This window comes from Lolium perenne, chromosome 7, assembly GCF_019359855.2.
Source record: "Lolium perenne isolate Kyuss_39 chromosome 7, Kyuss_2.0, whole genome shotgun sequence".
NCBI classification, from domain to species: Eukaryota; Viridiplantae; Streptophyta; class Magnoliopsida; order Poales; family Poaceae; genus Lolium; species Lolium perenne.
Genome location: NC_067250.2, coordinates 321,558,825 through 321,630,913, shown reverse-complemented (window position 1 = coordinate 321,630,913; position 72,089 = coordinate 321,558,825). Strand labels below are relative to the sequence as shown.

At 44.9% G+C, this 72,089-nt stretch overlaps 3 protein-coding genes across 3 annotated transcripts; 1 reads left to right on the top strand and 2 right to left on the bottom strand.

Annotated features, from left to right (window-relative positions):
* Positions 1–45,081: 45,081 nt before the first annotated feature.
* Positions 45,082–46,785, bottom strand: LOC127316540 (zealexin A1 synthase). Its single transcript, XM_051346958.2, has 2 exons — positions 45,876–46,785; positions 45,082–45,775 (listed from the first exon to the last, which is right to left on the bottom strand). The coding sequence occupies exons 1-2, from the start codon at positions 46,779–46,781 to the stop codon at positions 45,128–45,130; spliced, it is 1,554 nt and encodes a 517-aa protein (XP_051202918.1). The 5' UTR covers positions 46,782–46,785; the 3' UTR covers positions 45,082–45,127.
* Positions 46,786–63,844: 17,059 nt separating this feature from the next.
* Positions 63,845–66,495, top strand: LOC127316542 (elongator complex protein 4). Its single transcript, XM_051346960.1, has 8 exons — positions 63,845–64,053; positions 64,389–64,636; positions 64,728–64,803; positions 65,069–65,225; positions 65,403–65,481; positions 65,566–65,725; positions 65,815–65,906; positions 65,997–66,495. Exons 1-8 carry the CDS (start codon positions 63,882–63,884, stop codon positions 66,162–66,164), a joined length of 1,152 nt encoding a protein of 383 aa, XP_051202920.1. The 5' UTR covers positions 63,845–63,881; the 3' UTR covers positions 66,165–66,495.
* A 589-nt stretch (positions 66,496–67,084) lies between these two features.
* LOC127316544 (protein KINASE OF THE OUTER CHLOROPLAST MEMBRANE 1) lies at positions 67,085–70,842 on the bottom strand. Its single transcript, XM_051346961.2, has 5 exons — positions 70,585–70,842; positions 69,550–69,911; positions 69,342–69,433; positions 68,572–69,045; positions 67,085–68,253 (listed from the first exon to the last, which is right to left on the bottom strand). The coding sequence occupies exons 1-5, from the start codon at positions 70,598–70,600 to the stop codon at positions 67,290–67,292; spliced, it is 1,908 nt and encodes a 635-aa protein (XP_051202921.1). The 5' UTR covers positions 70,601–70,842; the 3' UTR covers positions 67,085–67,289.
* Positions 70,843–72,089: the final 1,247 nt, after the last annotated feature.

Here is a 72,089-nt window from a genome sequence, read left to right as displayed (position 1 = left end):
AGATGATCTTGATCATGTTCGGCAGCTCACAAGACCCGACAATTAAGCACAATGAGGAGAAGACAACCATCTAGCTACTGCTATGGACCCATAGTCCAAGGGTAGACTACTCGCTCATCACTCCGGAGGCGACCATGGCGGCGTAGAGTCCTCCGGGAGATGATTCCCCTCTCCGGCAGGGTGCCGGAGGTGATCTCCTGAATCCCCCGAGATGGGATTGGCGGCGGCGGCGTCTCTGGAAGGTTTTCCGTATCGTGGCTCTCGGTACTGGGGGTTTCGCGACGAAGGCTATTTGTAGGCGGAAGGGTAGGTCGAGGGGCGTCACGAGGGGCCCACACTATAGGTCAGCGCAGCCAAGGCTTGGGCCGCGCCGCCCTATGGTTTGGCCACCTCGTGGCCCCACTTCGTCTCCTCTTCGGTCTTCTGGAAGCTTCGTGGCAAAATAGGACCCTGGGCGTTGATTTCGTCCAATTCCGAGAATATTTTCTTACTAGGATTTCTGAAACCAAAAACAGCAGAAAACAGCAACTGACACTTCGGCATCTTGTTAATAGGTTAGTTCCAGAAAATGCACGAATATGACATGAAGTGTGCATAAAACATGTAGATATCATCAATAATGTGGCATGGAACATAAGAAATTATCGATACGTCGGAGACGTATCAACAACTAATTTGAATTTGTATGAACAATTTGTATTGGGGTTCCCTTTGTATTGGGGATGCCTTTGTGTTGAACAATTTTAATTTGTATGAACAATTTGAATTTGTATGAACAATTTGTATTGGGGATCCCTTTGTGTTCAACAATTTGAATTTGTATGAACAATTTGTATGCCACATTTAAGCCACATTTATCATTTTCTCTAGGGTTTAGGGTTTTAGGGTTTTAGGGTTTAGGGTTTAATTCAAAATAATTCAAAACATGGTGGAACCTTCCCATGGAGTCTTGTTATGTTACCTACAACCTAGAGAAATAATAATGGAAAAGGGAATATAGAGATATGAAGTTTTTATGCCAAAAGCTTCAAAACCACTTCCTAGTCCGTGAGCTACTAGCTATGAAGATGCAAGGCTTTCTGCTCAATACACCTCCCAAATACCCACTATGCCTACAAACTTTGTCCAAATGAGTCCAAATTCGTCACACTTGTGTATCTTTGAATTGCAAACAATATCTTGTTGGCCAAAATGTAATATATTGTTCAAATAACACAATTTTACAATTTTTATGCCAAAAGCTTCAATTTCCCTTAGTCCCTTTATTATTTGGGTGCCCCTGTTTTACTTAGTGTTACTCAGTTTTCCCCCTCCGGGCCCACTTGTTTTACTCAGTCCTACTCAGTTTTGCCCTTCCGATAAACATTTCGTCACTTTTCCCCCTCTTAGTTCTACTCAGTTTTCCTAACTTTTACTCACTGGCTGATCTCTGATTGGTCGAGATGTATGTCACACGGATCTTGGTTGGTTGAAAGCTCAACGAACGCTTGCACCGTACAATCATTTATGATCGGACGGCATGTATATCTCTCTCTACCACGATGGACGCATACGGAGACAAGAGCAGAGCACATACCTACCAACCCTGGCAGTCGCATATTCCAGTCGCATCTTCCTCTCTCCTCTTTCCTCTCTTACTCTGGCGGTCGCGGCGGCGTGGATCTAACCGTGCGTGCGGCGCCGTGCGGCGGCGCGGATCTAACCGTGCGTGCGGTGGCGTGCGGCGGCGCGGATCTAAGAGTGCCGGTGAGGATCTAACTGTCAGAAATAGTTGAAATGTCTCTCTCTGTCTCACTTTCGTTTCTCTTCTCAGATCTGTTGAATGATGAAGGACAACAAGACGGCGGCCGTGTCGACAGTGGTCATCGATGCCACGAACATTGAAGCCATCGCCTACAACATCGCTTCGATGGCGCAGATCCAGCATTCAATGTCGGAGGCTGTTGATGTCGCACTTCCGTTGCCCTCCTCAGATCCGTTGCTGATGAAGGACAACAAGACGGCAGCCGTGCCGACAGTGGTCATCGATTCCACGAACATTGAAGCCATCGCCTACAACATCGCTTCGACGGCGCAGATCCAGCATTCAATGTCGGAGGCTATTGATGTCTCACCTCCGGTGCCGAGAGAGCGAATCGATGCCAAGACGATTGAAGCCATCATCTACAACCGCGCTGCAAAGCCGCCGTTCCAGCCCTCCGCAGATCCGTCGCTGATGAAGTACACCAAGACAGCGGCGGTTCCGACAGTGGTCATCCATGCCACGAACATTGAAGCCATCGCCGATAACATCGCTTCAACGGCAGATGGCGCAGATGACCACCCTCAGCCGCCCGTCGTCCCGGCCTTTCTTGCTCATCGCCGCGCGGCCGTGTTCGACGCCGCAAATTGAGATAAATTATGATAAATTTGTATTTTTCAATTTCCTATTGGGATAAAATTGTTCGAACTACCACCACCGTCTCAAAAAAAGCTTCTCCACGTTCTTGATGTGTCCATGTACATCCGTATGTATGATTTGAATTCTATCCCAACTTGATTGGGAAGATATTGATATGTATTTGAACCGGAGGCTGGTACATGCTTTCACTTTTGGGATCCCTTCACTTTTATAAAATGTTCATGCATGCTAAAATTATCGCGCGCATTACATAGCACAACTAGGAAATTGTACGCCAAAATACAGTGCTTAGAGCCACAACAAAATACAGTGGTTAGAGCCATCTACTGAATAACAATTCTATACTAAATCGTCTACCAGAACCACATAACTGCTAGGACAGGGATGCCACCTAATAAAACTGCCTAGATGAATCTACTTTTCTCCTCTCCCATCACTTTAAGTTCATGTTCTAGATTTTCTACCACTTGATCAAATACGGCAAGATCTGTCTCAACTCTCAACTTCTCCTTGCGAATAAGCTCTGAATTCTTCTTTTCTTCCTCCACAATACGCTTCAGCTCGAATATCATCAGGTTTTTACGGGCCAATTCATCACCTAAATTGGCCACCTTCTCCTCCAAATCCATCCTCTGGCTACACCACTGGGTTGATTCATCTTGGTATGCAATGTACCATGGATCATCGGCTTGCCTGGCTAACTGTAACAATAATGGAAAAAAGAACAACTGAAATCACTCCAACAGGCCATGGCGGAACTTTCAACGGTAGTACAGAGAGCTGAAGCTAGATACCTGCACTTCCGACGAGGTAGGAGAAGTAGAACGTGGCCACGACATGATCGAATCCCCACCCTCGCCGGTGTACCCGCTACGACCAGACATTGAGGACTATTTCGTACCTGCAAACTCCAATAAATTACAGAACCGAATCGATTAGGGGACGGGGGAGGCAGAAGCGGAGGTCTTACCAAGCTATACTACCAATTGGTGCGCGGAACAAATCCCGGTCGTCGTGGGCGGTGGATCTGCTTGCGGCGGACTTTCCTACGGTGGGTACAATGTGTGCGGACGAAACAAGTGCTGGAGCCGTGGTTGACGTGCAGCGCCGCAGTCCGTCTGACGCCGCCGGGGGACAGAGCCGGTGGCGTGACGAGGCGCCGGCAATGGCTGCTCCGTCCGACGGTGGGGAACGAGCTGCCAGCGGTTCTCCGGTCTAGCTTAAGAATAATTAATTAGCGAACTTGTTGCTTCTCTCTATGATATTCTCTAAAGACATATATCAGAGCGGCAATATGTGTCTTTTCCTAAAAAATAGACGACCCCACTGGTCATTGGCTGCGGAGGCCCCATAGAGCGGCAATATATGATTTTCTCTAAATAAATAGACGACCCCACTGGTCATTGGCTGTGGCAGCCCCACAGAGCGGCAATATGTCTTTTCCTGAAAAATATACGACCCCACTGGTCATTGGCTGCGGCGGCCCCACATAGCGGCAATATATGATTTTCTCTAAATAAATAGACGACCCCACTGGTCATTGGCTGTGGCAGCCCCACAGAGCGGCAATATATGTCTTTTCCTGAAAAATATACGACCCCACTGGTCATTGGCTGCGGAGGCTCCACAGAGCGGCAATATATGATTTTCTCTAAATAAATAGAGGACCCCACTGGTCATTGGCTGCGGCAGCCCCACAGAGCGGCAATATATGTCTTTTCCTGAAAAATATACGACCCCACTGGTCATTGACTGCGGCAGCCCTATAGAGCGGCCCCATTTGTCATTGGCAGCAACGCTTATAAAATCATGACATAAAACGGCCCACACGTCAGCGATAGATGGATGGCTGCTCCGACGTGTCTCCTGACCCTACCCGTCAGCACGAGACGGTCAGGGAGGAGCTGCCCCTGTGCGGCCCCACCCGGCCAGACTAACGGTCAAGGCCTCTGACCTGACGGCTACCGGCCATTCCAGCACTTGTGCGTGTTTCAAACTAGAGGACGGGAAAACTGAGGAAAAACTAAGGGACTGGGGAAAACTGAGTACAACTAACGAGCCAGGGGCACGAAAATAGAAATCCCAAAGTTGAATGTTATTCATTATGCTAGTAAAACTCTTGATGCTGCTCAAAGAAATTATGCTACAACTGAAAAGGAATTGTTGGCTGTAGTCTTTGCTTGTGATAAGTTTAGATCTTATATTGTTGATTCAAAATTTACAATTCATACTGATCATGCTGCAATTAGATACCTTATGCAAAAGAAAGATGCTAAGCCAAGGCTTATTAGGTGGGTGCTTCTGTTGCAAGAATTTGATTTGCATATTGTAGATAGGAAAGATGCTGATAATCCTGTTGCTGATAACTTGTCTAGATTGGCAAATATTGCTTATGATCCTGTTCCTGTTAATGATAGTTTTCCAAACGAACAATTGGCTGTAATAAAGGTGAGCTCGCGAGATAGCCCTTGGTATGCTGATTATGCTAACTTTATTGTTTCCAAGTACTTGCCTCCAACCTTTTCAGCCCAGCAAAGGAGGAAATTCTTTTATGACTTGAGGTATTATTTCTGGGATGACCCACACTTATATAAAGAAGGAGTGGATGGTATTCTGTGAAGATGTGTTCCCGAATATGAACAACAGGAAATATTGAGTAAATGTCATGGTAGTGCTTATGGAGGACATCACGCCGGAGATAGAACCGCGCAAAAGGTTCTACAATTAGATTTTTATTGGCCAACTCTCTTCAAGGATGCAAGGAAGTTTATTTTATCTTGCGATGAATGTCAAAGGGTTGGTAATATCTCCAGACGCAATGAAATGCCTATGAATTATACTCTTGTTATTGAACCATTTGATTGTTGGGGATTTGACTTCATGGGACCTTTTCCCTCTTCAGAAGGTAACACTCATATACTTGTTGCTGTTGATTATGTTACTAAATGGGTGGAAGCCATACCCACAAAAAGTGCTGATGGTGAGACCTCTTTAAGAATGCTTTTAGATATTATCTTTCCTAGATTTGGAGTTCCTTGATATATTATGACTGATGGAGGTTCTCATTTTATTCATGGTGGTTTTAGAAAAACTCTTGCTAAATATGGTATTAATCATAGAATTGCTTCCGCTTATCATCCTCAAACTAGTGGGCAAGTAGAACTATCAAATAGAGAGATTAAATCTATCTTGGAAAAGACTGTTAATAAAACTAGAAAGAATTGGGCTAGTAAATTGAAGGAAGCACTATGGGCTTATAGAACTGCTTATAAAAATCCCATGGGTATGTCACCTTATAAAATGGTCTATGGAAAAGCTTGTCATTTACCTTTAGAACTAGAGCACAAAGCTTATTGGGCTGTAAGAGAACTAAATAGAGATCCTAAACTAGCCGGTAAGAAGAGGTTGCTACAATTAAGTTCTCTAGATGAATGGAGAAGTGAAGCTTATGAAAATGCTAAACTCTTTAAGGAGAAAGTTAAGAAATGTCACGATAGAAGAATCATCAAAAGAGAATTTAATATTGGGGATAAAGTCCTATTGTATCGGTCTCGTCTCAGATTCTTTGCAGGGAAATTACTCTCGAAATGGGAAGGACCATATGTCATTGAGGAGGTGTATCGTTCAGGAGCAATTAAAATTAGCTCTCTCCAAGGCGATGCCACACAAGTGGTGAATGGACAAAGACTCAAGCATTATATCTCAGGTGATTCTTATAATGAAGATGTTGATGTTATTCGAGTGGAAACACCGGAGGCTTTTATCAAAGGTCAAATTGACAGTCCGCCAGAGTTCGACTTTGAATAGGTAACAGTACTGGTAATAAAAAGTTCGCGATTTACTTTCCGAACAATGTTTTTGCTGTTTTTGGAAAATATGAAAAATTACGAGGTCGAAACGGAGTGGAGGAGACGCACGAGGGAGTGCCCTCATAGGCCGACGCGGGCCCCAGCCTGGCCGCGCCGCCCTATGAGGTGGCCACCTCGTTGCCCCTCTCCGACTCTTGTTCGACCTGGTACTTTCCTTTTGTCGTAAAAATTCCTGCTATATAATCCCCCGGACCCCCGGAGGTCCGTATATCGTTTTCTCGACGTGTTTTGTTTCGAGCTGTTTTCTGCCAGGATCTGCTCCGGATCTAGATCCATCATGTCTTCGTCGGAAACTCCGAAGGACAGCTTCTGCGAGGATGTCGTCAACCTGTACATGAACGAGCTGAAGATGCACCCCAAGGAGTTGCTTCTCGTTGATGGAGAGTTGCAGATCAAAGATGTCTAGGGTCCTAAAGGAGAAGGAAGCTTGGAAGACAGGATGGAGAAGCTAGAACAAGAGGTTTTCAACTACAAGAAGATGGCTGAGCGTGAAGTGGACATCTTCCACAAGATTGTGTCTGAACTTATTGATGCACACAAGAAGGAGACTGCAAAGCTGTGGGACGACATCCTCTCACTTCACGACACCACCAACAAACTCCAAGCTCAACTCTATGACGTTCAGAATCAGAACTGTGAGTATGAAAACAGGTTTAAACACATAAGCTATGCTGCTAGTTTCAGGATTCCCGAGACCAAGATGTCGTTTGTTGATGGAGAGCCTCTTCCTTGGAAGTCTGATGAGGAGAATTCATCACCATCACCGCCGAAGGAGTAATTCATCATCGGTATTGGCATCCCCTTGGTTTGTTCCAAGCTTGGGGGAGTGCCGCGGTATCACATCATCACTATCTTTTACTTTTTACTACCAAGTAGTGTCATATCATGAGTAGGGTAGTTATCATATAAGATGGGTTGCAGTGTGGAATTATCTCTCCTTTAGTTGGTTGTCTATGTATCCCTTGGTGTGAGTTATCGTTATGGAATATTAATGAGAAGTCTTATCATTTACATATTGCACATCTTATTTTAGTTTGCAATCTCTATTATATGATTGATCTTGTTATTAGTATTGGTATCACTTTGGGAGCATTGAGTTAATCTATTTGGTTTTGGCGAACTTAGCATTGGTCAATAGCAACAACACTTTGAGATTTAAGTAGAAAAGAGAAATACATGTAGATATGTTGTTTCATTGTCTTTCTTTCTTGTTAGCTCCTTAGCTTATTATTCTGAAGTTAAAATTGTTTGTGCTTACAAGGAAGATGCATAATTGTTTCTATCACATGTATATTTGTTTGTTTCCCTCAACTCTTATGCTTGCTAATTAACCTTGCTAGCCAAAAACCTGTACCGAGAGGGAATGCTTCTCGTGCATCCAAACCTTAACCCAAACCTATGCCATTTGTGTTCACCATACCTACCTACTACATGGTATTTCCTGCCATTCCAAGTAAATACTTCGTGTGCTACCTTTAAACAATTCAAAACTTACTATCTCTTATTTGTGTCAATGTTTTATAGCTCATGAGGAAGTATGTGGTGTTTTATCTTTCAATCTTGTTGGGCAACTTTCACCAATGGATTAGTGGCTTCATCCGCTTATCCAATAATTTTGCAAAAAGAGCTGGCAATGGGGTTCCTAGCCCCGATTAATTAACCTTCATAATTTTACAAATAGACACTCCTCCATGGTATGTGATTGTTGGAAGGCACCCGAGGATTCGGTTAGCCATGGCTTGAGAAAGCAAAGGAGGGGAGGAGTGTCATCTAAATAAAACTAAATAAAAGGGCACTCCTTCATGGTATGAGATTGTTGGCAGGCACCCGAGGATTCGGTTAGCCATGGTTTGTGAAAGTAAAGGTTGGAAGGAGTGCCAAACTAAAAATAACTTTATGGGAGCCGCTCTTCGAGTGTTTGTCTGTCAAGGGGGTTAGAGTACCCGCTACCAGTCGTTGACAACAACAAACACCTCTCAAAATGTTACTTTTTTACTCTCTTTATATGACTTCAAAACTGAAAAAGCTCTAGCACATGATTTAATCCCTGCTTCCCTCTGCGAAGGGCCTGTCTTTTACTTTATGTTGAGTCAGTAAACCTATTTCCCTCCATCTTATGCAAGCATTTGAGTTGTTGTGATCAAACCATCTATATTGTGATTTACTTCATCATGTCTTTTACTCTTCCTTGTTTAGTACAAGTTTTATCCGAATGAATATAGCTTTGAAAGTTATCAATGATTATGAGGAGATTATTATGATTGAGTATGCAAGTTGTGCCATATAAACTTTAACATGAGAGCGCTGCTCGATAGATACGTATAACCTGTTAATTGTTCTCTAACCAAGAACGAAGTTTGCCATCACCAATTATGATTTCTTATGCACCTTTATTTGTGATTACCTCCTACTTGTTTCAAGTTGAATTATATGAGGAATTTGTTTACTAGAATGTCTTGTGTGAATGAATATGATGCTTCTTGTCCGTATTTTATTTATCGACTCTTCACTCCATAAACATGTGGTCCTGTTTACCGAGTTCAGTTTCGCTTGGGGACAAGCGAAGTCTAAGCTTGGGGGGAGTTGATACGTCCATTTTGCATCACTATTTTATATCATAATTTGCTGTTATTCATTGATATATTTCATATTTGGAGATGATACTTATGTTATTTCATCTATTTTGCATGTTTCATGATTATTGGAGGATCGCGCACCGGAGTCAGGATTCTGCTGGAAAAAGCGCCGTCAGAATGCAATATTTCGGAAGATCAACAATTGACGGAATTTATATGAAAAATCCTATTTTTCCAGAAGACGAAGGGAGCCAGAAGGAGGAGCCGAGGAGGGCCGCCGTGGGCCCACCTCACAGGCCGGCGCGGGCCAAGGCCTGGCCGCGCCGCCTTGTGGGGAGGGGGCCCATAGCCCCCTCTGGCCTCCTCTCCTTCGCGTACATCTTCGTCCCGAAAACCTAAGCTCCGGGGGGAGAGTTGCGAAGAGTCACAGCCGCCTCTGCGGGGCGGAGAACACCAGAGAGAAAAGAGCTCTCCGGCAGGCTGAAATCCGCCGGGGAAATTCCCTCCCGGAGGGGGAAATCGACGCCATCGTCACCGTCATCGAGCTGGACATCATCTCCATCACCATCGTCATCATCTCCATCATCATCACCGCCGTCTCCACCGCTGCACATCGTCACCGCTGTAACAATTTAGGTTGGATCTTGATTGTTTGATAGGGGAAACTCTCCCGGTATTGATTTCTACTTGTTATTGATGCTATTCAGTGAAACCATTAAACCAAGGTTTATGTTCAGATTGTTATTCACCATCATATCACCTCTGATCATGTTCCATATGATGTCTCGTGAGTAGTTCATTTAGTTCTTGAGGACATGGGTGAAGTCTAAATGTTAGTAGTGAATTATGGTTGAGTAATATTCAATGTTATGTGATGGCGTGTACAGCACACGTCCGTTGGGAACCCCAAGAGGAAGGTGTGATGCGTACAGCGGCAAGTTTTCCCTCAGTATGAAACCAAGGTTTATCGAACCAGTAGGAGCCAAGAAGCACGTTGAAGGTTGATGGCGGCGAGATGTAGTGCGGCGCAACACCAGGGATTCCGGTGCCAACGTGGAACCTGCACAACACAACCAAAGTACTTTGCCCCAACGTAACAGCGAGGTTGTCAATCTCACCGGCTTGCTGTAACAAAGGATTAGATGTATAATGTGGAAGATGATTGTTTGCAGAAAACAGTAGAACAAGTATTGCACTAGATTGTATTTCAGTATAGAGAATTGGACCGGGGTCCACAGTTCACTAGAGGTGTCTCTCCCATAAGATAAACAGCATGTTGGGTGAACAAATTACAGTTGGGCAATTGACAAATAGAGAGGGCATGACCATGCACATACATATTATGATGAGTATTGTGAGATTTAATTGGGCATTACGACAAAGTACATAGACCGCTATCCAGCATGCATATATGCCTAAAAAGTCCACCTTCAGGTTATCATCCGAACCCCCTCCAGTATTAAGTTGCTAACAACAGACAATTGCATTAAGTATTGCGCGTAATGTAATCAGTAACTACATCCTCGAACATAGCACCAATGTTTTATCCCTAGTGGCAACAACACATCCATAATCTTAGAGATTTCTGTCACTTCCCCAGATTCACGGAGACATGAACCCACTATCGAGCATAAATACCCCCTCTTGGAGTTACAAGCATCTACTTGGCCAGAGCATCTACTAGTAACGGAGAGCATGCAAGATCATAAACAACACATAGATATAAATTGATAATCAACATAACAAGTATTCTCTATTCATCAGATCCCAACAAACACAACATATAGAATTACAGATAGATGATCTTGATCATGTTCGGCAGCTCACAAGACCCGACAATTAAGCACAATGAGGAGAAGACAACCATCTAGCTACTGCTATGGACCCATAGTCCAGGGGTAGACTACTCACTCATCACTCCGGAGGCGACCATGGCGGCGTAGAGTCCTCCGGGAGATGATTCCCCTCTCCGGCAGGATGCCGGAGGCGATCTCCTGAATCCCCCGAGATGGGATTGGCGGCGGCGGCGTCTCTGGAAGGTTTTCCGTATCGTGGCTCTCGGTACTGGGGGTTTCGCGACGAAGGCTATTTGTAGGCGGAAGGGCAGGTCGAGGGGCGTCACGAGGGGCCCACACCCTAGGTCAGCGCGGCCAGGGCTTGGGCCGCGCCGCCCTATGGTTTGGCCACCTCGTGGCCCCACTTCGTTTCCTCTTCGGTCTTCTGGAAGCTTCGTGGCAAAATAGGACCCTGGGCGTTGATTTCGTCCAATTTCGAGAATATTTCCTTACTAGGACTTCTGAAACCAAAAACAGCAGAAAACAGCAACTGGCACTTCGGCATCTTGTTAATAGGTTAGTTCCAGAAAATGCACAAATATGACATAAAGTGTGCATAAAACATGTAGATATCATCAATAATGTGGCATGGAACATAAGAAATTATCGATACGTCGGAGACGTATCAGCATCCCCAAGCTTAGTTTCTGCTCGTCCCGAGCAGGTAAACGATAAACAAAGATAATTTCTGGAGTGACATGCCATCATAACCTTGATCATACTATTTGTAAAGCATATGTAGTGAATGCAGCGATCAAAACAATGTAAATGACATGAGTAAACAAGTGAATCATATAGCAAAGACTTTTCATGAATAGTACTTTCAAGACAGGCATCAATAAGTCTTGCATAAGAGTTAACTCATAAAGCAGTAATTCATAGTAGAAACATTGAAGCAACACAAAGGAAGATTAAGTTTCAGCGGTTGCTTTCAACTTATAACATGTATATCTCATGGATATTTTCAACATAGAGTAATATAATAAGTGCAATATGCAAGTATGTAGGAATCAATGCACAGTTCACACAAGTGTTTGCTTCTTGAGGTGGAGAGAAATAGGTGAACTGACTCAGCATAAAAGTAAAAGAATGGTCCTTCAAAGAGGAAAGCATCGATTGCTATATTTGTGCTAGAGCTTTGATTTTGAAAACAAGAAACAATTTTGTCAACGGTAGTAATAAAGCATATGTATCATGTAAATTATATCTTACAAGTTGCAAGCCTCATGCATAGTATACTAATAGTGCCTGCACCTTGTCCTAATTAGCTTGGACTACCGGGATCATCGCAATGCACATGTTTTAACCAAGTGTCACAAAGGGGTACCTCTATGCCGCCTGTACAAAGGTCTAAGGAGAAAGCTCGCATTGGATTTCTCGCTATTGATTATTCTCAACTTAGACATCCATACCGGGACAACATAGACAACAGATAATGGACTCCTCTTTTATGCATAAGCATGTAGCAACAATTAATTTTCTCATTTGAGATTGAGGATATATGTCCAAAACTGAAACTTCCACCATGGATCATGGCTTTAGTTAGCGGCCCAATGTTCTTCTCTAACAATATGCATGCTCTAACCATAAGGTGGTAGATCGCCCTTACTTCAGACAAGACGAACATGCATAGCAACTCACATGATATTCAACAAAGAGTAGTTGATGGCGTCCCCAGGAACATGGTTATCGCACAACGAGCAACTTAATAAGAGATAAAGTGCATAAGTACATATTCAATACCACAATAGTTTTTAAGCTATTTGTCCCATGAGCTATATATTGTAAAGGTGAAGAATGGAAATTTAAAGGTAGCACTCAAGCAATTTACTTTGGAATGGCGGAGAAATACCATGTAGTAGGTAGGTATGGTGGACACAAATGGCATAGTGGTTGGCTCAAGTATTTTGGATGCATGAGAAGTATTCCCTCTCGATACAAGGTTTAGGCTAGCAAGGCTATTTGAAACAAACACAAGGATGAACCGGTGCAGCAAAACTCACATAAAAGACATATTGAAAACATTATAAGACTCTACACCGTCTTCCTTGTTGTTCAAACTCAATACTAGAAATTATCTAGACTTTAGAGAAAACCAAATATGCAAACCAAATTTTAGCATGCTCTATGTATTTCTTCATTAATAGGTGCAAAGTATATGATGCAAGAGCTTAAACATGAGCACAACAATTGCCAAGTATCACATTATCCAAGACATTTTAGCAGTTACTACATGTATCATTTTCCAATTCCAACCATATAACAATTTAACGAAGAAGAAACTTCGCCATGAATACTATGAGTAGAACCTAAGGACATACTTGTCCATATGCAACAGCGGAGCGTGTCTCTCTCCCACACAAGGAATGCTAGGATCCATTTTATTCAAACAAAACAAAAACAAAAACAAACCGACGCTCCAAGTAAAGCACATAGGCTGTGATGAAATAAAAATATAGTTTCAGAGGAACCTGATAATATTGTCGATGAAGAAGGGGATGCCTTGGGCATCCCCAAGCTTAGACGCTTGAGTATTATTGATATATGCAGGGGTGAACCACCGGGGCATCCCCAAGCTTAGAGCTTTCACTCTCCTTGATCATGTTGTATCATCTCCCTCTCTTGATCCTTGAAAACTTCCTCCACACCAAACTTAGAACAACTCATTAGAGGGTTAGTGCAGAATCAAAATATACATGTTCAGATGTGACATAATCATTCTTAACACTTCTGGACATTGCACAAAGATACTAAAAGTCAATGGAATCGAAATATCCATCGAACATAACAAAACAGGCAACGCGAAATGAAAGGCAGAATCTGTCAAAACAGAACAGTTCGTATTGACGAATTTTATTGAGGCACCAGACTTGCTCAAATGAAAATTCTCAAATTGAATGAAAGTTGCGTACATATCTGAGGATCACTCATGTAAATTGGCATAATTTTCTGAGTGACCTACAGAGAATTTTGCCCAGATTCGTGACAGCAAAGAAATCTGTTTCTGCGCAGTAATCCAAATCTAGTATGAACTTTACTATCAACGACTTTACTTGGCACAATAAAACACTAAAATAAGATAAGGACATGTTGCTACAGTAGTAAACAACTTCCAAGACACAAAATATAAACAAAGTACTGTAGTAAAAACATGGGTTGTCTCCCATAAGCGCTTTTCTTTAACGCCTTTCAGCTAGGCGCAGAAAGTGTGTATCAAGTATTATCAAAGGGTGGTGCATCTTCAGCGGGGTGTGGAGTTTTCTCAGCCAAGCATAGTATATTGGATACATAAGTTTTGGCGTCTCCCTTTTCATTAGTCTTGGGCTTGCTACTCTCATCAAACAAATTTTCAGGAACAAGCCAAGCATAGTTATTTTCTAGTGCATCATTCATCGCTAGGAGCTTGCATGGTATTGGTGCTTTGATCTCCCCACCATCATTAATATTATTAGTGTACCTTATTCTCTCCATGTCCATCTTTTCAAGGAGACTAACAAAATTGGTATAAGAACCAAGCATATTATATTTAGCAAAGACCTTTCTAGCCTCTCTTGCTAGACCACCAAATTCTCTAAGAAGGGTTTCTAAAACAAAATCTTTCTTTTCCCCTTCTTCCATATCACCAAGTGTAAGAAACATGTGTTGGATTATAGGATTGAGATTAACAAATTTAGTTTCCAACATGCGAACTAAAGCAGCAGCAGCAATTTCATAAGTAGGAGCAAGATCTACCAAGTGTCTATCTTCAAAATCTTCAATGGTACTAACATGGTTGAAAAATTATTCTATATTATTTCTCCCAACTATAGACCTGCGTCCTACCGGCATGTTTTTTACGGTAAAATTAAAAGGAAACATAATGAAATAAGTAAAGCAAATACAAGTAACTAATTTTTTTGTGTTTTTGATATAGCAAACAAGATAGGAAATAAAGTAAAACTAGCAACTAATTTTTTTGTATTTTGATTTAGTGGAGCAAACAAAGTAGTAAATAAAACTAAGCAAGACAAAAACAAAGTAAAGAGATTGCGATATGGAGACTCCCCTTGCAGCGTGTCTTGATCTCCCCGGCAACGGCGCCAGAAAAATTGCTTGATGGCGTGTACAGCACACGTCCGTTGGGAACCCCAAGAGGAAGGTGTGATGCGTACAGCGGCAAGTTTTCCCTCAGTATGAAACCAAGGTTTATCGAACCAGTAGGAGCCAAGAAGCATGTTGAAGGTTGATGGCGGTGAGATGTAGTGCGACGCAACACCAGGGATTCCGGCGCCAACGTGGAACCTGCACAACACAACCAAAGTACTTTGCCCCAACGTAACAGCGAGGTTGTCAATCTCACCGGCTTGCTGTAACAAAGGATTAGATGTATAGTGTGGAAGATGATTGTTTGCAGAAAACAGTAGAACATGTATTGCAGTAGATTGTATTTCAGTATAGAGAATTGGACCGGGGTCCACAGTTCACTAGAGGTGTCTCTCCCATAAGATAAACAACATGTTGGGTGAACAAATTACAGTTGGGCAATTGAAAAATAGAGAGGGTATGACCATGCACATACATATTATGATGAGTACTGTGAGATTTAATTGGGCATTACGACAAAGTACATAGACCGCTATCCAGCATGCATCTATGCCTAAAAAGTCCACCTTCAGGTTATCATCCGAACCCCCTCCAGTATTAAGTTGCTAACAACAGATAATTGCATTAAGTATTGCGCGTAATGTAATCAGTAACTACATCCTCGAACATAGCACCAATGTTTTATCCCTAGTGGCAACAGCACATCCATAATCTTAGAGATTTCTGTCACTTCCCCAGATTCACGGAGACATGAACCCACTATCAAGCATAAATACCCCCTCTTGGAGTTACAAGCATCTACTTGGCCAGAGCATCTACTAGTAACGGAGAGCATGCAAGATCATAAACAACACATAGATATAAATTGATAATCAACATAACAAGTATTCTCTATTCATCGGATCCCAACAAACACAACATATAGAATTACAGATAGATGATCTTGATCATGTTCGGCAGCTCACAAGACCCGAGAATTAAGCACAATGAGGAGAAGACAACCATCTAGCTACTGCTATGGACCCATAGTCCAGGGGTAGACTACTCACTCATCACTCCGGAGGCGACCATGGCGGCGTAGAGTCCTCCGGGAGATGATTCCCCTCTCCGGCAGGGTGCCAGAGGCGATCTCCTGAATCCCCCGAGATGGGATTGGCGGCGGCGGCGTCTCTGGAAGGTTTTCCGTATCGTGGCTCTTGGTACTGGGGGTTTCGCGACGAAGGCTATTTGTAGGCGGAAGGGCAGGTCGAGGGGCATCACGAGGGGCCCACACCCTAGGTCGGCGCGGCCAGGGCTTGGGCCGCGCCGCCCTATGGTTTGGCCACCTCATGGCCCCACTTCGTTTCCTCTTCGGTCTTCTGGAAGCTTCGTGGCAAAATAGGACCCTGGGCGTTGATTTCGTCCAATTCCGAGAATATTTCCTTACTAGGATTTCTGAAACCAAAAACAGCAGAAAACAGCAACTGGCACTTCGGCATCTTGTTAATAGGTTAGTTCCAGAAAATGCACAAATATGACATAAAGTGTGCATAAAACATGTAGATATCATCAATAATATGGCATGGAACATAAGAAATTATCGATACGTCGGAGACGTATCATTATGATATTTAAGTTGTGGTGTTATTCTTCTAGTGGTGTCATGTGAACGTCGACTACATGATACTTCACCTTTATGGGCCTAGGGGAATACATCTTGTATTCGGTTGCCAATTGCGGGGTTGCCGGAGTGACAGAAACCTGAACCCCCGTTGGTATATCGATGCAGGAGGGATAGCAGGATCTCAGAGTTTAAGGCTGTGGTTAGATTATCTTAATTACTTTCTTGTAGTTGCGGATGCTTGCAATGGGTATAATCACAAGTATGTAATACGAACCGGGACCAAAGGTATGGCCAGTATAAAAGAAAACACTTCGTCTCCATGGAGATCAATCCCGCGGAGACGAAGCGCTGAGTGACAAGGTATCAACTTGTCAATGCCTATGGATTGTAGGCTAGGGTTTAGTTAGAAGTAGAGGGCAAGTAGATCTCGAAGGTTTCAGCCGAAAAGTACTCGACGATTATGAAAATTAGGGTTTGCAGATAATGATTCGATGATCTCCTCGTCCCTCGACTCCCCCTTTATATAGGAGGTGGAGCCGAGGGATTCGTGTAGTACAAATTACAGAGTCCGGGACGGTTTCTAACTCATCCCGCCAGATTACAAAATAACACTTCCTATTACAACTCTATCTTTCCTTAAATACATCTTGGGCTCTCGAATCCTCTTATTCTTCGGGTAGTGGGCCTTCAGTAAACCCCGGGTACTATCTTCGGCAAGCCCATTTGGGATGCCTATGTCAGTAGCCCCCGAGATTTTGCTTGAATCGTAGAGTCAGGGAAAATCTCCACTGTTTATTTTTATTCAAAAGCTTTAACCTTTTTATACTTCTTCATATAAAATTCTATATTGTACAGGGATAATGGTAGTTGGGGCTAGTTCATCTGACGGATCAGGTACTAGTTAACTGCTCTGGTGGCAATCCGCAAAAACCTACTTCAAGATCACGTCCCTGGACATGATCTCGGGATACTGGTGTAAACGTCGACAGGTGCCGCTTAAGGTCTTACCATTCTGTCGAGTCCCAGTCAAATTTATCGGGTACCTAACGCGTCCGTTAGGATTTTTCTTCGTATCTGTTGATACGGATAAAAGCAGCAGAGCGCAGTCTTTGGCGATGCCACGCCCAGCAGAACGGATCTGGGGTCTTACCTTCGCAAATTTGCGGCATTCAGAAATTGATCGCAACTTTGGCGTTCTGAGAATATATTGTCGAGTGCTTTTCCGGCTGTTGGAATGGCACATTTTATCGAGTCAATTTTGACTTATATTGTTCTCCCGATGGGAGTATATGTAGAGTTAATTATAACTCGAAATATACTCTCTTGCTTTTCTATCTTTTATTTTTGAACTTCATCGGGTACGCGAACAGCGTTCCCGATGGGAGTAGCCCCCCGAGGCTACAGCCAAGAACTTGTGCTTGGTTGTAGGCTCAACATTTTAGTCCACCTTGTCACTATATTGTTATTATGTCCCAATATGATCTTCTCTTTATCTCTCGGGTGCGCGAACAGCGTCCCGATGGGAGTAGCCCCGAGGCTACAGCCAAGGACTTGTGCTTGGTTGTAGGCTCAACATTTTCTATATTGCCATACTCGAAATTTTACTTTTTGTCGAAGTAGCCCCCGAGCATTTGGGCAAAAACTTGTATTTGATCAAAGGCTCCCGAAGTATTCAAATAACTCCTCTTGTCGCCAATCTTTTCGAATTCTTGTCGGCATGCTTCAAATTTACTTCATCTCTGTTTAACTTGATCGTGATTTTTCTGCCCTGTGGGTCCATTGCTTCTTCCACGTTGACACGTCGTGCAAGTGGGGGACACACGTCCTCCGCTTTCCCGGCGCACGTACGGTAACGCTTATCTCAAGAAAATACCTTTTTACCCTTTTATCTAGAAGATTTGCTGTCACCACACGATTTCTTCATCCAACGGTTCATCGCTTCACCCGATTCTTATATAAACCTTTCTTCAACCTCCGTGCACTCCCTCGCTTGCGCCGCACATCTGTTTCTCTTCGCAAAGCTTCCCCTGCGCCCAACTATCTCTGTTCTTCCACACTCACGATCACTGCTTTGCCCATTGCCGTTGATGCCACCGCGCACACGACTTACTCGCCACAGCACGCCAGAATCCAAGATGGCCGCCGAAGATCTTGAGTGGGAGAGATCCAAGATCTCCAACCAGGATGTCAATACGCTGAAGAGGCTTGGCCTCATGAAGAAAGAAGACGCCATCCGCTTTCCTAGCGAGGAGAGCTACCCCAACCCTCCAATGGAGTATCGGGTTAGTTTCGTTGATCACCTTATCCGCGGCCTGTCGGCCCCAATTCATGATTTCCTCCGCGGCCTTCTTTTCGTTTATGGGATTCAACTGCACCAGTTGACCCCCAATTCCATCCTTCACATTTCCATTTTTATCACACTTTGCGAATGCTTCCTCGGAATTCCTCCTAATTGGATTCTGTGGAAACGCATTTTCTGCCTCCGCCGTAATGGCTCTCACAACGCCACCTATAACATAGGCGGCGTTGTTATCTGTGTCCGAACTGATGTCGATTATTTCGACGTCAAGTTTCCTGATTCTGTCCAAGGATGGCGCAAAAGATGGCTCTACATTCACGAAGAAAGTGCCAACTCTGTGGAGCACAACATAATTCCTTTCGACGGAAGTGCCAAGATCCAGCGCCGCCGTTCCTGGGACGCTGAAGCTTCCGAAGAAGAGAAAAAGGCGACAGAAGCTCTTATGTCTCGTATTCATCAGCTCCAAAATACTCGAGGCAAAGAACTATCTGGTGTTCAAATCACTGCCTACTTCCTTAGGATTAGAGTGCAGCCTCTTCAGGCTCGCAAAAATCCCCTTTGGACGTATTCTGGTGAAAACGACGCCAACAGAATCTCCAGCGATCTTTCTGTAAAGGACTTGGAGAAATTGGTTCGAAGAGTTTCTCGACTAGCCAAGAAGGATCCTATTCCCTCCTCTTGTCGAGTAGAACCATACAGTGCTTCCAATCCTCTTCCCGAGGTATTTTGTCTTCTCGATTTTTGTCTTGTTCTAAACTTTTCCTTGCATCTCATTGTATTGGTATCTCGCTAATTTTCTTTTGTCGCTATTTTCTTGCAGAACCATCCTACTATGGCTTCCCTTCCTCCTCTTCCTGAGGATGGAGAAGTCGAAGAAAGGACCATTGTCACGGATGATAATCAGGAAGCTCCATCTTTTGTGAACGAACCCGTGGATTCTCGAAAATCTGCGGGTCATTCTGAAGATACTTTATCGGCACAATCTCCTCCCCCCGCTGTCTCTCCAAGAGGCAAAAGGAAAAGGAACGATGTCGAAGATTCCGGCACTCCCAAAGCCGAAGAAATTGATCCTTCACGTCAGAAGGCAGCTTATGATCCTTATCTTGGATCCTTCGTCAGCTCGTAAGTCCTTTTTACTTTTCTTCTTATTTCTGTACTCGAAATGTTTATCTTGTCTTGATTTTAAGCTGTCGATTTTTAACCAACAGTGATGACGAGGAAGAAGTACCAAGTGTTGACGTGGCTCCTCGAACAAGCACGTCACATACTGTACTTGCCTCAGACACGCTAGTTGAAGGAGAAGAATCCTCGCCTCCTCAACAAAACGTCGTCACCACAACTCCTCCAGGAAGCCCCCTTGCTCCTTCACCAAAAAGGACAAGGGTTGAAAAGATTGTTGAGCCTGCCCCTCAATTGGGCAGTTCGTCGACTCTGCTCTTGGATGATGTAAGTTTGTTGATATCTGTGTTTCCCCTATGTTGCTTTTTTTACGTCTTCACTCTCTTTTTCATGTCGGTGCTTCTTTTCCTGCGTTCTTCTTTAATAGCCCATGATCAAAGAGCTTCTCCGCATTGGGTCCCAATTTATTGGGTACCGTGAGTATGCTAGCAGAGCCGAAGGTAACAACTTTTATACTTGCCGTTTTTCCTTGACTTTTTGCTCCTGTTGCTTGTCGCGATTTTTGATCTTTCCTCTCTCTCTTTTTTATATCTCGACAGAGAAACTTGCAGAGGCCACCAAACGTGCCAACGCGCTTGCTCAAAAACTTGAGCAAAGTGAGGCGGCTCGTAAGAAAGCCGAGCTTGTTGCTAGTGAAGCCAAAGCCGAGGCTGATGACGCTAGAGCAAAGGCTGCTAGTGTCGAGGGATTGCAGAAAAAACTTGAGGATGTCAGAATCGCCTTAGACGAGCACAAAGCTGCACAAGCTTCGTGAACAAGGAATCCTCAAACGTCTGAAATCCCAAAGTCGACGCACTTTCGATAAGTTTTTTGATCCCTTCTTTTTTTACGAGAGTCTCTGTTTTTTGTTGTTTGACCCACATTTTATTTCCTTGGCAGACCAAACAAACCAGGAATTTGATCTGTCGAACTCGTCGACGACCCTCTCATTGATGCACTTTCCTATCTGGAGCTGCATGGGTCCGAAATTCGTGAAGGCGTGGCCAATGCTAATGCAGGATTGTCGGCATTGTTCCCCTACTTCTTCCCGAAGAAAGATGAGCCCTCGACTTTCCTTAATCTCGCCAAGATGTTCAATTCATCAGAAGACCTTGGACTGAAGATGCGCCAAGAAAATATGAAAATTGCTGTCGAAAGCACTGTCGCTTTGGTTGCTGACAGTCAACAGGCTGTTGATTGGACGAAAGTTGGCGACACCGAGCAGATAGAGCAATCAAGATGGAGGTCGTTGATTAAGGCAGCCAAGCCCAACACGAAGAAGATCTTGGCCTATCTCGGGATCAAACCAGCGTCGACTCCTAGCTCATCAAGGCCGGAGGTCTAGTTGCATGCCTCTTTATTTTTCTTTCTATGTTTCTTTTGCTCTTGTCGCCAAAGTAGTCATTTGGCGACACGTACTTCCTTAGCTCCACTGTAATGCCTTTGTAATTATTCCGAGAGATCAATGAAAACTCTATCTTTGTTTGTTGTTTGATGTTGTCTTGTCTAAATTTCAGTTGATATTTGATAACTATACTCCGTCTGCCGCTCCTTCCAATATTTCGCCCTCTTCTTCTCGCTCGAGGGGAGCTTTTTTGCATCGCACTGTCGAAGATACCTTGTCGCAAGAACTGGACGAACTTCGACAGCAACTTCAGTATGCGAAGAAGCAAACACTTGTGATGATGGAAAAGTCTCATAAATCATCTGAAGCCGAAAAAATTGCACTTCAGCAAGCTCGCGAGGCCGTGGCTGCTAAGGAAATTGCTGCTTCCGAGGCTGAAAAGGCGACTACTCGAGAAAATTTCATGCTCGAGTTAATGAATGAAGCTTGCTGATATGTCGGGTATGCTTGTTTCATCCTCCGATATCTTTTATCTTCATGCTACGTCTCTTGAAGTTTTTCTGCTCCTTTGCTTTAACAGGTTCCTTTACTGATACTGTTGCGGAAGAAGAGAGGGTAAATACTAGGGCGAACCTCCTTGTTAACCTTTCCCTTGATCATGGTTCTTTGTTTTGGGCTACGCCAGAAAGGACCCGCCAGGTTGTCAGATTTCAAGATCGCGTTTCTCAAACTCACGATTTCCTTGATTTCTGTACCAAGACCCTGTTCATGGTTTACAATTCCATGTTCCCTCGGAACGTTCAACCAAAAACTCTTCCTGAGGTAATGGAAAAATTTAAGGACGCTCACAAGATCCATGATTTTGTCAAAGCTCAACTGGTGGCTGGCGCCAGATTTGCTCTTATCATGCTTCAGATATGCCACTCGAAACTTGACCTGACCGAAGTTGTTGCGAGAGTTCATGAGAAGGTAAAGCGCCGAAGAGTTGGTGTCGACCGAATTAACACGAAGGTTTCGCCTATAGCCGAAGAAATGATTGAAGACCTTCTTCGGATGGATGCCGACTTTTTTGCCGACGGTCATTATGCTGACTTTCTTGGCGCTGCTCCCGAAGAAGGCAGAATTACCCTTGATGACATACTGCATCAGGAGTAATTATTTTCCTTTTGTAGATAACTCTTCTTTTTAACCTATGACTTTGATTATATATTGTGAAGCAAACGTCGTATTTCTATATTTGACTAGCCCCCGAGTATTTTGGTGGCTAGTTGTTGCGAGGTTTTTGAACCAAGGCATTTATTATGGTGAATATCAGCCCCCGAGCGTTTTTATTGAGTACTATTTTGTATTTTGATTGACTCGCGAGGTATTTTTAATACCAAGGCGATGCTTTTTTCTTTCGACGAACTATATTGAAATTTGTCGGGTTCGAGACTTTGAGCATGTCGATAAAGAAAAAGTTATATTGACACTATCTTTATTATATTGCAGCACCGCGAGCCCGCCTCATTAAAAACCTTTCCCGGCCCCACTCGGTGCCCCGAAAAAGGAAAAGAGTGCGTCTGAAAACTCGCGGGCGTTTCAGTACATTGAAGTTTCATAAGGACTGTATTTCAGCTCTAGGCATAGAAACGCCTGAGTTGCGCCACGTTCCAAGGGTTTTGCTCCTCCACCCCTGTCTTCTTGTCCTTTATTCTGTATGCTCCTCCTCCGATTACTTCTGTGACGATGTAAGGGCCAAGCCATGGTGACTCGAGTTTTTCATGACTTTTTTGCGTGAGCCGAAGAACTAGGTCTCCCACCTGAAAAGACCTCGGCCGCAAACGTCGACTGTGGTAGTTTTTCAAGTCCTGTTGGTATTTGGTTACCCTTGATAGTACTTCGTCTCGAGCTTCGTCGAGTGCGTCGACGTCGTCCTCCAACGCTGCCGTAGAAGTTTCTTCATTATATTCAGTGACTCGGGGAGTCGTGCTCTATTTCATTGGCGATCTTGCCTCTGCTCCATGGACTAGAAAAAACGGGGTCTCCTGTGTCGCCGTATTTGGTGTTGTTCGGATGCTCCACAACACACTTGGTAGTTCTTCTGGCCAGGTATGCCGAGCTTTTTCCAGTGGTCCTAACAGGCGTTTCTTGATGCCGTTGCAAATGATGCCATTGACTTTCTCGACTTGCCCATTGGTTTGAGGATGTGCAACTGATGCAAAGTGCAGCTTGATACCTACTTCCTTGCAATAATCTTTGAATTCGTTGGATGTGAAGTTACTGCCATTGTCTCAGACGATCTTTGTGGGGTACTCCAAATCTGAAGACGAGGCCTTTTACGAATTTTACTGCAGATGCTCCGTCTGGTGAATTTATCGGCTTCGCTTCTATCCACTTTGTAAATTTGTCGACAGCTACTAGCATATACTCCTTTCCTCCTGGCCAGGATTTGTGTAACTTGCCTACCATATCAAGTCCCCATTGGGCAAAGGGCCATGACAATGGTATTGGTGCTAGTTCTGCTGCTGGAGAGTGGGGTTTTGCGGCAAACCTTTGACACGCGTCGCAAGTTCTTACTATTTCCTTAGCGTCCTCGATTGCTGTCAACCAGTAGAATCCTGCCCGAAAAACCTTGGCTGCAATAGCTCGACTACTTGCGTGGTGGCCACAGATTCCTTCGTGTACATCCTTCAGAATTATTCTTCCTTCTTCGGGTGTGACACACCTTTGCAGGACGCCTGAAATACTCCGCTTGTATAATTCCCCTTTGACTACCGTGAAGGCTTTGGAGCGTCGAATTACTCGCCTTGCCTCGACTGGATCATCGGGTATTTCTTTCCTGAGGATGTATGATATGAACGTCTGCATCCATGGTATCTGTATCACCATGACCAGGTCTTGTTCTTCTTCTTCTTCCTCTTGCTCTTCCTTGGTAGCCCCCGAGGGTTTCTTCTCCTTCTTTTTTGACTTTGTTGATTTGGTGGATCTCTCTGTTATCTCTTCCCAGAATACACCTGGCGGGACCGCAAGGCATTGCGACCCGATATTTGCAAGAACGTCGGCTTCGTCGTTGCTTAATCTACTAATATGATTTACTTCGCATCCATCGAACAACTTCTCGAGCTCGTTGTACACCTCCTTGTATGCCATCATGCTATCATTGACTGCGTCACATTGGTTCATAACTTGCTGAGCCACCAGTTGTGAGTCGCCAAAGATTTTTAGTCGAGTTGCGCCGCAGGCTTTCGCCATCTTCATCCCGTGTATGAGAGCCTCATATTCTGCTTCATTGTTAGATGCGTTAGGGAACGTCATCCGAAGGATGTACTTCAACTTATCGCCTTCAGGTGATATGAGCACTACTCCTGCGCCAGCCCCTTCTAGTCTTTTGGACCCATCAAAGTTCATGGTCCAGGTTCTCGACAAGTCTGGAGGTCCTGTGTTTTGCAGCTCCATCCACTCTGCGATGAAATCTGGCAAAACTTGCGACTTGATTGCTTTTCTTTTTTCATACGTGATGTCCCGAGGGGAAAGTTCTATTCCCCAAAGGGAGACACGACCCGTAGCTTCTGGATTGTTTAGTATATTTGACAAGGGAGCTTCATTGACCACTATGATCGGATGTGCCGAAAAATAGTGGCGCAATTTTCGTGCTGTTGTGAACACTCCATATGCTAGCTTTTGGTACTGAGGGTACCTTTGTTTTGAGGGCGACAGAACTTCGCTCACGAAGTATACTGGCCTCTGCACTCCATGGATTTTGCCTTCTTCTTCTCTTTCGACTACTAGCACCGTGCTAACCACTTGAGGTGTGGCTGCAATATACAGCAGGAGAGGTTCCTTTTCCTTTGGTGCCACCAAAATTGGTGGTGTCGAAATTTTGCGTTTCAAATCCTCGAAGGCTCTATCGGCCTCTTCGTTCCATTGGAATTTATCTCCTTGCTTTATCAAAGCGTAAAATGGTAACGCTTTTTCTCCTAGCCTGGCGACGAATCTGCTCAATGCTGCGACTCGCCCAGTTAGCTGCTGTATCTCTTTCAACTTTGTTGGCTTCCTCATTGTTACTATAGCTTGTATTTTGTCGGGATTTGCTTCAATCCCTCTTGCTGAGACTAGGAACCCCAGGAGTTCTCCTGCTGGGACACCGAAAGAACACTTCGTCGGGTTCAACTTTAGGCAGAATTTGTCGAGGTTGTCAAAAGTTTCTTTGAGATCCTCGATCAGCGTTGCCCCCTTTTTTGACGTTATGACGACATCATCGATGTATACTTGCACGTTTTTCCCGATCTGTGTTGCTAAACACTTCTGCATCATCCTCTGATATGTTGCTCCCGCATTTTTTAGACCGAAGGGCATTGTCTTGTAGCAGAACACGCCGTAAGGTGTAATAAACGCTGTTTTGGCTTCATCATCTTCTTTTAATCTGATCTGGTTATAACCAGAGTATGCATCCAGAAAGGAAAGACGTTCACAGCCTGCCGTGGAGTCGATGATTTGATCGATCCTTGGGAGGGGAAAGTGATCCTTAGGACAATGTTTATTGAGACACGTAAAGTCGACGCACATGCGAAGGACTACCGTGTGTTTCTTCGGCACCATCACTGGGTTAGCTACCCATGTAGCTTCTGTAGATATCTCTTTGATAAAACCAGCCTCCTCGAGTCGATTTATTTCGGATAGCATGGCTTTGCGGTTTGGTTCCGAAAAACGCCGCAAAGGTTGTTTGATTGGTCTTGCTACTGGATCCAAGTTTAGGTGGTGCTCGGCAAGTTCCCTGGGTACTCCTGGCATGTCAGCTGGACACCATGCAAAGATTTTCCAGTTCTCACGGAGGAACTTGACGAGCGCGCTTTCCTATGCGATATCCATATTTGTTGCAATGGATGTCGTTTTTTTCGGGTCTGTCGGGTGGATTTGCACCTCCTTAGAATTTTTCTCGGTATTGAAAGTTGACTCTTTATTTGGCCTTCCAACGTCTGGCAGTACGTCGTAGTCAGTCATGCTTTTTGACGCCAAATACTCAGCTTGCATCCCGAAACTTTCTGATAGCCGATGAAAATCCTTGTCGCATTTATCGGCTAAAGCGAAGCTTCCTTTGACTGTGATTGGTCCCCTTGGTCCAGGTAGCCTCCACAACAGGTATGTGTAATGTGGCACTGCCATAAATCTAGCGTATGCTGGTCGTCCCAACAAAGCGTGGTACTGCGACGGAAAATCTACGACTTCAAATTCCAGCCTCTCGATTCTATAATTCTCTCGGGTTCCAAACTGAACGTCGAGGTTGATTTTTCCCAGTGGATAATTTGGCTTCTCTGGTGTGATACCGTGGAACCTTGTGTCTGTTGGCTTCAGGTTCGCTAAGGATATGTTCATCTTCCTCAATGTATCTGCATACATGAGGTTTAAGCTGCTGCCGCCGTCTATGAACACTCGAGAGACGTCAAACCCTGCAATAACTGCTGGTAGAATAAGTGCTGACTGCCCTGGTCGAGGAACTTGTTGCGGATGATCTGCTATGGTGAACCCAATATCTTGCCCTGACCAATTAAGATACTCGACAGTTGGTGGAGGCATTTTTTCTGCCATAAACACTTGTCGAGAGATTACTTTCTGAGCTCTATTTGATGGCCTTGCCTTCTGAATCATCGACACCGCTCCATGAGAATTGGGATCAACGTAAGGTGGTGGTGGGGGTGCTGCTGCTATTCTGAGCTGATGTCGATTGTCGTCTGTGATTGCGGGAGGTGGTGGCAGGTGGATCTCGCTCATGGGTTCCCGAGGATTTCTCTGTGCTGCTCGAGCATTAGCGTGCTCTGCATGCCTTAGCATTGCCTGAAAATTTTGACAGTCTTTCTGCAAGTGCCCTGACTGTCTTTTACCGTTGTTGTCAATGAAAAAGTGCATCTGACACGGCCCGTTCATCATCTCTTCAGGGGATATGAAAGGCCTTGGGAACCTGGGCCCGCTATTTTGTCTGTTGTTGCGAGAATCGTCCCTATTGTCGCTTCGCTGCTCACTGCTTCTCTGATAATCATCTCTGTTGTTTCCTCCTGTATTTGTTCGAAAACCTGCCGAGATTTGTCCTGGAGCGTCGTAATTCTGGTACTGCCGAGGAAACCGTCGCCTTGGTTGATAGTTTCGCCCCCGGTCCTCTTCTGGCGACCTGTGTCGTTTGTTATAGACAGCATCTTCTCCATCTGCCCATTTGTTTGCTATCTCCATTAACGCAGATACTGTTCTTGGATTGGTTCTCCCCAAGTCCTCGACAAAATCTCCACGCCTGATTCCTACAACAAACGCATCTATTGCTCTCTCGTCAGATATATTTTCTGCCGAGTTTTTGATGATATTCCATCTTTGGATGTATTTTCTCATTGACTCATCTGGCTTTTGTCGACATGCTCTCAACTCCTCTAACGACGCAGGTTTTTTGCACGTGGATCTGAAGTTCTTGACGAACACGTCCTCGAAACTTTCCCAGCTGTCGATAGATCCTGGAGTGAGTTTCTTTATCCACGATCGTGCGGCTCCACTCAAATGCACCTGAATGCTTTGCATGGCTGTTGCCCTGGTTCCTCTCGTGAGCTTCACTGTCTCCAGATAGTCGACTAGCCAATCCTCTGGATCTTGAAGGCCGTCGAACTTTTTGAAATTGTCGGGTAGCTTGAATCCTGAAGGGACTCGAGTTTTTCGGACTCTCCTCGTGAAGCATGGCAAGCCGCACATATCTTCGTCGTTAAGCTCCGGAGATTGCCGATGATCCCTTCTGCTTTGTCGTGCTCTGTCGACTCTTGCTTGTGCTGCCGTATCTCTTGCTCCACTTGGCCCTTCAGGGGCTGCCGCCGTTGCTGCTGCAGGTCGTGGACTATTTTGCCTTGCTGTTCCTTCGGGAGGCGTTGAAACGAACGCTGTCCCCATAGCTCCAACTCCTGCTATCGCCATATTGTATAGTGTTTCCCTTGGATCACCTGGAGGTGGTTTAGACGCGAGGATAAAAGCTTGTGTCGCCATATACCCAGCTTCTGGTGTCTTAGGGATAATGTTTCCTCTTGTGTCTATCGACATAAAGGACATGTCGAGGTTTTGAACCAAGTGCTCTCTTTCTGCTTCGGGTATGTGTTGTAACCTTGATCTTCCTCTGTTCCGAGCCTCCCTGTGGCTATCACCCGAAGTTCTAGATTGTCGACTCAGATCTGCCCTTCTCCCGCTCGGATGCGAAGCTGCTTCCTTTCTCCCGTTCAACTCAGCTGTCTGTTTTCCAATTCCCTCGCAGCTCGTGCGAGCCTATATTGATATGCTTGCAATTCGTCTGGTGTGGCCGTGGTAGCCATTGGTTCTGTACCGTTCATAGCTCTCGCGGCTCTGTCCCACGCTGTTTGTGAAAGTTGGACTCTATCTCGCGGCTCTGGCCCGACGTATTTATTGCCCGTGCCTTGTCGCAGATTGGAGGGATCGACGTATGGATTTCCCGCATCGTCGAAAGCCTCAGATGTTTCCTCTTGATCTTCAATGGCATAAATCTGATGATACTTTGTACTCAGATCTATGTTGGGTTTGGTGGCATCATCGTTTTGATTGATGAAGACCTTGCCCACTGTGATAGATTTGTCGATGAAGTCATAGCTGTCGACATCGCTTGAGCCATCGCTTATATATGAGTCCGCAGATGACTCAAACGACATGTCGTTGAAGATCTTGGCGAGTTTCTCTCTTGTTCTGGTGCTGATGTAGCGTGTCGCCGAAGTTTCTTCTTCTCCTGACTCGGTTGACGACGCATAGCTTGAAAAATCGGAATCGACCTTCGACGATCTCGACGAAATCGGAACCTCGACACGATACGATCCTTCCTTCTCGACGCGAAAGTGAAACCTTCCGAACGTCATCTCCATGGGCTCCGCCAGATACGCATATGCATCCAAACGGGAGGGTGGGTGAGGAACAAAATCGACAAGACCAGCAGCGATCTGTTTACCTCGATCCATTGTGTTGCTTGCAGTTGATGATGTCGAAGATCTTGAACGTGCCATCGAGATCAGATCCTTACGCCTCTAATTCCCACAGACGGCGCCAATTGACAAGGTATCAACTTGTCAATACCTATGGATTGTAGGCTAGGGTTTAGTTAGAAGTAGAGGGCAAGTAGATCTCGAAGGTTTCAGCCGAAAAGTACTCGACGATTATGAAAATTAGGGTTTGCAGATAATGATTCGATGATCTCCTCGTCCCTCGACTCCCCCTTTATATAGGAGGTGGAGCCGAGGGATTCGTGTAGTACAAATTACAGAGTCCGGGACGGTTTCTAACTCATCCCGCCATATTACAAAATAACACTTCCTATTACAACTCTATCTTTCCTTAAATACATCTTGGGCTCTCGAATCCTCTTATTCTTCGGGTAGTGGGCCTTCAGTAAACCCCGGGTACTATCTTTGGCAAGCCCATTTGGGATGCCTATGTCACTGAGCGCCGCCAGGCTACCCAACTGCCGCGCGAAATCGCCGCCGCCGCTGTCCACCGTGCCGCCGCCTGCGCCGCCGCCCGCGTCACCGCCGCCGTCCGCGCGCCACGCCCGCGCCCGTCGCCGTCCGCGCGCCGCCGCCCGCCGCGCGCCTCCTCCAACACCGACGACGCCGCCTCCAACACCGTCGCGCGCCGCCGCCCGCCGCCTCCTCCAACACCGCCGCCGCGCGCCTCCTCTCCGCCGGCGCCAAGGTGAGCCCCCGGCCACCCTTTTTTTTATTTTTTAGATTTTTAGATTGTTAGTATTAGATTTTTAGAAATAGTTAGTATTAGATTTTTAGATTGTTAGTATTAGATTTTTAGAAATAGTTAGTATTAGATTTTTAGAAATTGTTAGTATTAGATTTTTAGATTGTTAGTATTAGATTTTTAGAAATAGTTAATATTAGATTTTTAGAAATTGTTAGTATTAGATTTTTAGATTGTTAGTATTAGATTTTTAGAAATAGTTAGTAAACTATTTTTTTAGAAATAGTTAGTAAACTATTTTTTAGAAATAGTTAGTAAAAGTTACAATAATAATATGTATGTTAGAAATAATGTTAGTTACAACTCTAACATTAATAAAAATAATCCGTGGCGGTGCCCCTACCGGCGCCCGTGGCTGTGCTGCCGCGACATAGTGCCGACGCCCCTGCCGGTGCCGAGTCCGTGGCGGTGCCCCTACCGGCGCCCGTGGCTGTGCCGCCACGACATAGTGCCGACGCCCCTGCCGGGTTAAAAGTAGTGAAGTTATTTTTTAATTTATGTTAACGTTGGTACATATATATATGATTTGTTTTCGTAGCTACGATGCCGCGACAGCCGCCGCGCCGTGGTCTGACTCTCACCGAGGAGATGCAGCAGATGGGGGAGGTCCGGGACTGGGCTCCGCCGGGGTGGCACTGTGAGGTCTTAGCTTCCGGGTCGCGCACCTTGGTGCGGAATCCGGGTCCCGTCATCGACCCGGATATTCTGTGGTGGAGGTCTTATGGGCCACGGTCGTTTCAGAGGGAGCCGGCCCCGCCGGAGGAGGTAGCTCAGCGCATTGCGGCGGAGGACAAGCACGTTCGCCGTTACATGTATGCGTTAGACAACATGTATAGGACCGGATGGAGCGTTATGCAGGGATCTCATGTTAGCCATGCTCCCGTGATTGTTCCGTGGCTTTGGGGGTTCACCCGGCGCGGCTTAGGACCCGATCGGCGCCCTCTAGGACCCGGTCGGCGCGGTTGAGAGGTTGTAGTATTGATTGATGTATTAAGGTTAAATAAACATGAACCCGATCTATGTATGCATGTAACTGCACTATCTGCTTTCAGCACTATATTATCGATCCTTAGTTAAGAACTACATATGTAACTCCATTTTCAGTTTTCTGCATTATCCTTAATTTGATCATATGATGGTTCCTATATATAGCTTGCAGGTCGTTGTAGAAAGCATGGACAGAGATGAAATTCAAGAAAATTTCATGGAGAACCTCATAGCCCACGGTACTCTGGATGATCGCGACGACGACGTTATTCCAGATGATGGCAGTGACGATGTCACCGCAACTTATTTGAATGACTTCGGTGAGGGAGCGAAGAATATTGAGGAAGAAGATCCTAATGGCGCCGGTGAGGAAGAAGATCATCATAATGGCTCCGGAACCGTAGTTATCACCAAGGTATATAAATTAATTAAGCCGCTGTTGATCGACTAGATGCATTAACTAATTAAATTGTACTGACTATGAATTATTTCTTTTTTAGCCCTCCGGATCGAGTACTTCTTCTGTAAAGTCGAGGAAGCGAGGCCCGGCCAAAAAGTTGGACGACGGTGTTAGGCACGACATCACCCACATCGCTAAGGATGGTAAACCGATTGCTCCAGAGAAATGTGCAAAGGCATTTATAGCTCAATGCGGAGTGCTTGTTAGGGACCACGTCCCGATCATCGTTCGAGAATGGAACAAGCCGAAGGGACTAGTGCTGTCTGCAGAGGAAGAAGCTCAAGGTCTTTATATCGATGATGTAGCCAAAAACAACATTCTGACCAAGCTCATGTCACATTTCAACATAGTACCCGAAGAGGGGGATGACGCTGAAAAGGCCAAGCTGGAGCAGGCCCTCCGCGAGTTTGCCAAGAAGAAGATGGCCGAACTATTCAAGAACCACAAGAAAAGATTGCGCGGCCTTATCAAGAAAAAGAAGACTCCGGACAGTGAGAAGGTAAAAAATCATTGGGACGAATTCGTGAAGTACAGCACGGAGTCAGAAGAATTTAAGAAAAGGTCGGCAACAAATAAGGAAAATGCTGCGTTGAAGCTATATCACCAAATTCTGGGTCCAGGTGGATACAGGGCTAACCGTCCTAAGTGGCAGGCAGCTGAGGCGGAACTGACCAGGAAAGGGATCAGATTAGGGACACACGGTTGGATCGAACGGTGTAAGGAGTGGTTCTACGAGATTGGGGGAACGTTGCATCCAGAAACAAGGAAGTGCATCTATAAGAAAGCTCATCTGAAGTTTCCCATTGAAGCCCTAGAAAAAGCACATAAGGACGTGGAGGAGGGGAGGTTCCAGCCCGAAAGAGAGAACGATGAGCTGACACGCGCCCTTGGGAACAAAGAACACGGCGGATGAACACGAGGCACAGAAGGCTCCATTCCGTGGAAGTATGGCTTTCCTGCGGAAAGGAAGAGATTTCCTGATAAAACCCATGAGAGGAGAAAGGCAAGGAAACAGACCGCATACCGTCCTTAGAGGAGGGTATGAGCACCATGAAAGCCCAATTAACCATGGTAACCCAAGTACTTACATCCCAGATGGCTCAGGGGCAGGCTGTAGATCCTGCATTGCTCAATGCCCTCGTCCCGCTGCAATCTCAACAACACCGGAAAAGCAGCGTGGCTTCCTCTCAGCAGGTGGATAATTATGATGATGATGACCAGGTGGTCGAGCCTCCTCGCTACCCCCCGTGGATGATCTCACTGAGAGCCGTCCTTGTGAGCTGCATGTTAAAGTTTTCAACCTATCCTTCAAGGCGGCGGTCGGCATCCTCTTACCTACAAGGTCTTACCATTGCCGTCCGGTCCAAGACGACTTTGTTGTTGTGATGGTGGATGAAGTGTTGAGAGATTATGAGGGGTTGGTGCTTGAGCACCCTGCAGGTGAAGATGGGGAAATCAAAGAACTGGGAGAAGCCCGTAGAACCATCGTGCAATGGCGGAAGGAGAACATTGTGTTTCCAGGTGAGAAGCCAACAAGCAGGCCACCTCGTCCGCCTCCTCCGCCACCTGCGCAGTCTCCTCCGCGTGATGATTCTCCTCTGCGTGATGATGATTCCCATGTGCATGAGCAGTCTCCTCCGCGTGAAAATACTCCGCCGCCTCCTCCTCCTCGTCAGGAGACTCCGCCGCCTCCACCTAAGCAAAAGAGGAAGCTAACCGCGGCACCTCCTACAGCTCCGAAGAGATCATCAACTCCGATGAGGGCACAGACTCCAGAGTTGTTACCACATGAGTAGACTGAAGAGCAAAAGGCGTTTCTTGCGCCAAAGAAGATGTTTATTCCACCACAGACAGTGAAGCACTTTGCCGAGAAGAGAATGAAGAGACCTGAGCTGAGAGCTGATTATGACCGCTCTCTTGGACAGTCCTCTAGAGCGAGCAAAGAAGCAAAAAAAAGTCGCCCAGCTTGGACAGCAGGACATTCAGGCCGCACCCCACTTCGTCGTGGAGCCCTATCATGATCTAGAGACGGCATCGATGATGGAACGGGGGGCTAGAGCTCAGGGAGCATCAGTTGAGTACGAAGATTACTATCCAACGGCTCAAGTGGTAAACAAGTATAGATACAGATATGATCTCGTCAAACCTGGCGAGCTCGCGCGTCTAGGGACTCAGATGCGAAGGTTGCATGAATGGTACCTGAAAGCCTGTCGAAGAGGTGATGCCTACCTCACGGTGTATCTTAGAGATGAGCATTACTTCCGGGGGAAAGACGAGATAAACCTTGAGTTAGAAGAACTGTTTCAGTTATTCAATCAAGACGCCCTCGACAAAGCTGTCATCAGTTGCTACTGCCTGTAAGTGATTTATTTATGTAATTAAGTCTGTAGCTCAGCTCATTCATTTGCACTAACAATTATCCTCACTATATTCTTTGTGTACGCTATACATTTAATTATGCAGAATGAAGAAGCTCGAATACAAAAGAGGCAAGCTCCTACCGCTGGGGTTCATAGATCCAAACACAGTTCATGAAGTTACGGTTCGAGACTTCGCCAAGGACACAGAGGACAACATCGTAATGTTTTTAGAGAAGCAAGCAGACAAAGAGAATATATTATTTCCCTACAACTTCAAGTGAGTGTTATATATAACATACATTATGCTTGTGCACCTTCCACTTTATTCTCGTAATCATTGAGCTATGCTTGTGCAGATTCCACTTTATTCTTCTAATCATTGATCTTCACAAAGGAGTCGTAAAAGTCATGGACTCGAAACGTAAAGAATATGCGGAATGGGCGGACATGGTTGCCATCCTCCAGAGGTAGTTTCAATCAATTTCGTATTGGCATCTTCATCTGTTCTAATTCGACGATGTCATCAACTAATCAATTACTCATTTACTCATTATTTTTTGCCGGGCAGGGCTTGGAAACGGTTCATCAATACTGTTCCGGGTAAATGGAAACCGGAGCTTACATTTCAAGATTACCCTGTAAGTAGTACTATATATATAGCTATGTCCGTAAAACTCTATATATGATATTTACTTTCAATACGATGCTTGATTATTAGTTTGATCGAACTATTTTTTCGTAAAGTGTATGAGGCAGGAATCCGGGAATAACTTATGTGGATACTACGTCTGCACCTTCATTCGTGACATGGCATGTCCCAAGGGTGGGGATGCCCGTATACACCAGACTCGTGTACGATAACAAATTTTCACAATTAATCTTAATTAGTACCATCTATTGTATTGAGTTCCATTCATATATTGATCTCCTTTTTGAAATATAGATGATACGCCTGCGGGACACTCTCATAACGGAGGATCAAATACGAGCAATTCAAGAGGAAATCGCGGGATTCTTTATTACCGAGTCCATTACCCCAGGTGGAGAGCACTATCGGCAGTTCGTGACGATTGAGCAACTTCGTAGAAGCTAATAGATTTAGTAAAGAGATCCGACTAGCTTTATATTGTAAATATGCATGCATTACGTGTACTATTGACGATGTCTATATATATTCACGACGATTTTTTGTGGTTTCTTGAATGATATATATGCATTGCTGAAACTCTGCCGCGGCAGAGAAACGCTGGTACAGCCTAAATCTGTGCCGCGGCAGAGAAATAGCAATTCTCTGCCGCGGCAGAGAACCCCAGGCCCGGTTCGTAACACGAACCGGGACCAAAGGCCATCCACCGCAAGCTCCCTGACCGCACCACGTGTCGAGGCCTTTAGGCCCGGTGCAACTTTGAACCGGGACTAAAGGGGGGACCCTTTAGTCCCGCCTAATTGGTCCCGGTTTGGGAACCGGGACTGAAGGCCCAAATGGACCGGGCCTATAGCCCCGTTTTCCACTAGTGGCTACATGTTGCGTTTGTTGGGATCCGATGAATATGGAATACTATGCTATGTTGATTATTGATCTATCATCTATGTGTTGTTTATGATCTTGCATGCTCACCGTTATTAGTAGAGGCTCTGGCCAAGTCGTTACTTCTAACTCCAAGAGGGAGTATTTATGCTCGATAGTGGGTTCATGCCTCCATTAAATCTGGGATAGTGACAGAAAGTTCTAAGGTTGTGGATGTGCTGTTGCCACTAGGGATAAAACATCAATGCTATGTCTAAGGATGTATTTGTTGATTACATTACGCACCATACTTAATGCAATTGTCTGTTGTTTGCAACTTAATACTGGAGGGGGTTCGGATGATAACCTGAAGGTGGACTTTTTAGGCATAGATGCATGCTGGATAGCGGTCTATGTACTTTGTCGTAATGCCCAATTAAATCTCACACTACTCATCATAACATGTATGTGCATGGTCATGCCCTCTTTATTTGTCAATTGCCCAACTGTAATTTGTTCACCCAACATGCTATTTATCTTATGGGAGAGACAACACTAGTGAACTGTGGACCCCGGTCCATTCTTTTACATCAAATACAATCAACTGCAATTCTCACTCTACTGTTTTCTGCAAACATCATCATCCACACTATACATGTAATCCTTTGTTACAGCAAGCCGGTGAGATTGACAACCTCACTGTCACGTTGGGGCAAAGTAATTTGGTTGTGTTGTGCAGGTTCCACGTTTGGCGCCGGAATCCCTGGTGTTGCGCCGCACTACACGTCGCCGCCATCAACCTTCAACGTGCTTCTTGACTCCTACTGGTTCGATAAACCTTGGTTTCTTACTGAGGGAAACTTACTGTTGTACGCATCACACCTTCCACTTGGGGTTCCCAACGGTCGCATGTTGTACGCGTGTCAAGCTAAATTTCTGGCGCCGTTGCCGGGGAGATCAAGACACGCTGCAAGGGGAGTCTCCACTTCCAATCTCTTTACTTTGTTTTTGTCTTGCTTTACTTTTATTTACTACTTTGTTTGCTGCATTATATCAAAATACAAAAAAATTAGTTGCTAGCTTTACTTTATTTACTGTCTTGTTTGCCATATTAAAAACACAAAAAATTAGTTACTCGCATTTACTTTACCTAGTTTGCTTTATTTACTATTGCTAAAATGGGTACTCCTGAAAATACTAAGTTGTGTGACTTCACAAACACAAATAATAATGATTTCTTATGCACACCTATTGCTGCACCTGCTACTACAGCAGAATTCTTTGAAATTAAACCTGCTTTACTAAATCTTGTTATGAGAGAGCAATTTTCTGGTGTTAGTTCTGATGATGCTGCTGCCCATCTTAATAATTTTGTTGAACTATGTGAAATGCAAAAGTATAAGGATGTAGATGGTGACATTATAAAATTAAAATTGTTTCCTTTCTCATTAAGAGGAAGAGCTAAAGATTGGTTGCTATCTTTGCCTAAGAATAGTATTGATTCATGGACTAAATGTAAGGATGCTTTCATTGGTAGATATTATCCTCCTACTAAAATTATATCTTTGAGAAGTAGCATAATGAATTTTATGCAATTGGATAATGAGCATGTTGCTCAAGCATGGGAAGGAATGAAATCTTTAGTTAAAAATTGCCCAACCCATGGACTGACTACTTGGATGATCATCCAAACCTTTTATGCAGGATTGAATTTTTCTTGGCGGAACCTATTGGATTCAGCTGCTGGAGGTACCTTTATGTCCATCACTCTAGGCGCCGCAACAAAGCTTCTTGATAATATGATGGTTAATTACTCTGAATGGCACACGGAAAGAGCTCCACAAGGTAAGAAGGTAAATTCTGTCGAAGAAACCTCCTCCTTGAGTGATAAGATTGATGCTATTATGTCTATGCTTGTGAATGGTAGGACTAATGTTGATCCTAATAATGTTCCGTTAGCTTCATTGGTTTCTCAAGAAGAACATGTTGATGTGAACTTCATTAAAAATAATAATTTCAACAACAATGCTTATCGGAATAATTCTAGTAACAACTATAGGCCATATCCTTATAATAATGGTAACGGTTATGGTAATTCTTATGGGAATTCTTACAAAAATAATAGGAATACACCCCCTGGACTTGAAGCCATGCTTAAAGAATTTATTAGTACACAAACTGCTTTTAACAAATCTGTTGAAGAAAAGCTTGGGAAAATTGATATACTTGCTTCTAAAGTCGATAGTTTTGCTGCTGATGTTGATCTTTTGAAATCGAAAGTTATGCCTAATGAAAATAAAGATATTAAGTCATTTGCTACAGAAAACGCCATCCAAGTTAGAATTAATGAGAATATAAGATTGATGGCCGAATTGCGTGCTAGGTGGGAAAAAGAAGAAAATGCTAAAGATAACAATGTAGCTAAAGTTTGGACTACTACCACCACTAGTAATGCAAATGCTTCCCATGTTTACACACCTCCTACTATCAATGGTAAAATAATTGGTGTTGGCAATGTTTCTACTCCTAATGCAAAGCTTACAAAACTGCCTAAAACTGCTAAAACTGCTAAAACTGCTTGTGATAAAACTGCTGAATTTTTTTCCAATGTTGGGGACAATGATCCCATTGCTTTAGATTATAATGGTTTAGATTTTGATGATTGTCACATCTCTGAAGTTATAAAGTTCTTACAAAAACTTGCTAAAAGTCCTAATGCTAGTGCTATAAATTTGGCCTTTACGAAACATATTACAAATGCTCTCATAAAAGCTAGAGAAGAGAAATTAAATCGTGAAGCTTCTATTCCTAGGAAGTTAGAGGATGGTTGGGAGCCCATCATTAAGATGAAGGTCAATGATTTTGATTGTAATGCTTTATGTGATCTTGGTGCAAGTATTTCCGTTATGCCTAGAAAAATCTATAACATGCTTGACTTGCCACCATTGAAAAACTGTTATTTGGATGTTAATCTTGCTGATAACTCTACAAAGAAACCTTTGGGGAGGATTGATAATGTTCGCATTACTGTTAACAATAACCTTGTCCCCGTTTATTTTGTTGTGTTGGATATTGAATGCAATACATCTTGTCCCATTATATTGGGAAGACCTTTTCTTCGAACTGTTGGTGCTATTATTGATATGAAGGAAGGCAATATTAAATATCAATTTCCTCTCAAGAAAGGTATGGAACACTTCCCTAGAAAGAGAATGAAGTTACCTTTTGATTCTATCATTAGAAAAAATTATGATGTTGATGCTTCATCTCTTGATAATACTTGATACACACTTTCTGCGCCTAGCTGAAAGGCGTTAAAGAAAGCGCTTATGGGAGACAACCCATCATTTTACTACAGTACTTTTGTTTTATATTTGAGTCTTGGAAGTTGTTACTACTGTAGCAACCTCTCCTTATCTTTATTTTATTGCATTGTTCTGACAAGTAAAGTCTTTGATAGTAAGGTTCATACTAGATTTGGATTACTGCGCAGAAACAGATTTCTTGCTGTCACGAATTTGGGCAGTAGTCTCTGTAGGTAACTCAGAAAAATCTGCCAATTTACGTGAGTGATCCTCAGATATGTACGCAACTTTCATTCAATTTGAGCATTTTCATTTGAGCTAGTCTGGTGCACCTAAAAAATTCATCTTTCCGGACTATTCTGTTTTGACAGATTCTGCCTTTTATTTCGCATTGCCTGTTTTGCTATGTTTGATGGATTTCTTTATTCCATTAACTTTAAGTAGCTTTGTGCAATGTACAGAAGTGTTAAGAATGATTATGTCACCTCTGAACATTTGAATTTTGATTATGCACTAACCCTCTAATGAGTTGTTTTGAGTTTGGTGTGGGGGAAGTTTTCATGGATCAAGAGAGGAGGATGATACAATATGATCAAGGAGAGTGAAAGCTCTAAGCTTGGGGATGCCCCCGTGGTTCGTCCCTGAATATTTCAAGAAGGCTCAAGCATCTAAGCTTGGGGATGCCCAAGGCATCCCCTTCTTCATCGACAACATTATCAGGTTCCTCTAGTGAAACTATATTTTTATTCCATCACATCCTATGTGCTTTACTTGGAGCGTCTGTATGTTTTTATTTTTGTTTTGTTTGAATAAAGTTGGATCCTAGCATTCATTGTGTGGGAGAGAGACACGCTCCGCTGTTGCATATGGACAAATATGTCCTTAGTTTTACTCATAATGTTCATGGCGAAGGTTGAAACTGCTTCGTTAAATTGTTATATGCATGGTTGGAAACGGGAAATGCTACATGTGGTAATTGGTATAATATCTTGAATAATGTGATACTTGGCAATTGTTGTGCTCATGTTTAAGCTCTTGCATCATATACTTTGCACCTATTAGTGAAGAAATACATAGAGCTTGCTAAAATTTGGTATGCATGATTGGTCTGTATAAGGTCTAGATATTTTCTAGTAAGGGTCGAACAACAAGGAAGACGGTGTAGAGTCTTATAATGCTTGCAATATGTCTTTTATGTGAGTTTTTCTGTACCGGTTCATACTTGTGTTTGTTTCAAATAACCTTGCTAGCCTAAGCCTTGTATTGAGAGGGAATACTTCTCGTGCATCCAAATCCTTGAGCCAAACACTATGCCATTTGTGTCCACCATACCTACCTACTACATGGTATTTTACCGCCATTCCAAAGTAAATTGCTTGAGTGCTACCTTTAAAATTCCATTCTTTGTCTTTGCAATATATAGCTCATGGGAAAATAGCCTAAAAACTATTGTGGTATTGAATATGTACTTATGTATCTTATTTCCTAATAAGTTGCTTGTTGAGCGATAACCATGTTCCTGGGGACGCCATCAACACTTTGTTGAATATCATGTGAGTTGCTATGCATGTTCATCTTGTCTGAAGTAAGGGAGATTTATCATGAGTTGAATGGTTAGAGCATGCATATTGTTAGAGAAGAACATTGGGCCGCTAACTAAAGCCATGATCCATGGTGGAAGTTTCAGTTTTGGACAACAATCCTCAATCTCTTATGAGAATATTATTTGTTGCTGAATGCTTATGCATTAAAGAGGAGTCCATTATCTGTTGTCTATGTTGTCCCGGTATGGATGTCTAAGTTGAGAATAATCAAAAGCGAGAAATCCAATGCGAGCTTTCTCCTTAGACCTTTGTACAGGCGGCATAGAGGTACCCCTTTGTGATACTTGGTTAAAACATATGTATTGCAATGATAATCCATGTAAATCTGAGCTAATTAGGACAAGGTGCGGGCACTATTGGTATACTATGCATGAGGCTTGCAACTTGTAGGATATAATTTACATAATACATATGCTTTACTACTACCGTTGACAAAATTGTTTCTTGTTTTCAGAATAAAAGCTCTAGCACAAATATAGCAATCAATGCTTCCCTCTGCGAAGGGCCATTCTTCTACTTTTATGTTGAGTCAGTTTACCTATTTCCTTCCATCTTAGAAACAAACACTTGTGTTAAATGTGCATTGATTCTTACATACTTGCTTATTGCACTTATTATATTACTTTATATTGACAAATATCCATGAGATATACATGTTACAAGTTGAAAGCAACCGCTGAAACTTAATCTTCCTTTGTGTTGCTTCAATGCCTTTACTTTGAATTTATTGCTTTATGAGTTAACTCTTATGCAAGACTTATTGATGCTTGTCTTGAAATTACTATCCATGAAAAGTCTTTGCTATATGATTCAATTTTTTACTCATTGTATTTACCATTGCTTCGAATCGCTGCATTCATTACATGTGCTTACAATAGTATTGATCAAGATTATGATGGCATGTCACTTCATAAATTATCTTTGTTATTTATTACCTACTCGGGACGAGTAGGAACTAAGCTTGGGGATGCTGATACGTCTCCAACGTATCGATAATTTCTTATGTTCCATGCTTGTTTTATGATGATACACACATGTTTTATACATACTTTATGTCATATTTATGCATTTTCCGGCACTAACCTATTAACAAGATGCCGAAGAGCCAGTTGCTGTTTTCTGCTGTTTTTGGTTTCATAAATCCTAGTAAGGAAATATTCTCGGAATTGGACGAAATCAACGCCCAGGATCTTATTTTTCCACGAAGCTTCCAGAAATCCGAAAGGGAAACGAAGTGGGGCGACGAGGCGGCCACACAACAGGGCGGCGCGGCCAGGCCTGGGGCCGCGCGGCCCTACTGTGTGGGTCCCTCGCGTCGCCCCCTGACCTACCTCTTCGCCTATAAGAAGCCTTCGTCGATAATAACTCCAGTACCGAGAGCCACGATACGGAAAACCTTCCAGAGACGCCACCGCCGCCAATCCCATCTCGGGGGATTCAGGAGATCGCCTCCGGCACCCTGTCGGAGAGGGGAATCATCTCCCGGAGGACTCTTCACTGCCATGGTCGCCTCCGGAGTGATGTGTGAGTAGTTCACCCCTGGACTATGGGTCCATAGCAGTAGCTAGATGGTCGTCTTCTCCTAATTGTGCTATCATTGTCGGATCTTGTGAGCTGCCTAACATGATCAAGATCATCTATTTGTAATGCTACATGTTGCGTTTGTTGGGATCCGATGAATATGGAATACTATGCTATGTTGATTATTGATCTATCATCTATGTGTTGTTTATGATCTTGCATGCTCTCCGTTATTAGTAGAGGCTCTAGCCAAGTCGTTACTTGTAACTCCAAGAGCGAGTATTTATGCTCGATAGTGGATTCATGCCTCCATTAAATCTGGGACAGTGACAGAAATTTCTAAGGTTGTGGATGTGCTGTTGCCACTAGGGATAAAACATCAATGCTATGTCTAAGGATGTATTTGTTGATTACATTACGCACCATACTTAATGCAATTGTTTGTTGTTTGCAACTTAATACTGGAGGGGGTTCGGATGATAACCTGAAGGTGGACTTTTTAGGCATAGATGCATGCTGGATAGCGGTCTATGTACTTTGCCGTAATGCCCAATTAAATCTGACACTACTCATCATAATATGTATGTGCATGGTCATGCCCTCTTTATTTGTCAATTGCCCAACTGTAATTTGTTCACCCAACATGCTATTTATCTTATGGGAGAGACAACACTAGTGAACTGTGGACCCCGGTCCATTCTTTTACATCAAATACAATCAACTGCAATTCTCCCTCTACTGTTTTCTGCAAATATCATCATCCACACTATACATCTAATCCTTTGTTACAGCAAACCGGTGAGATTGACAACCTCACTGTCACGTTGGGGCAAAGTAATTTGGTTGTGTTGTGCAGGTTTCACGTTGGCGCCGAAATCCCTGGTGTTGCGCCGCACTACACTTCGCCACCATCAACCTTCAACGTGCTTCTTGAATCCTACTGGTTCGATAAACCTTGGTTTCTTACTGAGGGAAACTTACTGCTGTACGCATCACACTTTTCACTTTGGGTTCCCAACGGTCGCGTGTTGTACGCGTGTCAGTGGAGTCCACCTGGGACTCCACCCCCTAGGGTTGGCCGGCCATGCTAGGTGGAGTCCCTCCGATACTCCGCCTTCCATAGTAATTTCTTCCGGAATTTTCTAGAACCTTCTAGAACCTTCCATAAATGCACCGGGTCATTTTCAAACTTATAAAATGACTTCCTATATATGAATCTTATTCTCCGGACCATTCCGGAACTCCTCGTGATGTCCGGGATCCCATTCAAGACTCCGAACAAAACTTCGAACTCCATTCCATATATTCAATATCTACTAATACGATATCAAACCTTAAGTGTGTCACCCTACGGTTCGCGAACTATGTAGACATGGTTGAGACCTCTCTCCGACCAATAACCAATAGCGGGATCTGGAGATCCATAATGGCTCCCACATATTCAACGATGACTTAGTGATCGAATGAACCATTCACATACGATACCGATTCCCTTTGTCACATGATATTTTACTTGTCCGAGGTTTGATCATCGGTATCTCTATACCTTGTTCAACCTCGTCTCCTGACAAGTACTCTTTACTCGTACTGTGGTATGTGGTCTCTTATGAACCATTCATATGCTTGCAAGCTATTAGACGACATTCCACCGAGAGGGCCCAGAGTATATCTATCCGTCATCGGGATGGACAAATCCCACTATTGATCCATATGCCTCAACTCATACTTTCCGGATACTTAATCCCACCTTTATAACCACCCATTTACATAGTGGCGTTTGATGTAATTAAAGTACCTTTCCGGTATAAGTGATTTACATGATCTCATGGTCGAAAGGACTAGGTAACTATGTATCGAAAGCTTATAGCAAATAACTTAATGACGTGATCTTATGCTACGCTTAATTGGGTGTGTCCATTACATCATTCATATAATGACATAACCTTGTTATTAATAACATCCAATGTTCATGATCATGAAACTATGATCATCTATTAATCAACAATCTAGTTAAGAGACTTACTAGGGACTCATTGTTGTTTACATAAGACACATGTATCAATGTTTCGGTTAATACAAGTATAGCATGGTATATAAACATTTATCATAAACACAAAGATATATAATAACCACTTTTATTATTGCCTCTTGGGCATATCTCCAACACACTTGCACTAGAGTCAATAATCTAGATTACATTATAAGGTACCTAACACCCATGGCATTCTGGTGTTGGTCATGCTTTGCCCTAGGGAGAGCTTTAGTCAACGGATCTGCTACATTCAGATCAGTGTGTACTTTGCAAATCTTTACTTCTCCATCTTCGATGTACTCGCGAATCGAATGATAACGCAGCTTGATATGCTTCAGCCTCTTGTGTGACATTGGTTCTTGTGCATTGGCGATGGCACCCATGTTGTCACAGTAGATGACTAGTGGGTCCAATGCACTAGGAACCACACCGAGCTCTACAATGAACCTCTTCATCCATACCGCTTCTGATGAAGCCTATGAAGCCGCTATGTACTCCGATTCTGTTGAAGACTTTGCCACCGTGCACTGCTTCGAGCTTGCCAGCATACTGCAGCACCATTCAATATAAACACGTACCTAGACTGAGACTTAGAGTCATCAGGATCAGTGTTCCAACTTGCATCGGTGTAACTGGTTACAACGAGCTCTTGGTCACCTCCATAACAAAGAAACATATCCTTAGTTCTTTTCAAATACTTCAGGATATTCTTGACCGCTGTCCAGTGTTCCATTCTTGGATCACTTTGATATCTGCTAGTCAAACTAACAGCATGTGCTATATCCGGTCTAGTACATAGCATGGCATACATGATAGAGCCTACTGCTGAGGCATAGGGGATCTGACTCATCCTTTCTCTTTCTTCTGCCGTAGCCGGACCTTGAGTCTTACTCAAGACTTTGCCTGGTAACATAGGTAAGAACCCTTTCTTACTTTCGTCAATTCTAAATTTCTTTAGAATCTTGTCCAGGTATGTACTCTGTGAAAGCCCTATTAGACGTCTTGATCTATCTCTATAAATCTTGATGCCTAATATGTACGATGCTTCACCAAGGTCTTTCATTGAAAAACTATTATTCAAATAACCGTTCACACTGCTTAATAGTTCTATATGTCTTAAATGGTTGCACATATTATTTTTTCTAGTGAAAAATGCGAACGCATAAAACTGGACGTAATACACGGCTTAATAAGCTACTAATGTTCTTAGACTTATTAAGTCTCAGGCGACTGATCTGTAGAGGGTCCCTTAGAGGTACGTGCCATCTGATGTCCTGTTTTACATTTCGCACAATGTAAAATTTTTACTAACCAGCATTTCCTGCTATATATGGTGCCAATTATTCCGTACAGATTGTAAAACAAGCTCACAAATCGTATTTTAAGCAAAGCACAAATATACAATTCGTGTACAGTAGTGGTACAGTACAATTAGACGTCGGGGATAGGCACGCGCAGGACGGGGCGCAGCGAGAGGCCGGCCTTCCTCCTGGAGGTAATGCCGAAGGCCTCGGTCATGTCGAACTCCGCCGGATCAGCCACCCCCGGCGCCTCCCAGTCGAAGTGCAGCAGCATGCTGGCGAGCGCGAGCTCGACGTTGGCGAGGCCGAAGCCCATGCCGGGGCACATCCTCCTGCCGGCGCCGAAGGGCAGCAGCTCGAAGTCCACCCCTCTGAAATCCACCCCGTCCGCCGCCGCGCCGGCCTCGAAGCGCTCCGGCCGGAACTCCTCGGGGTCGTCGGGCCAGTAGCGCTCGTCGCGGCCCAGCGCCCAGACGTTGACGAGCACCTGCGTGCCCCGCGGCACGTCGTAGCCCAGCACCTTGCACGCCGGCGCCTGCTGGCACTCCCGCGGGAGGAGCAGAGGCAGGGGCGTGTGCAGCCGGAACGTCTCGCGGATCACCAGGTGCAGGTACGGGACGAGGGTGGCGAGCTGGTCCTCGTCCACGGCGCCGTTGGCCTCGAAGGCTTGTCGGACCTCCGCCGTCGCCCGGCGCATCACCTTCGGGTTCCTCACCAGCTCCGCTATGATCCACTCCAGCGTCGTCGCCGATGTCTCGCTGCCCGCGCCGAAGATGTCCTACATGCCATGCAAGTATGCCACGCGCGACGGAGACAGTTAGCTAGCTAGAGTGATGACGCACATGATGTCGGTCGGCTTTGATTGATTGGTTGCTTACGAAGATGACGGCTTTGATGTCGCCCATGTCGAGCGGGAACTGTAGGCCGGCTACGTCCTTCTGGATCCTGAGGAGGATGTCGATGAGGTCCTCATCGTCCCCGGCGACGGCCACCCTCTCCTGGTGCTCCGTGATGATGCGGTCGAGGATCCCGAACACGATGTCGCGGCACTCCTCGGCGCGGCGGACGGCGCCGCTGGCCCACACCGCGAGCCGCGAGGACGGCCACAGGTCGGCCGGGTTGAACCCGGCCACGAGCCCGATGGATCGGTCAAGCTCACGGAGGAACAAGTCGCGGTCCTTGCACCTGTCGCCCATAACCGCCCGCACCGTGCTGTCCGCCACCAGCGCCGACAGCCTTGGGCGCATGTCGATGACCTCCCCGGCGGCCGCGGCGGCCCCAACGGCGCGGAGCATGGCGCGGACTTCCTCCTCCCGGATGGCACGGAAGGAGAGCACGCGGCGCGCGGTGAGGAGCTCGGTGACGGCGATCTTGCGCATCTGGCGCCAGTGGTCGCCGTAGGGGGCGAAGATGATGTCCCGGCCGCCGTTGGTCATGACGCGCACGGTGGAGCTGAGCGGGCGCGTGGCGAAGGACGTGTCGTGGGTCTTCATCACCTCGCGGGCCGCCTCCCGGGACGACACCACCAGCGTGGGCACCTCGCCGAGCCGGAGCAGCATGACCGGCCAGCCGTGCCGCCGCGCCAGGTCGCGCATGGCGCGGTGCGGGAGCTTCCCGGCGAGGTGGTGCATGCTCCCGAACACAGGCAGCGTCCACGGCCCTGGCGGCAGCCGCAGGCCATGGTTCTTGCCGTCCGGCGCTGCCGGGCTGCGGATGCGCCTGGCGAGCAGGAGGAGCAGCGACGCCAGGGCCAGACCGAGGTAGACGACGACGTAGTCCTCCATTTTGTGTTTTGTTGGTACGATGAATGGATCGATGTGCTTCCAGACGTGAATGTGACGCCCACATATATAGGCGGCATATTGCCGTCGTTTTGCACTTAGCACCGGAGACAGTGCTTAGCTGCAAAGATGCGGCCATGGAAATTAAGACAACAGACTTTTCATCCTAAGTACTAGCTCCATCCCAAAAATATAATATCGGACTAAAATTCAAATTTTGTGAAACTTGATCAAGTACTAGTACTAGTACTATATAATTAGCCATGATGAACTTTGACAGAAAAAATTAAGCACAAAATCTTAATTATATAACTTGGTTTTATTTGGATTCGTATTGAAGAACTTCTAATTATGTTAATTTACATCAATTTTTTTTTTATATATTTAGAGCAATTCTTCTTAGTTAAAGAAAAAAACATAAAAAACGAATACGGTTTATTCCTTGGAGTGAAGGGAGTATTATGAGTATTCTACCTACTTATCGACGTGGACTGATTAACAAGGGACACCTTGTAAGCTGTTCAAGTTGCATATTATTGTTAGACCAACTAAATTGGATGAAACGATGTGAGTATCTTTAGATGTAGAAGTGCTGAAGTGCATGTAGCGTCGAGAAATGTGTTACAAGTGAGAGGATATTCCGCAACTAGTTGCCGCTGCTCCCCATTCAAAAAATGTAAACTAAAATTTTGAATATACATTGTGTTGTATATCTGATACATCTGTGAAGTTTCATCTAAAATTATATCAATATATGGCTTGTGTAAGAAATGGAGATCCAAGAACACGGGACAAAACATGCTTTCCCAGGCCTTGTCATCTAGCACCAAGAGTACATATATCTAATGCCTGACTGGACATATGCGAATGCATTTCATATTGGTCTTCTGGGACAAAACACATGTTTCATGATCTGATGATCAAAATGCATATGAGTGGGTGAACCTATACGTCGATCTCGTTCCTTGGCGCGTCTTGCATGATCGGAGATCAGGAGAACGATACTGGGAGCAAGATAACAAACTTTTCTTGTGGAAGTATTCACAACTTTGCAATCACGGAAGTGTGTGCATTGTCTTCACTGCCATGCTGTCTTTCTTGCATGCACACTACACATCGCAAACGAACTTACGGTGTGCAATGCGTGCATTATTTTATTTGCCTTTTGTCTTGTTGCGGTAGAGAATAGGAGAAGAATCTGCCTGCGAGGTGATCCTTGCTGAAATAAGAATATATTGTATGAATACAAATATAGGCTGAACATGTCTGGTGATGATGTGACCTTTCCTGGCCAGGTTCTGCCGTACTGAGTTTGATCTCGTGCCGATTGTTTTTCCATTTTCCAAACCAACTGAAAACGAGACATCTGGCTGCTAGCTACGAATACTGTACAACCCATATTTTTTTAATAAAGAGGATATATTAATATCACGGAGATATCAATTGTACCTAGCCTCTGCAACAACATCATGTCCTAAAGAATGTACACAACTAAAAAAAAAAAGAAGAATTACAAAAGAGAAACTCCTGCTACAGAGATCGAAAACTTCGAATAGCAACACTAGTACCACCAAGACAACATCAGAAGATCAGCTTCTCCATAAGCGACGCCTCCAGGAAGGAAACCGTGGACAAACACTGTCGTCGCCCGATCATAGATCTTAGTTTTTCACCCTCATGAAAGTATTCACTCTCAAACAATACCTTCAACAAGAACATTGTCAGGCACATCCAATTAAGGCTAGACCTTAGATTTTCAACCTCAAAGATAGAACTCCGAACTTCTCATGTGCAGTCGCCCCCACATACAAGTCGATGTTTGAAGTCACAAAGGACCAAGACAATTCCACCTTACCACCAAGATCCGATCACTATTGCTCTTCGACCAATCTCGGTTTTCATGATCTTCTCCGCCGGCACTATGGAAAGAAAACAAGCTCCATGATATTAACAGCTAGCAGAGCTTCGAAGCGCTCCCTCTGAAACCAAACGCAGATAAAAATCATGTGTGCGCAGAACTAAAAACGCTCAATCCAGCAATCTTCAGGCATTGATCGCACAATGAATTTCGTCGGCAGGGCCTTCCAGAACACGACAATCCAACCAGCCCGGTGGGAAGAAGCTTCCGACCGACTTGGCGCTAGAGGAATCTGAGGACCACCACCATTATTTGCAAGACTAGCAGCCCCCTCGCCGCCGGTCAACTACCAACCAGATCGGAAGACATGGAGAGAGCAGTCCAGCACGGCCCAACGGTGTGGCAAGGACCAACACCAGGACCGCACCTGCCCAGACTCCCCCGGTCTAGATCTTGGTTGAAACCCTAGATTGGATCGAGGCGGCGCAGAGCACCACCGCGCGGAGGGCGTTGGCGGTGCACCACCCCTTCCTTGTCGTTGACCAGGTGGAGGCGCTCCGGCCCCGGCCACGCCCAGCCACGCCGCCCATGGACCTCCGCCGCCGCCCACCAACTCCCCTGAACAACGATCGAGAAAACCACCTCACTTGCCCACCGCCGCACCAGACGGATAGGCGCCGCGATCACCGCCAGCACCCGGCGGCAACAACGGCCAGGAGAGGGAGGAGAGGTGGGGCTCTTAGGGTTGGGGAATGATGGATCCTCCGGAGCCGCCCGGGGGGAGGTCGGGAGGCTCTTCTAAATTATGTTGCTCAGTTGGCACTGTACAAACCATATATTTGTATTTGTAGCAGATATTCTTGTTTGGCCACTTATGCTCTACATATTAAAGCTCTTATCAATAATGCGACTGCTCTCTTGGTCCTGAATGTTTATCATGAAGTCACCCATACATTGCTCCATCTCGTGATGGATTGTCTCGGGGTCACCACCACCCCCATCTAGGAAGAATGTTTGTTCAAGACAGGCGGATGCAGGACACACAAGGCTCATGCTAGATTGAAGGTCCTACATAAGACATATAGCGACGACAAGAGGACCTTCGGAGTTCCGAGCTCATGGGATGCCAGATCTTTTTTTCCGAAAAGGGGCAGCCCCAGCCTCTCTATCAAGTGATGCATGCAGCCTCGGGGATGCTAGTTCCAAGATGGACGATTGGTAGTTGGAAAACTTTGAGCTGATATCCAATGATGAGGATGACGATGTTCAGCATTGATGGCCGGGATGTCGAAAATGACAAGGACGATAATTAGTTAAGTTGTACTAGGTTTACGTTGGCTTTGTTTATGGGTATAATTGTTTATTTCCTTTTATGTCAATGTCTATGTCGGCCCTTGGTCTGTGTATGTCTAAGTGTATCAAGGGAATATGCAATTGAGGTTGCAATACTACCAAGGTTTTTCTAGACCTACTAGCAGTGGGGGTTTCTCTGTTCTAGAGAATTTTCCGAGCATGGTCAGTAGCTATTGACCTTATCGGAAAAAAATGGTCTACAAACTGCTTGGAACTCCAGTTGAGGATGTCACCGCTAGCATTCCCTTATAGGAATCGATCAGTTATAAATCTTACAGCCCACATGTGTGTAATAAATCTCGTATCCACATTCTAAGGATTTCGAGTTCATTCAGTGATTATTACAGTAAGAAATGTTGTATCAGGCAGAAAATAGGCAATGTGTATAGGTTCAGCAGACAATCCAGGGACACACCTATGCGGTACTGCCAACCCAAAAAATCGTCTATGGCCTCAAGATGGCTTTCAAGCCGAAAAGTCTGGAAACAAAATTTTCCCCAAATATTTACCGGTCTTCTACACATCATTCTACAGATTTTGCGTGAAGACTGCTTCTTTGTTTGAGCATCTGAACACCCAGTGGACTTTATTCTCTAAAAACCTTTGCTGGTCAATACTCAATAGTGACAAAAGTCACATCTAACCCATAACCTGTGTCGAGCGTAAAACCGTTCAGTAACACGGTTTAAGGGCCGGTAGGAAATGTGTTTTTCTATACCAGTGAACCACGGGCGCACACCGGAGCACCTGGAGAAAATCCTGTAAATTGTTTGCATATTATAAACTTTAGTGCTTTTAGGTACCTGAAATCATGTTTATCGTCTTGGTCAGTGAAGAATATGGAAGTTCTGTTTCCCCAGTTTTTGGTTCTTAGGGCATCTCTAACCGAGCGACCCAAACGGGCGCGCTGGACCATCCGTTTTGGCCATTTGGATGACCAAGCGGACACCCAGACAGCGGTCCGCGTCCGCGTGTCCGGTTGGGTCGCACCCTGCGCCCAACGCGGCGACCCAAAAAGACGCCACGTGGTTCGTCTTCCTTGCGTGGCGCTGCGCCATGGCAGGCCTCGACGGGACAGCAATGGCGGGCGGTAGAACTCGCAGGAAAGTTCCCGCGCGCGCGCGAAAAGGCCATTGACGCGCGCTCGCGCCCAACTTTCCCGCCCAAGGCCGCCAGCTATAAAAGACGGCGGCGGTCTCACAGACCTCATCACACCCGCTCCGCCGTCCTCTCCCCCTCCACCTTCTCCGGCGCCCTCTCCGTTGCCATGCCGCGCACTCTGCAGGCCACGTGGGCCAAGCTCTCCCTCGCCGCCCGGGCCAGGTTCCCGCAGACGAAGGAGGAGGAGCCGACGACGAGGCGCTCCGCGTCGCTGCCAAGACGGCGGTGAAGAAGGAAGAGGTCGCGGAGATGGTGGAGGCGGCCGCGGACGGCTGGCACGAGACCGCGGACGGGTGGTACGAGGTCGCGGAGGAGGGGGCCGCCGCGGAGGAGGAGCCCGTCGACGCGGAGGACCTCGCGCTGGCGAACATCAACGCCGCCATCGAGGAGCGTCTCGCCGACCTCACGCGCGTGACGAAGGAGCACGAGGCCACCTGCCGGGCCGGCTGATACGTCTCAAACGTATCTATAATTTCTTATGTTCCATGCTACTTTTATGATGATACTCACATGTTTTATACACATTATATGTCATTATTATGCATTTTCCGGCACTAACCTATTAACGAGATGCCGAAGAGCCAGTTGCTGTTTTCTGCTGTTTTTGGTTTCAGAAATCCTAGTAAGGAAATATTCTCGGAATTGGACGAAATCAACGCCCAGGGGCCTATTTTTCCACGAAGCTTCCAGAAAACCGAAGGAGTCACAAAGTGGGGCCACGGGGCTCCGCCACACTAGGGCGGCGCGGCCTACAGGGGGCCCGCGCCGGCCTGTGGTGTGGGGCCCCCGTGAGGCCCGCTGACCTACCCTTCCGCCTACTTATAGCCTTCGTCGTGAAACCCCCAGTACCGAGAGCCACGATACGGAAAACCTTAGAGAGACACCGCCGCCGCCAATCCCATCTCGGGGGATTCAGGAGATCGCCTCCGGCACCCTGCCGGAGAGGGGAATCATCTCCCGGAGGACTCTACACCGCCATGGTCGCCTCCGGATTGATGTGTGAGTAGTTCACCCATGGACTATGGGTCCATAGCAGTAGCTAGATGGTCGTCTTCTCCCCATTGTGCTATCATTGTCTGATCTTGTGAGCTGCCTATCATGATCAAGATCATCTATCTGTAAAGCTACATGTGCGTTTGTTGGGATCCGATGAATAATGAATACTATGCTATGTTGATTATCAATCTATCTATGTGTTGTTTATGATCTTGCATGCTCTCCGTTGCTAGTAGAGGCTCTGGCCAATTCATTGCTTGTAACTCCAAGTGGGGGTACTTATGCTCGATAGTGGGTTCATGTCTCCATTAAATCTAGGGGAGTGACAGCAACCTCTAAGGTTGTGGATGTGCTGTTGCCACTAGGGATAAAACATCAATTCTATATCTAAGGATGTATTTGTTGATTACATTACGCACCATACTTAATGCAATTGTCTGTTGTTTGCAACTTAATACTGGAGGGGGTTCGGATGATAACCTGAAGGTGGACTTTTTAGGCATAGATGCATGCTGGATAGCGGTCAATGTACTTTGTCGTAATGCCCAATTAAATCTCACACTACTCATCATATCATGTATGTGCATTGTTATGCTCTCTTTATTTGTCAATTGCCCAACTGTAATTTGTTTACCCAATATGCTATTTCTTATGGGAGAGACACCTCTAGTGAACTGTGGACCCCGGTCCATTCTTTTACATCGAATACAATCTACTGCAATACTCGTTTTACTGTTCTTTGCAAACATCATCTTCCACACTATACATCTAATCCTTTGTTACAGCAAGCCGGTGAGATTGACAACCTCACTGTCACGTTGGGGCAAAGTAATTTGGTTGTGTTGTGCAGGTTCCACGTTGGCGCCGGAATCCCTGGTGTTGCGCCGCACTACACTCCGCCGCCATCAACCTTCAACGTGCTTCTTGGCTCCTACTGGTTCGATAACCTTGGTTTCTTTCTGAGGGAAATCTTGCTGCTGTGCGCATCACACCTTCCTCTTGGGGTTCCCAACGGATGTGTGTCTACACGCCATCAAGCTCTTTTTCTGGCGCCGTTGCCGGGGAGATCAAGACACGCTGCAAGGGGAGTCTCCACCTCCAATCTCTTTACTTTGTTTTTGTCTTGCTTTACTTTTATTTACTACTTTGTTTGCTGCACTAAAACAAACACACAAAAAATTAGTTGCTAGTTTTACTTTATTTACTGTCGTGTTTGCCATATTAAAAAAAACACAAAAAAAATTAGTTACTTGCATTTACTTTACTTAGTTCATTATGTTTCCTCCTAAGTTTATTCTTAAAGATGTACCGGTAGGCCGAGGATCTATCCTTGGAAAAGATAATATAGAAGATTTTTTCACTCATATTAGTACGGTTGAAGATTTTGAAGATAGACACTTGGTAGAACTTGCTCCTACCTATGAAATTGCTGTTGCTTCTTTAGTACACGCATTAGAAGCTAGATTTGTTAATCTCAATCCCGTGATTCAACATATGTTCCTTACACTAGGTGATATGGAAGAAGGAGAAAAGAAAGATTTTGTCTTAGAAACCCTTCTCAAAGAATTTGGTGATGTAGCTAGAGAGGCTAGAAAAGTATTTATTAAATATAAGAGGCTTGGGTTGTTCACCGACTTCGCAAAAACACTTGAAAAGATGGACATGGATAGAGTAAGGTACACTAATAATGTAAATGATGGCGGGGAGATTAAAGTGCCGATACCTATTAAGCTCTTAGGAATGCATGAAGCACTAGAAAAGAATTTTGATTGGATTGTTCCTGAAAATTTGTTTGATGAGAATAGTAAGCCTAAGAGTAATGTAAAAGGAGCATCTGAAACTTACATAGATAAGATACAATGCATTGATGCTTCATCTCTTGATAATACTTGATACACACTTTCTGCGCCTAGCTGAAAGGCGTTAAAGAAAAGCGCTTATGGGAGACAACCCATCATTTTACTACAGTATTTTTGTTTTATATTTGAGTCTTGGAATTTGTTACTACTGTAGCAACCTCTCCTTATCTTAGTTTTATTGCATTGTTGTGCCAAGTAAAGTCTCTAATTGAAGGATGATACTAGATTTGGATTACTGCGCAGAAACAGATTTTCTTGCTGTCACGAATTTGGGTTGAATTCTCTGTAGGTAACTCAGAAAATTATGCCAATTTACGTGCGTGATCCTCAGATATGTACGCAACTTTCATTAGTTTTAAGTTTTCTCATCTGAGCAAGTCTGGTGCCTCTAAAAAATACGTCTTTACTGTTCTGTTTTGACAGATTCTGCCTTTTATTTCACATTGCCTGTTTTGCTATGTTAGATGGATTTCTTTGTTCCATTAACTTTCAGTAGCTTTGTGCAATGTCCAGAAGTGTTAAGAATGATTGTGTCACCTCTGAACATGTGAAATTTTTGATTATGCACTAACCCTCTAATGAGTTTGTTTCGAGTTTGGTGTGGAGGAAGTTTTCAAGGGTCAAGAGAGGAGGATGATACAATATGATCAAGGAGAGTGAAAGCTCTAAGCTTGGGGATGCCCCGGTAGGTTCACCCCTGCATATTTCAAGAAGACTCAAGCGTCTAAGCTTGGGGATGCCCAAGGCATCCCCTTCTTCATCGACAACATTATCAGGTTCCTCTAGTGAAACTATATTTTTATTCCGTCACATCTTATGTACTTTACTTGGAGCGTCTGTTTGTTTTTATTTTTGTTTTGTTTGAATAAAGTGGATCCTAGCATTCGTTGTGTGGGAGAGAGACACGCTCCGCTGTTGCATATGGACAAATATGTCCTTAGCTTTACTCATAATATTCATGGCGAAGGTTGAACTGCTTCGTTAAATTGTTATATGGTTGGAAACTGAAAATGCTATATGTGGTAATTGGTATAATATCTTGAATAATGTGATACTTGGCAATTGTTGTGCTCATGTTTAAGCTCTTGCATCATATACTTTGCACCTATTAGTGAAGAAATACATAGAGCTCGCTAAAATTTGGTTTGCATGTTTGGTTTCTCTAAGTCTAGATATTTTCTGGTGAGAGTTTGAACAACAAGGAAGACGGTATAGAGTCTTATAATGCTTTCAATATGTCTTTTATGTGAGTTTTGCTGTACCAGTTCATACTTGAGTTTGCTTCAAACAACCTTGCTATCCTAAACCTTGTATCGAGAGGGAATACTTCTCGTGCATCCAAAATCCTAGAGCCAAACACTATGCCACTTGTGTCCACCATACCTACCTACCACATGGTATTTCTCCGCCATTCCAAAGTAAATTGCTTGAGTGCTACCTTTAAAATTTCCATTCTTTATCTTTGCAATATATAGCTCATGGGACAAATAGCTTAAAAACTATTGTGGTATTGAATATGTACTTATGCGTCTTATCTCTTATAAGTTGCTTGTTGAGCGATAACCATGTTCCTGGGGACACCATCAACTATTTATGTGTTGAATATCATGTGAGTTGCTATGCATGTTCGTCTTATCTGAAGTAAGGGTGATTTATCATGATCAAATGGTTTGAGTATACATGTTGTTAGAGAAGAACATTGGGCCACTAACTAAAGCCATGATCCATGGTGGAAGTTTCAGTTTGGACAACAAACCTCAATCTCTTTTGAGAATATTACCTGTTGTTGAATGCTTATGCATTAAAGAGGAGTCCATTATTTGTTGTCTATGTTGTCCCGGTATGGATGTCTAAGTTGAGAATAACCAAAAGCGAGAAATCCAACGCGAGCTTTCTCCTTAGACCTTTGTACAGGCGGCATAGAGGTACCCCTTTGTGACACTTGGTTGAAACATATGCTACGCTATGATAATCCATGTAAATCCAAGCTAATTAGGACGAGGTGCGGGCACTATTGGTATACTATGCATGAGGCTTGCAACTTGTAGGATATAATATACATAACTCATATGCTTTATTACTACCGTTGACAAAATTGTTTCTTGTTTTCAAAATAAAAGCTCTAGCACAAATATAGCAATCCATGCTTCCCTCTGCGAAGGGTCTTTCTTCTACTTTCAATGTTGAGTCAGTTTACCCATTTCCTTCTATCTCAAAAAGCAAACACTTGTGTTAACTGTGCATTGATTCCTACATACTTGCATATTGCACTTGTTATATTACTTTATGATGACAATATCCATGAGATATACATGTTATAAGTTGAAAGCAACCGCTGAAACTTAATCTTCCTTTGTGTTGCTTCAATGCCTTTACTATGAAACTATTGCTTTATGAGTTAACTCTTATGCAAGACTTATTGATGCTTGTCTTGAAAATACTATTCATGAAAAGTCTTTGCTATATGATTCACTTGTTTACTCATTACATTTACCATTGTTCCAAATCGCTGCATTCATTACATGTGCTTACAATAGTATTGATCAAGATTATGTTGGTAGCATTGTCACTAAGAAATTATCTTTGTTATCGTTTACCTACTCGGGACGAGTAGAACTAAGCTTGGGGATGCTTGATACGTCTCAAACGTATCTATAATTTCTTATGTTCCATGCTACTTTTATGATGATACTCACATGTTTTATACACATTATATGTCATTATTATGCATTTTCCGGCACTAACCTATTAATGAGATGTCGAAGAGCCAGTTGCTGTTTTCTGCTGTTTTTGGTTTCAGAAATCCTAGTAAGGAAATATTCTCGGAATTGGACGAAATCAATGCCCAGGGGCCTATTTTTCCACGAAGCTTCCAGAAGACCGAAGGAGTCACGAAGTGGGGCCACGGGGCGCCGCCACACTAGGGCGGCGCGGCCTACAGGGGGCCCGCGCTGGCCTGTGGTGTGGGGCCCCCGTGAGGCCCCCTGACCTACCCTTCCGCCTACTTATAGACTTTGTCGCGAAACCCCCAGTACCGAGAGCCACGATACGGAAAACCTTACAGAGACGCCGCCGCCGCCAATCCCATCTCGGGGGATTCAGGAGATCGCCTCCGGAACCCTGCCGGAGAGGGGAATCATCTCCCGGAGGACTCTACACCGCCATGGTCGCCTCCGGATTGATGTGTGAGTAGTTCACCCCTGGACTATGGGTCCATAGCAGTAGCTAGATGGTCGTCTTCTCCCCATTGTGCTATCATTGTCTGATCTTGTGAGCTGCCTATCATGATCAAGATCATCTATCTGTAAAGCTACATGTGCGTTTGTTGGGATCCGATGAATAATGAATACTATGCTATGTTGATTATCAATCTATCTATGTGTTGTTTATGATCTTGCATGCTCTTCGTTGCTAGTAGAGGCTCTGGCCAAGTCATTGCTTGTAACTCCAAGAGGGGGTACTTATGCTCGATAGTGGGTTCATGTCTCCATTAAATCTGGCGTAGTGACAGCAACCTCTAAGGTTGTGGATGTGCTGTTGCTACTAGGGATAAAACATCAATTCTATATCTAAGGATGTATTTGTTGATTACATTACGCACCATACTTAATGCAATTGTCTGTTGTTTGCAACTTAATACTGGAGGGGGTTCGGATGATAACCTGAAGGTGGACTTTTTAGGCATAGATGCATGCTGGATAGCGGTCAATGTACTTTGTCGTAATGCCCAATTAAATCTCACACTACTCATCATATCATGTATGTGCATTGTTATGCTCTCTTTATTTGTCAATTGCCCAACTGTAATTTGTTTACCCAATATGCTATTTCTTATGGGAGAGACACCTTTAGTGAATTATGGACCCCGGTCCATTCTTTTACATCGAATACAATCTACTGCAATACTCGTTTTACTGTTCTTTGCAAACATCATCTTCCACACTATACATCTAATCCTTTGTTACAGCAAGCCGGTGAGATTGACAACCTCACTGTCACGTTGGGGCAAAGTAATTTGGTTATGTTGTGCAGGTTCCACGTTGGCGCCGGAATCCCTGGTGTTGCGCCGCACTACACTCCGCCGCCATCAACCTTCAACGTGCTTCTTGGCTCCTACTGGTTCGATAACCTTGGTTTCTTTCTGAGGGAAAACTTGCTGCTGTGCGCATCACACCTTCCTCTTGGGGTTCCCAACGGACGTGTGTCTACACGCCATCACCGGCCGCCGCCGATTAGGCGACCTCCTCGGCCAGAAGAACCAGCTGCTCGCTTTGCGAGCAGCCCGCCACCTCATCCAGCTGCCCTCGCCCGAGCGGCGCGCCCGGGAGGCTCCTGCGTCGGCGAAGCGCGGCCGAGAAGAGCGCATGCACCGGCGGAACGCGGCCGCGTCCACCTGGAGGCGCGGACCGCTGTGGAACGCCCCGCCCTGCAGGAGCTGGAGCTATGCGGGAAGCGGATGGTGCCGCCACAGGAGGCGGAGCGCGAGCGCGCCCGAGGCGCGAGGACGGAAAGGAGGAGGATGAAGGCCTCCGCCGCGCCACCCAGCTTGTAAGCTGGAGTGGAATCCTCACGCGTACAGGCCGCCCGCGTCAAGTGAAATCCACGGCCCCGGCGGCGCGTCGGCGAGGAGTCGCCGGCGAGGCCGCCGGCCCCGTACGTATTAGGATAGGAGTAGTAGATTAAAAAAATGTAATGGGTACCTTTTTAATGAAGAAAAATTATTTCTGCCGATGGCACGCGGGCCAGGGCGGACAAGGGGCGGACGCGAGCGGCCAGCCATCGGTGTCCGCGGCCACGCAAACTCGTCCCATATTTGGACCGGATTTGGGTCGTCCCGGACGCCGCGACCATTCGTTTTAGGGATGGGTCCGTGCGCTGGGCCGGGTTTTTGTCCGGCTCAACCCATCCAGACGCGCGGGAGCAGGATGGATCGCCGGCGTTGGAGATGCACTTATAAGTCATGTTTTGCCAACTTCCATGTACGCCTTTGAATTTCTCCGCCTTGACATGGAGGTACCTATCTACTGGGTGTTCAGATGCTCAAACAAAGAAAACAGACCTTCTATTCAGATGGGATAATAATGCTTGGAGAGTTGTTATCAAAAGGTAGATCCGCTTGATCTTCAGTTTCGACCAAGGAAAAAAATAGCGCGCTATAATAAAATAGCGTGGGTCTAAAAATACGCTATTAGCATGTTATAGCGTGCTATTAACGCGAATAGCACGCTATAGCGCCAAAATAGCGTAGCGTCGGCTCTCCAGATATGCTATAGCGTGCTATTAGTGTTGGATATATTTTTTTCATGGTTTCGACCCTCTCTCTATCCCCCCTCCTTGACCCCACTTACCAAAATGGACGAATCCATTAATTTCACAAGAGAAAACACATCTCGTGGTGTGACCAAAATATGTGAGTAGAATGTCAGCCAAACATGCATCGGTTGGCTGATTAGGCCATGTTTTTCTCATGTATGCATGCATGTGTGGCACACTACACATTCCCAACGAACTTGTGCAATGATGCACCCCTGACGTACGCGTACAATGCATGGGTGTTTGTCTTCTTCCGGTAAGGAATATCGGAAGAATCTGCGAGAGAGGTGATCCGTACTGAAACAAGGAAGATAGAATTATTTTGTTGTACAGAGATAGGTTAAATTAACGTGTCTCCTGATGATGTTGACCTTGGCCGGCCAGCATCTGCCGGACCGAGTTTGATTTCATTGCCGGCCGTTTTTCTTTCTATAGCTTCGCGACGTGTTGAAGACAGTGAGCCAGGAGAACAATATGAATATACTACAGTACTGCTTAATATAGTTAGATTTTTTTTTAATTGTAGGGGCCACATGGCCCCCAATTTCAATAAAGAAATTGGAAACAAATCTCTGCCTAGAACAATGCTCAAAGTAGAACAATCGTAAGTGAGGGATCCGACTGCTCTCGTTTCGTCCTGCCGCTCCCACGAGCGCAGGGCGAAACCCTAGCCTTCCCCAACTCCAGCCCCTCCTCCCCCCCCCGTCCCTCCCTCGCCGCCGCCAGAGGGCGTTGCCGGGCAAAGCCCCGGGGCGGCGGCGGCGGGGCTTCTCTCTCCCCCGCGTGGCTGTGGTGGCGCGGGCTGGTGCGGTCGGTGGGGGCGTCGTGCTTGACGTCCGGCGCGGCGGCGCGGTGGCCTGACCACGGCGTGGTGAAGGCGCTTCTCCGGCGGGGTGACGGCGCGCTGTGGCCACGGGTGGCGGCGGCGGGCCCAGATCTGGGCCAGCGGGCCTAGTTCTGGGCCTCATCAGGGCTACCTCGGGTGGGCGGCCTCGATGCGTCTGGTCGGCGAGCAGCGAGGGCGCTGGCTCGTCTCCCCCGATGTCCTGCGGCGGGCATCGTGGTGGGTGCCTCGGTCCGGCGTCCTCGACTCCTCGGGACGTGAGGCGGCGGCGGGCAGCGTCTGCGGCGTGGAGCTACGGTTCACGTCGGTTCTGAGGTAGTAGCTGCTGTCCTGGGCTCCTGCTCACCTTCCCCCCACCTCCCGGACGAAAGTCCAAATCTTGTTGATTGGGCGGCGGCGACGCGCTGTTGCGCCGTGACCTTCTTGGAGGCGCCGCCTGGGGAGGTTTCGGTTGGTTGGCGGAGCTGAAGGTTGCAGCTTTGGGCAATGTCGGCCCTGTGCAGCTGCGGTGATCTCTAGCCCGTATGCGTGCGTCGTCGGCAGTCTGCCCCGTCCTCTGCAGGTGCTCCCGACGGATTTCTCGTCGTTGGTGGATGTCCAAGTGCTCGGCAGTGCGGCCGGTATGGTGTGATCCTTGTAAAGGTAGTCTTCTCCAGGGTGGCGTCAGGTCCGGAGCCCAACACCTCTGCGGCTCTCGGGTGAGCCTCTCTCATGTCCGATGGTTCGACGCCTTCGAACCAGGCGAGTGGGCAGGGGCCCTCTTCGGCATGAGAACAGGTTGGTGCTTCTGGTGCTCGGAGTCCTGGCTGTTCTCCTCGGAATCAGGACTACAATTCTGCTCCGGGCAGTGCCTCGCCGTGCCTCCGGTCGGTGTCCTTGGTGTCGAACAGCGGCGGTCTGCACTCCTGCAAGCTTGTCCTCGCTCGTAGTGCAGTGTTGTAATTCGTTCTGTTTGTACCCGTGTATCTTTCCTGCCGTGGTGTGCGTGTGTGGTGTGGTGTCCTGTTGTAACTCCTGGCCGGTTGATGGCTTTGTTAATTCAAAGCCGGGCTTTCGAGCCTTCTGTTTAAAAAAGTCAGTGTAACATCAGGGAGAAAAGAAAGGTGCTTAAGTCACAGCAGCTAAACCCTCCAGGCTCAGCCACGCAAACTAAAAAACCATCTAAACGGAGCACTAAAACCTCCAGGACCATCTCTACAACCAGCCATCTTTGAACAAAGTATAACAAACACATTGGCAGGCAAGACTCTAGACATAAAGAATCCAGATTTTCTTGGATGAAGCCAGTCAACCGTCGCAGATCCTTTTTGTCGTAGGCGCCCACCCTTGTCTTTTGCAGAACATCTCGCTCGCAATGCTCCGAATCCATTCAGACACGTCGCACGAGCTTTTGAACCTTTTCTTTCTGAAGAAAATTTCAGTCATCCATTAGTCGACACATAGAAAAAAAATACTTCAGCAGGATTGTTTGGGAATTTTCGTTGAAAACACGATGCATTTCTTGTCTTCCATAAATTCCACAACAAAGCTGTTGTACCCAACATAACTATGGTTCTATCACGGCCAGTGAATTTCTGAAGCCAATTTTGGCACAAATTATAGAAGTTCACAGGTTTTGTCCCAAAGCACAGCTAGCCACACTCCAGTTATATTTAGCCATGGGACATTCAAAGAAAAGGTGGTTCATATCTTCACTTCCCCCACAGAATTCACACAAGACAGTACCTTTCCAACCTTTCTTGGCCAAGTTAATCTTAGTCAAGCTATCAACCAGATAAAGGCTTTGATCTTGAGAGGCATTTTCATCCTCTAAATCATCTTATACGGGAAAAGAACTCGCCTAGCCATCAAATAAGTATACATCGATTTAACAGAAAAAACTCCATACTTAGTTAACTTCCAGATCACCCTATCAGGCTCATGTGGCAAGATAGTGCTACCACACATATCTAGTAGTTTGTTCCACATCTCCAAATATTCCTCATACAAGCATCTTCTAAATCTAATGCGATTAAAATCTTGTGCAAACACTCTAGCTACCGAACACCTTGTGAAAAAGTCAAATTATAAAGCCTCGAGAAGAGTACACATAACGGTTTCTCTCCCACCCACACATAGAATCTAGTTTTACATCCGTCCCCTAACAACCTTTTACAACAACTATAAAAAACATCTTTCACCTCCATCAAACCTGACCAAAAATGGGAGCATCCAACATATTTTCTATCTTGTCTAATAATACCATTCTTAAAGTATTTAAACTTTAAGATTTTCTGCCAATCCCCTTCCTCATTCTCTAGTCTCCACAGCCATTTGCAGAGTAAGTTAATGTTTTTTACGTCAAGATTTGTGAGTCCCAATCCACCTTGATCCCTCGGCTGACATACATCAGCCCATTTCACAAGGTGATACTTGCGGATCCCTTCCCTTTCTTGCCATAAAATCCAAGCCCTAAAGAAATCAAAGCGTTTAAGGACTCCTTTCGGAACTCTAAAAAAGGCATCATGAAACTAGGCACATTACTAAGAAAAATTTCTGTAAGAATTATTCTCCCTCCAAAAGAAAGCAGCCCCCTTGCCCGCAAGGACATTTCTTTTCTACTTTTTCCTCTGCTCGCCTCCAATCAATTTTACATAGTCTCTTATAATGTACTGGCATCCCTAGATATCTAAAAGGCACCTCTCCAACTTTGCAAGTACGTATATAGGTATATTCCTTTTGCTTTTCTACAACTGAACCAAAACAGTAACCTCACTTTTAGAAAAGTGAATCTTCAACCCAGTTAGATGTTCAAAAGTGCATAAAATAAATTTTAAATTTCTACCATACTCAAGCTTATCCTCGAACACGAAAATTGTATCGTCTGCGTACTGCAATAAAGATAAGCCACCATCATACATCTCTAGTATCAAACCTTTAATATAACTTTGTTCTTGGGCCCTTGAAACCAAGGTTTCGAGAACACCCGCAGCCACATTGAAAAGTAATGGGAAAAAGGGATCTCCCTGGCGCAACCCTTTCCCAGTAACAAAATACGGACCTACTTTATCGTTAACCATAATATTAATCTTACCATTTTCTACAACTTTTCTAGTCAATTCAATAAACTTTGTTGGAAACCCTTTCATTTCCAACACTGAAAACATAAACTCCCAATTAATTTTATCATAAGCTTTTTCAAAATCCACTTTAAAGAAAACCCCAGACTTCTTCTTCTTATAAATGTAGTGCATTGTTTCATGTAGAATGACCACACTATCTAGAATAAACCTCCCTTTTATGAAAGCAGATTGGATCTTAGAAATGACATCATCGGAAACTAAGATAGCTCTATTATTCATAACCTTAGTTACGACTTTAAACAACACATTTTCAGAAAGAAGGCAATGTTGGAAGGGAAACATGAGTTCTATTTTGCCTTTTTCAGAAAGAAATGTTCAAATTTAAAAAATGTACAAATTTCAAAACTGCTCTGTTTTAAAAACTGTTCAAATTTTGAAATATAGTTTTTCTCGCATTTTTTTGAAGTGTTAGATTTTTTTAAAAAAAAAGTAAATATAAACAGAACAGAAACAAAAAAAACAGGGAGAAAAAGGAAAAAAAAGGAGAGCTTACCGATCTGATGGGCCGCGGCCCACTAAACCGCCCCGGCTCGTAGCACTCCATAGGGGCCGACCCGGTCGCAGCCGACTGCCGAGGACGGTTCACGAAATACGCCCATGGCCGCCGCCGCCGCCGCCGGAGTAGGGGGCCAAGCCCTCGGCCGGAGCAGCTTCTCCCGCGCCGCCTCGTCGAAGACCGCCTCCTCACCGTCCTCCCCCACCGCTTCCGGCGTCAAGCTCGGCCCGAACGGCGCCGCGTTCGTTTCTTCCGGCATCCCCGACCTCGACAGTAAGCCTGACCTTGCCCATAAGCATTTTCCTTCAGCCAGGCTGCAATTTTTGTTGACTAGAGCGGAAGTTTGATTTAGCCAGTTGTAATGATTAGTGGGAACGGCGTGAGAGGGCATACCTTTAAATCAAATCCTGCGATTTGGGTGTGAACTGTGCATTACAGGCTCCGTACCTTAGCAAGCAGTACAAATTACCTGCAACATATTTTACCAAGTACAGACGATTCAGTACGCACGAGGGATACATTTTTCTTGAGGTCAGGGGCGGCAGGAGAGCGCGAAGGACGACAACTTTTACCAAGTACCATCGTTACTTACCAGTGTTTTGCCGCAGGTATTCTGGGCGGCGGTTTCCTCCTCGGCTCGGTCGTGATGGTCATGGAGGACTCCGACGCGCCGCACCACCTCCTCCTTCTCCGGGCCTTCATGGCGCAGGGCATTGTGCACAAGCAGCCACTGCTCTTCGCAGCGCCGATGAAGGAGCCCCGCACGTTCCTCGGTGCGCTGCCTGCTCCGGTTGCGTCCTCAAAGGAGGACGCGCGGCAAAGAGCGGTGATGGGCAGTAGCGATGGACGAGCGAGTGTATGACTTGTGGAAGAATGTGTTTTACAGTAAATCTGTGTCCTTAGTAGTGTTCCTGTTTTCGTACTGATCTGGATATGTGATTTTGCAGGATGAAGGTTTGAGGATAGCCTGGCAGTACAGGAAATATTTTGGGGACGAGAGGACCTCTAGTGCCGAACACAGAGGTTATACTTATCTTCTTTGTTTTCTTGTTGGTTAATAGTCTGCAATGCGCATAGACGCATTAACTTTCTTCCAGTGTTTGTGGATAATGTGCTTGAAAGTTTTTTAAATAAAATAAATATTGCATTCTTTGTATAATTGTTGCCTGATATACCTATTATAGCTCATTTGTGTAACCATCATTTCTAAAACTGATAATTAGTTTATGCACTCATTACTGTCTGAAGATGTTTGTGAAAAGAGCTGACCCATGTAGTGCTGTTGCAGATAACAAGCAGGAGTTTAGCAATGATTTTGATTTGCGGAAGCCCTTGGAACGACATTTACTAAATGCACAGCATATTGAATGTATAAGCACTCAAGATGCAGACACTCTTAGTGCCCTCCAGGATCATTGTTCCACTTTCATATCAAGACATCCAAGGTGAGGTCAATTAGCGAATCTATGATGAAAATTATTTTCTGTAGGAAAAGGTTTCAGTACCTATTTATGACAGATTATTACGTTTATTGCTTAGTGTAACAACAAGCTTTGAGTTTTCTTAGACCGAATGCATTTTGATGTACTGTCTGTGAACATTCTTGTGTTTTCTGTATTCAGAAAAGATGGTGGAAATCTGAATGCTGGACGGATTGCTATACAGTCACTCTGTGCACCACAGTGTGGATATTTTGGAAAGGCAAGCATATTTGACTGAGACGATGTATGCCTTACTGGTGGATGCTGTGCTCCAAAAATTGAAGCCAATTTATATGCATTGCAGGACTGGGACATGGTCTCATTTATCAGATCACTGAAGGCCATGGTACGCGCTTCTAATGCTGTTGCCGTTATAACATTTCCATACACGGTCCTATCAGATTCCTTCTGTAAGAGATGGCAGCATCTGGCAGACACGCTGATGTCAATAAAAGCAATTCCAGGCAAGCCTAACACTTCAATATCTGTTTGTTGATTCCAACTTTGACTGCCGGTCATGCATAACCTGACTGCTCATCTCCTTTATCATTAGATGAGGACAAGGACTTGGCGAAACTTCTAACAGGGTATCAGGATATGGTTGGTTTTCTGCATGTGCATAAGGTGGCACAGACCAATAGCCAGGTATGCAAGTCGTCATAGGTTTGTAGTCATAGCTGCTGTAGATAAACTTTGTGCTCCCTTGTTTTGACGCTTTTTTGCATCGACGAGCAGGTTCCTGTAATTCTAGAGGCATCCACATTTTCTCTGAAGCTGCGGAAGAGGAGGTCGCTGGTGCTCGAACGGTTGAATCAGGCCCCGGTGGACGGGTCGAGCGGGCCTTCGTCAGGTGCATCAGGCAGTTGCTCCTCGTCAGTCCAGAGCTCACAGCTTGATTTCTAAATCGACACTGGAGTTGGGTCTTTCAGAAGCGAGGGAAGCATTCACTGGAGCAACCGCGTCTTTTGTTCAGCTTATAGAATACTGAAACCAAAAGTAGCTGAGAAAGGCTGTTGGTTATTGTGTATCTGCCGCTCTGAAGTCAGAATGCAACTTTTAGAAATTTCAGTTCGTTGTGGAGGCACCTTTCCTGTTTCATGTACCATTCAGTTTTGCTGTATACCTTTTGTGTTTAAGTTATATATGGTTGCTGTCGGCAGCGGATTCGACAGGGTATTCCTTATGACAACAGATTTGACATTGTTCGTATTAATGATGGTGACAGATTTTCTGATTTTGAATGTTAAGTAAATTGTAGGTTCGCAGAAAACATGAGGCAGCTGTAAACTAGTACTGTAGTAATAGTTAGGCATGTCTGGGGAAGCAGAAACATATTTGCAGAATCTATGGCAAGAAAAAAGAAAAGTGTTTTTGGCAGCTCCTGATTTTAAAAAATCATATTTTTTGGATTCTAAAAATGTTGAAATTAAATATTCACATACATATAAACATTCCGAAGGTACGGTAAACAATTTGGAGGAAAATATGTTGTATTTTGAGCTATACAAAAAAAGATAAATTTCTGACAAATATCTACCTCTACGTAGCCACAAATTTGTTTTTTTTTTTCTCTAGCTCAAAATACATTGCAATTTCTAACGAAACTTTGCACGAATATTCAAAACATGTGTATGTATTGCACCAAATCTTCTTCCGAAGTTTCATCCCTATATATAATATGCTGGTGACCGATTTAGCTGATGACGTACTTTTTTGACAGCATAATCTCCAAAGATCGTTGTCAAATTGATAAATTTACGGAAACATTAGGTAGGTCTAAACTAGGAATTAGGCCTACCTGGGTTAGCAGAAACAGTCAGGCATAAAGAAACAACCTCATGTAGTTGCATGATTCTGGAAGCAGATACATGGTCAGGCTCAGGCATGCAAGGTTGCAGAGGTAGACACATATTTACAGGAGTTTCGATAAAACTAAAAAGTTTCAGCCCTAAATATACACATTATGAATTGTTTCAAGCGTTGATGCAGATACTTCAAGAAATCTTCAGCTAGACAGATTTTGCGATTTTACCCTGAAGGCGCATAACCTTCTCCGAACAACATGTTTACGACGGGTGGAGGTAGCCACGTTGCGCTCGCACTATTCTGCACTTCTTGTTGCTGAGACTTATGATGATCGCCACCCTGCTCGGAGACGCTGGCAACCTTGCGACTCCTTGGCCTGGTGACGCCCTTCCCAATGAAGATACCTAGCTTCATAGCAGTGAAGAAACCCATAGCGATGAACAGAGGTCTCACCGCCCAATGGAAGTCCTCGAGGTGCTCATACTTCTTTACAACCCCGTCACACTTGTTAAAGCTCACTGCCTCCACCTCAGAAGGATCTGCCAAGCAACTGCATACCTCACCAAGGCTGAATTTACCAGGGAACTTCACAACCAGACACCCATTCGAGAGTATCTGCGAGATCCGACCCGTAGCAGACCCTCCGCCGCTCTTCCTCTGCCATTCGAACCGGGGGCTTGAGATGTTGGTTCTCAGCCTCACAAACTGCCCAACACAGTAGGCTTCAGCCATCTGGAGGTCCGAATATTCCCCCTTCCAGAGGGTGTCCATTCCTATCAGACCAACATACACGATGCCATCACGGTCAATGCTATGAAGAACTCCAACCTGAGACCGCTTCTTGTCATCCTCCCTGAGCCGCACCCAGTCTCCAGCTGCAAAACCATATGTTACCCTCTCCACTGTCGTAGAGCGGACCTTCAAAGGGTCATGTAAACCATGGACGCGCACAAGAATGTAAGCATCATGATCTCCATCCTCCTCCAACCCAACTATCGTTCCATCAGGAATTTGCATTGTTTCGGGAGTACAAGATGTTTTAAGCTTTCTTGAGCGGACCTTGTCACCGATTTGCAGTTTATCCTTAAAGTGTAACCAATTAATGCGACTTGGCTGAGTTGACCTTTCTGCCCTTAGATTGTCAGAACTGTCCCAGTCAGTGTTGTCATAATCCACGTTTTTAGCACTAAAGAAACAAAAGAACAAGTAAATACAGTGAAACAAGCACTGTAAAGTACTGCAAGGACATGGTAAAATATACCACAGAAGAAAAATAAATGCCTATTCACCGGATATAAAGCATACATGACACGACTAAGAAATCATATGAGCACTAGAGAGAGAGCAGTTTCATAATTTCACATGACATACTTCAAGTACAACTTAGCTACTGTGCATAGTAATAGCAGAAGTGAACAAGCAATGGTAAAATTACCCGTCTAACGGAAGTTTAACCAAATCAAGTTACTCACAACACAGAAGCAGGAGAAATTTAGTATGCTACCTTTCAAATGCATGTAAGATATCTGTCATCATGGGCCGGTCTCGGAAGTCATACTCAAAGCAGCCAGAAAGGACATTCTCGATCTCAGGAGGCATATTGTATGGGAATATTGGTTTTTCTTTCTTGAGGACAACAAACTGATAGATCTCATCTGGTGATTTGCCACGCCATGGCTGAACTCCACTGAACATCTCAAGGATGCTGCAAGCGAATCCCCATGAGTCTGTCTCGTAACTAATTGGACCTCTAATGTTTGGTTGCCACTGTTCTGGGGCCATGTAATTTGGAGTACCAACTCTTTGGATAAGGTCGGCATTAGGCAGTGAGAGTCCAAACAGCAAGGATGGAATCCCAAAATCCCCCAGCACTGCATGGTCATGCTCATCAAGGAGAAAATTACAAGGCTTGAGATTTAGAACAAATATTCCCCTGGAGTGTAGGTCCAGCACACCACGTGCCAGATCAGCCCCGTACCTGCAAATAATAGGATTCATTAAAAAAAGTGCTCAAGAAAATATCCCATAAATAGAACATCATATACATTCTAAGAAACAAATATGGCATTTTGTCAGCAGCCCTGTTATCAGGTGATCACAAGTGCAAAACCAACCAACATTCAGCACATCACTGGTAGAAATTTGGAAATTTGGATGTGCCTTATCAGCTAGAGATGGTATAATTGCCTATGTGGTAGACTGTATGCTAATAATTTAAGACGATGAATATTCACAACATCAATTTTGCATATTCTGTATAGACATCCACCATACCTTAAAACATCTGACAGATGAAGCCTTCCACCTTTAAGCCGGGCCATCTGATCCCCAATGGATCCTTCGTAAAACTTCATCGCTATACAAATCTGTAAAACCATCAAACAAAATTGAGCTAAATTAATTGCACAGGTACTCCCAACAGCAAGGCTTTCCTTGCCAGACAAAAGGAAGGACCAACACCATCAACATGGCAAGAATATACCCTTCCGTTCTGTGTCGAGACGCCATGCAGGGAGCAGACATCGCCTAGACCCTGGCATTTGCCAAAGATCTCGTCGAACCTGGCGGAGAACAGCTGCAGCTGGTCATCCTTGACCGGGTGCAGCATCTTCACAGCGACCTCATGGTACCGGTCATAATCCTCGGTCCTCTGGTGGTGCGTCGCTATCCAGACATCCCCGAAGGGGCCTCTACCTATCCGGTGCTTCAGGTTCAGCATGCTCGGGTCGATCCACGGGCTAATCTGGCTCGGGCCGGAGAAGACCGTCCGGTAGTGGTCTGGATCCTTCTCCAGCAGCATGTACTCGAACGATTCGGTGTCCGTGGGCTGGGTGTCCGCCATTCCTACCAACAGAAATTCAGCATTGGTTTCTCAACAGCACGTGCAGAATTTAAGCTTCCAGTGTTCGGTGTTCTCACAAATCAATAAAATTTCATGTTTGTTTAGCATAGATTAACAGAAAACAACATCCCTACTGTAACATTGGTGCGGGCTGCGGCGGAATACACGAAAGTTCAGCATACACCAGCTGCAGCAATCTCTCGAAAATCGTAGAACTGAATCTTTGACTGCTCAGTGTTCGCACTACTCCAATCAATAAGAATCTGTCGCTTTTTAGAATAAAATAAGAATCTGTTGTTTATTGGGCACAGCTCAACACAAAACAATAAAAACAAAATCCTAACCACATCTACTGTAAGCTGGGAGCTTGCTGAGTGCTGGCTGCAGGGAAATGCACAAAAAATCAGCATATACCTACTGATACACGCACTCGATATCTGGAAAAACGTACGAAACACTCAAACTAATCTGTACAGAAGCACGCAGGTCAATGGGCAAGCGAGGACCTGGATCACAACGGAATCAAGAGTCCGCCCGCAAAAGAGCAAGAACCGCTGAACGAATCCGGCGAGAATCACTCACAAATCCAGCATACAGGTAGTACACCAAAGTAAAAGGGCAAAGAACTCGCATCAGCAGTGAATCTCGAATCCAGAAAAGATATGGTACTCTCACCTGCTGTCTTCTCCATCTCTTCTCCCGCTTTTCCCCTTTTCTAAATCCTAAGTGATGTGTCGACGAATTGGTTTTGCTTGACAAGAAGTACAGTAGAATAGAGACCTAGCTAGAAATCGACTGCGGCTACAGCTGCTGCAGCGGTCTGCGGGAGACGGGACCTGGAAAGCAACCGCATTTGTAGACGTGGAGTGGGGAGGAGGAGGTGGAGGGGAGCGAGCTTGGGGAGGAAGAAGAAGAAGGGGGCGGGGCGGCGGTTGAGCGGTGGAGAGCGGTTTATATGGAAAAGGATTTTCTGCGCCACGCCCGCTGCTGTTTTCAATGTTCTTTTCCTCTCTTTTTCGCTTGGTTCGACAAAATACTTAAATTTAATTTGATTTTGTGTGGGAATGCATAGATTCGGTTTTATTTGTACTATCTTACTTAAACCGATAGGTAATTTCCGCGATCAAATATATTTTCAACATAAAAGTCGGAGGGATGTAATGTCATCTGAATACTAAGTTGCAACCAGATATGGAAAGAAGCTAAATTCGATGCCTGACCATATTTTTTCATCTCATGCAAATAATATTTATGGAAAGAAGAAACATATTACATTGGGCGGGAGGGGGGGGGGGGGGGGGGTGATCCTACATGAAACGGTCCACGTACTGTACATGAAAAATTATAAGGTGATATCTAAAATCACAAGAGTGGAAAATGAAATAATTCTCACAAGAGTGGCGTGTTTTCATACATATTTTTGTCCTTGTAGGTAGTGTGGTCATTAAAATGATGATGTTGGTTATTACTTCTAAAAATAGATTAACATAAGGTGACACTTTATTGCCAATACTATTTAATGCCGTGGCAGATATGTTAGCAGCCATGAATGAGCATGCAAAACTTGATGGCTTTATTGAAGGGTGTTCCGCATCTTGTGGATTGAGGCCAATTTATCTCCTGAATGGCACAATTTTCTTTATGGATCATGATATAAAAAAAGCTAAAAATCTCAAATAAATTTTATGAGTGTTCAAACAACTTTCGGCACCCAAAATAAATTTCTACAAAAAGGTGAATTATTCTGCTTTGGAGAGGCCCAAGGTGAGGCTGCTCAGTATATCGAGCTTTTTGCGTGTGATCAAGGTCGGTTTTCTTTTATGTTGTGTTTGGATGCATAGAAAGTGGGCATGGAATTGGAATTTAGGCAGATTCCGCAAATTCTGGCGTTTGGACTGCGCTTTGAATTGATCTCTGGAAAGGCAACCAAATTCCGAGCCACCCCACCTAGCGTGTAAACAGGTTGGAAAACTTAGGCACGGAAACAGCCCAACCTCACTCGTGTCTTCCTCCCCGCCCCTCCCGTATCTCTCCCGACCTCCCTCGGCCGTGTGCCTTCGCCAGCGTGTTCCCCCGCCGCCGCATGCCCCTGCACCCGCCTCTGAATCGCCGCTTCCGCGCTCGCTCCGGTATCTCCCGCCGCCGGCTCTATTCCTCCCCTGCATGCTCACCGTCAAATC

What these genes read in the sequence shown, in the direction of transcription:
- LOC127316540 (XM_051346958.2), bottom strand. Translation starts at nt 46,781, where the DNA reads ATGGAGGACTACGTCGTCGTCTACCTCGGTCTGGCCCTGGCGTCGCTG. An exon ending in ACATCAAAGCCGTCATCTTC is followed by an intron (nt 45,776 to 45,875) that starts GTAAGCAACCAA and finishes CATGGCATGTAG; the next exon opens with GACATCTTCGGCGCGGGCAG.
- LOC127316542 (XM_051346960.1), top strand. Translation starts at nt 63,882, where the DNA reads ATGGCCGCCGCCGCCGCCGCCGGAGTAGGGGGCCAAGCCCTCGGCCGG. An exon ending in CTCTAGTGCCGAACACAGAG is followed by an intron (nt 64,804 to 65,068) that starts GTTATACTTATC and finishes GTGCTGTTGCAG; the next exon opens with ATAACAAGCAGGAGTTTAGC. An exon ending in TGGCACAGACCAATAGCCAG is followed by an intron (nt 65,907 to 65,996) that starts GTATGCAAGTCG and finishes ATCGACGAGCAG; the next exon opens with GTTCCTGTAATTCTAGAGGC.
- LOC127316544 (XM_051346961.2), bottom strand. An exon ending in TCTCGACACAGAACGGAAGG is followed by an intron (nt 69,434 to 69,549) that starts GTATATTCTTGC and finishes ATGGTTTTACAG; the next exon opens with ATTTGTATAGCGATGAAGTT. An exon ending in CATCTGTCAGATGTTTTAAG is followed by an intron (nt 69,046 to 69,341) that starts GTATGGTGGATG and finishes TATTATTTGCAG; the next exon opens with GTACGGGGCTGATCTGGCAC.